This window comes from Quercus robur, chromosome 7 (assembly GCF_932294415.1).
Source record: "Quercus robur chromosome 7, dhQueRobu3.1, whole genome shotgun sequence".
Lineage (NCBI taxonomy): Eukaryota > Viridiplantae > Streptophyta > Magnoliopsida > Fagales > Fagaceae > Quercus > Quercus robur.
Window position 1 is genome coordinate 5,288,374 of NC_065540.1, and position 72,089 is coordinate 5,360,462.

The following is a 72,089-nucleotide window of genomic DNA, read 5'->3' on the forward strand; positions in this document are numbered from 1 at the left end:
TTTAGCTGTTTGAGTCAGTTTCAGCTAATTGACAATTAGGACTAAAGACAGAAAAATTATTTAATATTCTTAATATGATCACGTGATTTTTCCATCCATAAGAACTAATGTAAGTTAATCTTAGGATCAATTTGGAGGAAATAAAAACCACATAAAGTTATAAAAGTAATTGAAATCTTGTAGGGGTGTTTTTGCATTTTGGCAAAAAAAAAAAAAAAAAAAAAAAAAACACACACACACAACTCTTTTGGATTCAATCTCTAAGCCCAATTTTGTAGTTCGAGTGTTCAACCAACAAGAAGCCCAAACCTAAGGGCTAGGTTTAAAGAACAAAACAACTCACGTGACAAAGAATAAAAGAGGCCGAGCAAAGCGTGTGTGTGTATGTGCGCTACCCTCTCAAACAATCTCTCTCCCTCCCACACCTCTTATAGTCTCAAACAACCATGCTTGCAAACCCTTCATAGCTCCATCATCTGCAAAGAACTCTTCACATAATATTTTTTTTTTTTATCTATAAGAGTTAACAAAAGTTAATCCTAAATGTAAATTTCATGAAAATAGAAACCTCATAAAGCTATTAAAAAAATTTTGAAACCTTGTGGGCTGTTTATGCATTTGAAATCTTGTGCGGTGTCTTTGCCTTTTGGGGGTGGGGGGGGGGGGGGAACAGACAAACAAACGCTAGTCTTTTGGACTCAATCTCTAAGCCCAATTTCATAGTATGAATGTTCAACCAACATGAAGCTCAAACCGGAGGGCTAAGTCCAAAGAACATAATGAACCTACGTGGCAAAAAACCGAAGAGGTTGAGCAAGGCATGTGTGCGTGACTCTCTCTCTCTCTCTCTCAAACCACCATCTTGCAAACCCTTCATCGCTCCTTCACTTGTAAAGAACCATCCACATAATTTTTTCATCCATAAGAGCTAAACGGAATTGATCCTCAATTTCGTGAAAATAGAAGCCTCATAAAGCTTTTTTTTTTTTTTTTTTGAGAAGAAAGTAAGTGAATTTTATTGAACTAAATCAGATCGGAATACATCGTCCAAATCATTGGGTAGTTCTTCTACCCATACATCAGTATCTGCAGATAAAATTGCTCTTCTAGCAAGGGCATGGGCCAGTTTGTTACCCTTTCTTCGAACATGTAGAAAAGAACAACCTACTAAAAATGAGCTAAAACAACGAATCTCTTCTATAATATGACCAAACAGAGTACAACAGGCATTAGGTTTGTTGATGGCTTGAATGACTTGTTGACAATCACCTTCAAAACACACTTGAAATAGCATTAATTCTTTCACCAGGATCATAGCTCTACAGGCAGCAAGTGCTTCAGCATGCTTCATAGATTGGGGTCTAGATATTTTTTGACTCAGCGCCCCCATGATATTACCTGAGTTGTCCCGAACCACCACACCAAGCCCAGCCAGCTCACTGTTATAAAAAAAAAAAAGGCCACATCGAAGTTAGCTTTATACCCACCCACTGCTGGTGGTGACCACTTGACACGGGGAGCACGATGCACAGGATTCGGAGGTTGCTGATGGATCTCGAAGAACTACACAACTAGCTCTTTAGCTCTTCGACATATCTCCTGAAGGGGCCATGTCGATTGATGCTCACGCAGCTTGTTTCTACACTGCCAAAGACACTAGGCAATTGTTGAGAATAGAGCGACTGAGAAACTAGAGCCTTGGTCGAAGACAGAGTCGAGAAGGTCCATGAAACTTCTGTGTGCAATTCGATACAACCCGAAAAAGCGAGGATCCAATTTCCAGACCGATTTGGCTTGATCACAAAGCCATTATGCATGCATGATTGTTTCCTGGTAATCATCACAAAGGGAACAAGTCACGTCCACAGGGAGTTTCTGTCGGAATAAGTTTTGTTTTGTAGGAAGGGAGTCATTTATCGCTTGCCAGATGAAGTGTTTGATCCTCTGTGGCGCATGAATCTTCCAAATACGCTTCCAGAGCAGAGAACAATCACCACTTGACAATGAAGGGAGTCCATTGGTTACCTTTGTAGCAAGAAGTCTGTATGCAAACTTAACCGAATAGTCGCCATCCGAAGATAGTGGCCAAACCAGCGTATCCTCTGTACTCACTTCACTAACATGTATCTTCATGATCTTCTCTGCTTCCCAAGGGTAGAATATGTGTTGTATCAACCTAGAATCCCATATTTTTGAATTGGGATAAAACAAATCACACACCTTCTCCACCCTTGCACCGTTCCTAGGTGAGATCACTCTACTCTGTCCCATATCTGGCAACCAACTGTGACTCCAAATATCTATCATCCGGCCATCTCCGACTCTCCACACAACCCCTTTTTGAATGACTTCCCTGGATTGTAAGATACTTCTCCATGCATAGGAGCACTTCGAAGGTATTAGGATATCCAAAATGTTACCCATAGGGAAGTATTTAGAACTAAACACTTTAAACAACAGTGAGTCCTTATTATTCAAAAATCTCCAGACTTGCTTTGTAAGCATTGCCTTGTTAAAATTTTGGATATCCCTAAATCCCATACTCCCTATAGATTTGGAGGAACACAAGGGACTCCATTTCACCCAACGTATCTTTTTTGTCTCACTTTGCCCCCACCAAAACTTACGGATCATCATTTCAATATCTTTACACAGGCTAATCGGCAATTTGAAAACACTCATAGAATATGTCGGGATTGATTGAATTACTGCCTTGATCATTACCTCCTTTCATGCTTGAGAGAGTAACTTTTCCTTCCACCCTTGCATTTTTGCCCACACTCGTTCTTCGATTTGAGTGAAGCTTGCTTTCTTCCCCCTCCCTATAAAGAAAGGTAAACCCAAATATTTCTCATAATGCTAAATTTCCGAAAGACCAAGTGACACTTTTATTGCTTCCAGGGTCGCTTCATCAGTATTTCTATTGAAGAAAAGGGTGGTTTTACCCCGGTTCACCATTTGGCCTGAAGCTGCTTCATACAATGCCAAAAGCTCCTTTATTTCTCACACTCAGTCAGAGTAAACCTGCAAAATAGTAAGCAATCATCTGCAAAAAAGAGGTGAGTAAGCTTTGGACCACGCCTACTAATGGAGAAACCATGAATATATCCGTCATCAGCTGCCTTTCTAAGAAGCACATTTAGACCTTCTGCACAAAAGAGAAAGAGATAAGGGGATAGAGAATCCCATTGTCTTAAACCTCTTGTTGGGACAATCATTCCTTGTGGCTCACCATTCACCAATATAGAGTATGACACCGTGGTAATGCATTCCATGATCAGAGATACCCAGGAATTCTGAAAACCCATCATTAGTAAAATTTTCTCCAGAAAAGCCCACTCCACCCGATCATAGGCTTTACTCATATCTAACTTTAAAGCCATAAAACCTGTCTTCACTGAGTAACAAGTTTTCATGTGATGGAGAGATTCAAAGGCAATCAACACATTATCATTAATCAATCTATCAGCAATAAAAGCATTCTGTGTTTCAGAGATGATACTGTTGAGGAAAGGTTTGAGCCTATTTGCAATGATTTTACCAACAACTTTATAAATTACATTACACAAGCTTATTGGTCTAAATTCGGAAACTCTCTTTGGATTTTTTACTTTTGGAATTAAAGTAATAAAAGTATGGTTTATGGATTTTAAGATAGAGCCAGAATTAAGACAAGATAAAACAGCTTGAGTAATATCTATACCAACTTCCAACCAATAAGTCTAATAGAAAAGGGGAGGCATACCATCCAGGCCTGGAGCTTTTAAAGGAGCCATTTCTTTTATTGTTACCTTAACCTCCTCTGCCTTATAAGGTGCTGTGAGATTTGAATTCATATCCCTTGAAACAACTTCCTGAACCCCCTCCAAAACATTTTCCAAATTTTGCGGGTTCAATGGTGTAAAAAGTTCAGCATAGAAATCAACTAAAACTTTTGTAAAGGCAGCTTCCTCAGATTGCCAAACACCATTAGCATCACAAACCCCTTGATAAAATTCCTACGCTTCCTATTGGTGGCTGTCCCATGAAAGAATCTTGTATTCTTGTCACCACTTTTAATCCATTGAACCCGAGATCTCTGGTGCCACATCTGTTCTTCCCTATCAAGCAAAACATTCAGTTCTGACTTCAACCTTGACACCTCCTCATAGTTATTCTCCCTGACCGATCTTTCCTCAGCTTTTCATAACATTTCCTTTGTCTGCTGGATTTGTTTTTTGACATTGCCGAAGTGGGCCTTGCTCCACTTCTTTAAATGTTTTTTGCATCTCTTCAACTTACTAGTAGTGGTGAACATAGGGGTGCCATTCGCACACTGATGAGACCAAGCTCTAGAGACGATATTGCCACATTCCGGGTCAGTGACCCACATCGCTTCGAACCGGAATGGCTTTCGCTTCCACCTCTGTCTTTCCCCGTTTGGATCAAGAGTTAGTAATATTGGTCTATGGTCTGATGTGTAACAGTTCAAATGTGTGACTCTACCCGTGGGGTATCGAGCTAACCAATCATAGTTAGCCACCCCTCGGTCAAGGCGTTCCCAAATCCATTTGCCACGTCGACGACCATGCCAAGTGAACTTAGGTCCGGAATACCCCAAATCGACAAAACCGCATTCATCAAGGATGTCTCGAAAAGACTGCATGAGATTATGAGACCGTTGTGCACCACCACTTTTTTCCTTAACCTCCAATAACTCATTGAAGTCTCCAAAACAACACCATGGGAGCTTTGGTTTTGAATTCAACATACGAAGCATTTTCCACCCCTTAGTTCTTTTACTCGTCTCCGTTCGCAGTAGAAACCAGTTAAGCACCATGTGTTCTCCGAACCTCCTTGCACTATCGCATTGATATGATATTGTGAGAAACTGTCAACCCAAACCACATCTTCTTCCTTCCATAAAAGTGCCAACCCACCACCCCTACCATCACTTGGGACAGTGAAACATCCAACAAACTTCAACTGACATCAAACCCATTCCATCCATTCTTTATTAGACCATGTTTCCGACAAAAACACGATCTCGGAACCTTGTGCTTGTACAATGTCTACAAGCTCCTGAATTGCACGGCGGTTCCCAAGCCCCCGGCAATTCCATGCTAAAAGATTCAATGGTTCCGGCGGGGCTGGGAACCAGCCTCCACCGATGACATTGTAACAGACTTTGCTACATTCTTCTTATTCCCCTTTGTTTCCTCAGTTTCTACGTTCTCATCTCTAAAAGCTCTTTTTGATAGGATGGAAGAGTGTTGTCCAATGGGCTCAACTTGAATTCATTCTCTATGTACCCATCCCTTTTCCTTATTTTTTCCTTTGTCTTTCATTGCAACCGGGCTAGAAGATAGGCCCAACGCCCTAGGCCCATTAATTTCCTTATCCTCAACCTCCTATTGGTGGAGCATGACCTCACTATTCTCAACAACGTCCCCTTTGACTTTTACGTTGTCAAACTTGGAAAGCTCATAATCAATCTCCTCTAATTGCTCCGGGAATAAAGTATTCTGCATCATTTCATCATTACTGCAAAGCAGCAGAGACTCCACGTTGTTTGGACTTTCCAAAATGGTTCCCCGTTTTTCTGGACTTGCCAATCTTTCACCTCGGTCAACCACCGAACCAAATTGCTCACCGATTACCTCCTTACTCCACACTGCCACCTGACTAACCTCCAAGCCACGTCCACCATCTTCCTTTGAACTGTACCTTTCCTTAGCATTCTCTTCATGCATTTCGAATCCATCCCAACCCTTTTCCTCATCCAAACTCGACACACGGATCATTGTTTCTTTGAATGGGTTTAGTGTAGTTGCACGAAGCCAAGCACCAAACTGTTGATCACCATCCTTGAGAGTACCTCTACTTCTAATCCACAGTGGACATTCTCTATCTCCATGGGTAAGTTTACCGCACCAATAACAGATATTGGGCAGTCATTCATACCTAAAGTTCACCCAACCCTCCTTTCCTCTCATCGTAGTAATCGTACGCCCACAACATATCAATTTATGGATATCTACTGCAACCCTTATCCGAATAAAGTTTACTCCATACTGGTCTCCCTCATCTGTCATTTGATTCTCTACCTTGCCCACTACCGACCCAATCTCCTTAGCCAGGTCTAGAGAGAAACTTCCAACTGGCATATCATGGACCTGAACCCAGAAGTGAGTGACTCTAAAATCCCGGGATCGGATTGCATCATCCCTATCTATTCTTTGCAGCACCACAAGGTGTCTATCAAAAGACCAAGGCTCCCCCTCCAGAACCCTATCAATATCTGCCTCCTCAGGAAAAACGAAAAGAATCTTGTGGTCACCCATATCTCTAATCTCGAAACCTTTCCTAGTCTTCCACAAAAGTTTGAAGGTCTTGGCTATAGCTTTCATATTCGACACTCGTCGAGTAAAAAACTTCGCTACCAACAAATACTCCTCCACTGTGGTCTCCTCTCGGACTGCGAACTTATTACCTTCGGACTCTGAGAGGGAAAACCTCTTCCACGATCCCATCAACTTCTCCATCGCAAAGACACTTACCCACTCTTTCCCTCAGGTCAGTAAAGCAACGTGAGAAAGAGGACCATGGAAGCCCCACTAAGACACAGGCACTAGGTTATTCTCCTGGCGGCTAGGGTTTCCCTAGGTCAAAGAAACTTTTTTGACTCATAAAGCTATTAAAAAAATTGAAACCTTGTGGGCTGTTTATGCATTTTGCAACCAAAAAAAAAAAAACACTACTCCTTTGGACTCAATCTCTAAAAGTCCAATTTTCGTTGTTCGACCAACAGGTCTAACACAAAGCCCAAACTCCAGGCCCAATCAACATAACAATCCGCGTGGCAAAGAACTAAAGAGGCTGAGCAAAGCGTGCCACGTTCTCACTCTCTCTCTCTCTCCCATAGTCTCGCACCACCATGCCTGCAATCCCTTCATCGCTTCTTCACTTGAAGCCTTTATTCTTCTCTCTCCCTCGCTTCTCATCTCCGTCACTTGCTCTCAATCGCTTTCGCAAATTCCCAATCCCTACAATAAACCCTAGAAGCCTCTCTTCTCTATCGTCCGCCGCTGCCACCGCAGCACAGTCCACCAGCGATAATGGTAGTGGTGGAGGTAGGTCCGGTGCGCTCGCTCCACCTCCAATCACCGAAGAGTTGCAAAAAATTGATGTCAATCCTCCCAAGGGCACCAAAGATTTCCCCCCCCAAGGAAATGCGCCTCCGCACTTGGCTCTTTCACAATTTCCGAGAGGTATAAATATATAATATCTGTGTATATATGTGTATATGTATATGTATATGTGTATGTTGTTTGTATTTGATTGGTTGTGGAATTTAGGTTTCGCGGCTGTTTGGATTCGAGGAGGTTGATTTTCTGGTGTTGGAGCCGGAGGCATTGTATATTAGAAAAGCCAGTGAGGAGATTAGGGACCAGGTATACGTAGAAACTAAGCTACATTTTTGTGCCATTTGATTTGCTTTATATACACACTACACATTGAGCTCAAAATTTTAGTGGCTGTTCAAACACTTAGCTTTACTTGAACTGTGACATTTAGCTTTGCAAGTAAATTAATTGAATTTCGGGTTGAAGTGATTAATTAAGTTGTAGTAATATATAGCTCCTCAAAAAAAAAAAAAAAAAAAAAAAAAAAAGTGTTGTAGTAATATATACAGACATTGTGATTGTTTGTGATAATCGACACGGGAGTTTTTGAAGTTTAAAAAAATGGGAGAAATGGTATGGTAAATGATTTGTAGTTTCTGAATTTAGTGGAGTAGGATGTTTTTGAATTAAGGCCCGGGAGAGTAATCTGATGCCAGAAAATTTTCTAAACATAAGTACCATGGCACAATATGCGTGTATAACATTTGGTGATGATTGCACGACCGTGGTCATTTGCTAATATGAACTAATGCTATAGTTGATTCCAGAAAGATATTGGTCTATCTTTTTAAACCCATTTTAGATAATCAATATTTCCCATTTAGAAGCGAAACTAAACTCTCATGCAAGTTTACTTTTACATTTGCTTTATACTCTTTCATTGTGCAGATATACTGTTTTGAAGATCGGGGGAATCGTCGATTTGCATTGAGGCCCGAGCTCACTCCTTCGTTGGCGAGGCTTGTCACTTGTGATACAGAAATATTGTAGTAGGTTTAATTAACACCACTCATAATTTTTCCCTAGATTTTTTTTTTCCATAAACGTATTGATGAAGTTGGACCCTAATAAACTGAAAAAGGCAGAATCATTTGACTTCGCTGTCTATGCTTACGAAACCAGTGATGTTATCTCTCAAAACCCAGAAATTCAAACGCCCCCACAATGACCTAGATTTCGAGCTAAGGACCTTTGATTGAATGGCAAGGAAACTAGGGAGAGAAACTCCCAGGGTGGGGTGGAAGTTAGAATAGAACATCAATTTTGACTCTCTCACTGCCTTCCTACACATTTATCTCATTTATTTATTATCTAATAAATCTATGTGGTGTGGGGACCTCGGTAAATCTATAATTTATTTTTCTCGTGGGAAAAATGCTACCAAGTATAAAGGTTGAAAGGCCCTAGGCCCTAGGCCCCTGGGGCCATTCATCGAAAAGTATCCATAAACAAAAATGCCCCAATGGGTCCAATACTTATAGATATATTAATATCATAGACTCATAGTAATAGTAGATGATAATAATTAAATTAAATTAAATGGAATATACCATTTTCCTGTCAAATATTTGTGTATGTTTTTCCTTGATTAAACATCAATGTAATAAATGCTAGGACCAAATAAGGCATGCATTACCCTTTACCCGGTCAAATCCATTTCTAGTATTTTCTACACAGTTATATTCCCTAGACTAAGCTCAATTATTTTATAGTAATAGTTATGAAGATAGAGAGAAGATTTGAATATTGGTGCCCTCATGAAGATGAGGAAGCAATACCACAAAATCTATAAGACTTTTTGGCAAATAAGCTTTTGCAATTGCAAAAAGGCTATTTGGCAACTAATCTATAAGGCTATTGACAACTATTGTTATAGAATCCCTAGACTAAGCTCAATTATTTTATAGTAATAGTTATGAAGATAGAGAGAAGATTTGAATATTGGTGCCCTCATGAAGATGAGGAAGCAATACCACAAAATCTATAAGACTTTTTGGCAAATAAGCTTTTGCAATTGCAAAAAGGCTATTTGGCAACTAATCTATAAGGCTATTGACAACTATTGTTATAGAATTTTAACTATATAAAGTTTTTGTAATTATGATTTTTTTATAAATAATTTTAATGCTTTTGATGATTATTCTTTATTATCATACTAAGACATTAATTGATTTCTTTTATGTAGTTGTGTAAGTAGAGATCGAACCCTATATCCTTTTTTTTTTTGGCAATAAGAGATTTTACTAGTTTAGTTAATTAGGAAAAAAAAATAGTGTTTGTACTTTATAGTTTTTGATGTACTCCCTTCATCCCAGTTTGTTTGTCAACTATTCCATTTTGGGATGTCCCAAAATATTGTCCTGTTTCTAAAAATAAAAGTCATTAATTTATTAATGTTCCTATTATACCCCTACCTTATTTTCAAAACTATTTTGAAAAAAAAAAACTAACAAATATTTAAAAAATCAATCTAATTGGGGCATCTTTTTAGTTGTCTCATTAAGAATAACTCTTTAAAAAAAAAAGCTAATAAATTTATTTAAGGGTAGTTTTGTAAACTTATATATTTTTATAAAGTAGACAAGACAATAAATGATGTTCCCTTAAAAAATTTGACTTTTCAAACATGACAAACAAATTGGGACGGAGGGAGTATTAAAATGATAACATAATTGGAAAAATAAATGTGAGTTAAAGAGGTTTAAAGCCTTTGCTGTAAACCTCTCCATGTATGTGTGTGTTAAAATACTTAGTATTCTTAAAAAAAAAAAAAAAAAAAAGTGATTCGAAGCTATTACATCTTGATTGATCATCAATAATCAATTCAATCAAAATAATAAAAGAGAACATAATCAAAGTACTTTATATTTCTATATTCAAACCCAATTATTTTAATTAACGACCGACATTTATTTAATCTATATCTATATCTTATCTCTATCTATTTAATTTAAAATATATTTATGGGAAAAATATTTTGTCTTCTCTATATATTATTGGAATAGAATATCTTGATCTCAATGTGTTTGAGCTTGGTGAGAGAGTGTAATTAAGTGTGTGTATATGTGTGTTTAACAGTTGTTTTTCAAATAAATAAATAAAAGAATGTCTTGATCTCCAATCATTGAAAGTTCCCAAAATATCCAATAAACTATTATAAAAAAAAGAAGTAAATGGAGAGAGAGAGAGAGAGAGAGAGAGAGAGAGAGAGAGAGAGAGAGAGAAGAATAAAAAATCTTTAAATACAAACTTTGTGCATGTGAGGAGACTAGTGATATATTATATTAAATTATTAGAATAGAACATCTTGGTATCCACCTTTTTAAAGTTCCAGAATATCCAATAATCTATTACAATTTTTGGTTTTTAATAAATTTTGTTTAATGCAATGTGCATTTATGTGCATTTGTAATGTAGTTTAAAGTAATTTTTGTTCTTTTATTTTTACAATCTATTCCATTAAACAATTTTAACTATAGTTTTGAAAATTTTATGAAATAAGAAAAAACTCTTTAACAAAATTACTTAATGGATAGCAAATTTTGATCTCCAACTGAAAAACCCCAATGTTATATGAAAATTGAAAAAAAAAAAAAAAAAAACCATTTAACCGGGGCAAAAATCTCATGATTAGTCACAAAGAGAAGAATCCTCTTGAGAGTAACCTCAAGATTAGGGTTTCGAATTAAAACTTTAAATCCAGGACTTTATAGATCTCACGAGGCATTGGAAGGTCTTATGAGGCATGAGAGCCACTAAACCAATCCCATGGATCTTTTTTTTTTTCTTCTTTTTTTTCTTCTTCTTCTTCTTTCATTTTGTGTAAAGTGTAAACCCTATATATATATATACACTATATTCCTACTATGTACAATAAACAATTACTATAAAACAGTTTGAAATATAAAACAAATAAACCCTATATATATACTACAAAAAATATAGTTATTAAAGTTGATACATTGTGTCAATATTTGCAAAAAATATTTGATATTTTTAACTACCTTTTCTCAAAAATCATTTTTAAGTATTATACAAGTAGAAAATAAACAACAATACCAAATTTGAGCATCTTTAATTTGATATAAAAAGTGTAAAGACTGAAACCTTTTCTCCTTATTATTCTGATATATATATATATATATTTATATATATATATATTCATTATAATTCTATAAATATTAAATTAATTTAAATAACTGGTACTATTCATACAAGTATAACTGATGAGATAAAAAATCGCTTTCCTAGTGGATATGAGTCATTCTACACAATTAATCCTAGCCCATGACCCTTTTGCAAGTTTCAAAACCAAATTTATATTAAGGTCCGTAAAGGAGGCAGGTATGCAAGTTGGTTATCAACTACTCTCTTGGACACAAGTACACAAAACCAAGAGCAATCCTTAGTTCAGAGGCACGTCCAGCTCCCTTGACTGACGTAAAGCTATTAGGGGACCAAAAAAAGCCTAGATGCAAAAATGTCTGTATGGGGTTCAGTTGTTTGAGTCAGTTTCAGCTAAATTGACAATTAGAACTAAGACGGAAAAATCACTTAACCCTCGCGTGTCTAATGGTGCAAATCAGTTGTTTAATATTTTTAATGTGATCATGTGATTTTTCCATCCTTAAGAGCTAATGTAGATTGATCCCATGGATCAATTTGGAGGAAATAAAAACCACATGAAGTTTATAAAAATGATTGAAATCTTGTGGGGGTGTTTTTGCTTTTTGGCAAAATAAAAAACACCACCACTCTTTTGGACTCAATCTCTAAGCCCAATTTTGTAGTTCAAGTGTTCAACCAACATGAAGCCCAAACCTGAGGGCTAGGCCTAAAGAACAAAACAACTCACTTGGCAAAGAATTGAAGAGGCCGAGCAAAGCGGACGTGGGTGCCACCCTTTCAAACAGTCTCTCTCTCTCCCACACACTCTTATAGTCTTAAATCACCATGCCTGCAAACCCTTCATAGCTCCATCATCTGCAAAGAACTCTTCACATGATTTTTTTTAGGATAAAGTTTAGTTACAAAATTAGTTGCAGGCTTGTAACTTTAGGTTATAACCTTACTCAATAAAATAAAAATTACTATATATTTTGATAATTTAACCGTTAAATTGTATGTTCTTTACACTCTTAATACACATATCAAATGTTGTGTCAATCAGATATTATTTACCATATGATCTATAAGCTTATATTTTATGCATAATTTTAAACTACGAAAACTAACAATTAAAAAAATTTATTGATACACATGTCAAATGTTGTGTCAATCGGATATTATTTATTATATGATCTATAAGTTTATATTTTATGTATAATTTTAAACTACTAAAACTTACAATTAAAACAATTTATTGATACCATAGCTATTAGTCTTTAATTTTCTTTAAATTTTGCAAGCATGGAGGATATAAGAATAAGATGTAATTCAATGGTGGAATTCTCAAAATTTATTTACAATAAAAAGATATTGAGTAAGGTTATAACCTTATGTTACAACTAATTTTGTAACTAAATTTTGCCATTTTTTTTTTCCATAAGAGCTAACAAAAGTTAATGCTAAATGTAAATTTCATGAAAATAGAAACCTTATAAAGCTATTAAAAAAATTTGAAACCTTGTGGGCTGTTTATGCATTTTGGCACCCCAAAAAAAAAAAAAAATCTACTCTTTTGGACTCAATCTCTAAAAGTCCAATTTTCGCTGTTTGACCAACAGGTCCAACACAGAGCCCAAACTCCAGGCCCAATCAACACAACAACCCGCGTGGCAAAGAACCGAAGAGGCCGAGCTAAGCGTGCCACGTCCTCACTCTCTCTCTCCCACAGTCTCGCACCACAATGCCTGCAATCCCTTCATCGCTTCATCACCTGAAGCCTTTATTCTTCTCTCTCCCTCGCTTCTCATCTCCGTCACTTGCTCTCAATCGCTTTCGCAAATTCCCAATCCCTACAATAAACCCTAGAAGCCTCTCTTCTCTATCGTCTGTCGCCGCCAATGCAGCACAGTCCACCGGCGATAATGGCAGTGGCGGAGGTAGGTCCGGTGCGCTCGCTCCACCTCCAATCACCGAAGAGTTGCAGAAAATCGACGTCAATCCTCCCAAGGGCACCAGAGACTTTCCCCCCGAGGAAATGCACCTCCGCACTTGTCTCTTTCACAATTTCCGAGAGGTATAAATATATAATATCTATGTATATATATGTATATGTATATGTGTATGTTGTTTGTATTTGATTGGTTGTGGAATTTAGGTTTCGCGGCTGTTTGGATTTGAGGAGGTTGATTTTCTGGTGTTGGAGTCGGAGGCATTGTACTTTAGAAAAGCCAGCGAGGAGATTAGGGACCAGGTATACGTATAAACAAAGCTACATTTTTGTACCATTTGATTTGCTTTATATACATACTACACATTGAGCTCAAAATTTTAGTGGCTGTTAAAACACTTAGCTTTACTTGGATTGTAGCATTTAGCTTTGCGAGTAAATTAATTGAATTTTGGGTTGAAGTGATTAATTAAGTTGTAGTAATATATACAGACATTGTGATTGTTTGTGATAATCGACACGGGAGTGTTTGAATTTTAAAAAAATAGGAGAAATGGTATGGTAAATGATTTATAGTTTCTGAATTTAGTGGAGTAGGTTGTTTTTGAATTAAGGCCCGGGAGAGTAATCTGATGCCAGAAAATTTTCTAAATATAAGTACCATGGCACAATGTGCGTGTATAACATTTGTTGATGATTGCACGACCGTGGTCATTTGCTTAATATGAACTAATGCTATAGTTGATTCCTGAAAGATATTGGTCTATCTTTTTAAACCCATGTTAGCTAATCAATATTTCTCATTTAGAAGTGAAACTAAACTCTCATGCAAATTTACTGTTACGTTTGCTTTATACTCTTTCATTGTGCAGCAGCTATACTGTTTTGAAGATCGGGGAATCGTCGAGTTGCATTGAGGCCCGAGTTCACTCCTTCGTTGGCGAGGCTTGTGATACAGAAATATTTTAGTAAGTTTAATTAACACCACTCATAATTTTTCTCTAGATTTTTTTTTCCATAAACGTATTGATGAAATTGGACCCTAATAAACTGAAAAAGGCAGAATCACTTGACTTTGCTGTCTATGCTTACAAAAGCAGTGATGTTTTCTCTCAAAACCCAGAAATTCAAACGCCCCCACAATGACCTAGATTTCGAGCTAAGGACCTTTGATTGAATGGCAAGGAAATTAGGTGTGGAAGTCAGAACATCAATTTGACTCTCTCTCTGCCTTTCTACACATTTATCTCATTTATTTATTGTCTAATAAATCTATGTGCTGGGGGGACCTCGCAAAATGGCTGCTATAATTTATTTTTCTCGTGGAAAAAATGCAACCAAGTATAAAGGGTGAAAGGCCCTAGGCCCTAGGCCCCTAGGGCTATTCATCGAAAAGTATCCATAAACAAAAATGCCCCAATGGGTCCAATACTTATAGATATATTAATGTCATAGACTCATAGTAATATTAGATGATAATAATTAAATTAAATTAAATGGAATATACCATTCCTGTCAAATATTTGTGTATGTTTTTCCTTGATTAAACATCAATGTAATAAATGTTAGGACCAAATAAGGCATGCGTTACCCTTTACCCGGTCAAATCCATTTCTAGTATTTTCAACACAGTTATTTTCCCTAGGGCCTAGACTAAGCTCAATTATTTTATAGTAATAGTTATGAAGATAGAGAGAAGATTTGAATATTGGTGCCCTTATGAAGACGAGGAAGCAATACCACAAAATCTATTAGACTTTTTGGCAAATAAGCTTTCGCAATTGCAAAAAGGCTATTTGGCAACTAATCTATAAGGCTATTGACAGGTATTGTTGTAGAATTTTAACTATATAAAGTTTTTGTAATTATGATTTTTTTTATAAATAATTTTAACGTTGGTGATCATGATGATTATTCTTTATTATCATACTAAGACATTAATTGATTTCCTTTATGTAGTCGTGTAAGTAGAGATCGAACCCTATATCCTCTTTCTTTTTCTTTTTTCTTTTTTTTTTTCTTTTTTTTTTATTTTATTTTTTTACAATTAGAGATTTTACTAGTTTAGTTAATTAGGGGGGGAAAAAAACAGTGTTTGTACGTTATAGTTTTTGATATACTCCCGTCGTCTCAGTTTATTTGTCATTTATTCCATTTTGAGATGTCCCAAAATATTGTCTCGTTTCTAAAAATAAAAGTCATTAATTTACTAATGTTCCTTTTATACCCCTACCTTATTTTCAAAACTATTTGAAAAGAAAACTAACAAATATTTAAAAAATCAATCTAATTGGGGTATCTTTTTAATTGCCTCATTAAGAATAACTCTTTAAAAAAAAAAACTGATAATTTTTTTTTTTGAAAGTCAAAAGCTGATAAATTTATTTAAGGGTAGTTTTGTAAACTTATATATTTTTATAAAGTAGACAAGATAATAAATGATGTTCCCTTAAAAAGTTTGACTTTTCAAACAGGACAAACAAATTGAGACGGAGAGAGTATTAAAGTGATAACATAATTAGAAAAATGAATGTAAGTTAAAGAGGTTTAGAGTCTTCGTTGTAAATCTCTTCCCGCATGTGTGTGTTAAAATACTTAATATTCTCCAAAAAAAAGTAATAACGTAATTCAAAGCTACTACATCTTGATTGATAATCAATAATCAATTCAATCAAAATAATAAAAGAGAACATAATAAAAGTACTTTATATTTCTATATTCAAACCCAATTATTTTAATTAATGACCACGTTTATTTAATCTATATCTATATCTTATCTCTATCTATTTAATTTAAAATATATTTATTAGAAAAATATCTTGTCTTCTCTATATATGATTGGAATAGAATATCTTGATCTCAATGTTTTTGAACTTGGTGAGAGAGTGTAATTAAGTGTGTGTATATGTGTGTTTAACAGTTGGTTTGTTTTTCAAAAAAAAAAAAGAGAATGTCTTGATCTCCAATCGTTGAAAGTTCCCAAAATATCCAATAAACTATTATAAAAAATAAAAAAGAAGTAAATGGAGAGAGAGAGAGAGAGAGAGAGAGAGAGAGAGAGAGAGAGAAGAATCTAAAATCTCTAAATACGAACTTAGTGCATGTGAGGAGACTAATGACATATTATATTAAATTAGTAGAATAGAACATCTTGGTATCCACCTTTTTAAAGTTCCAGAATATCCAATAATCTATTACAATTTTTGGTTTTTGATAAATTTTGTTTAATGCAATGTGCATTTGTAATGTAGTTTAAAGTAATTTTTGCTCTTTTATTTTTACAATCTATTCCATTAAACAATTTTAACTATAGTTTTGAAAATTTTATGAAAGAAGAAAAAAACTCTTTAACAAAATTACTTAATGGATAGCAAATTTTGATCTCCAACTGAAAAACCCCAATGTTATATGAAAATTGAAAAAAAAAAAAAAAAAAACCATTTAACCAGGGCTAAAATCTCATGATTAGTCATAGAGAGAAGAATCCTCTTGAGAGTAACCTCAAGATTAGGGTTTCGAATTAAAACTTTAAATCCAGGACTTTATAGATCTCACGAGGCATTGGAAGGTCTTATGAGGCATGAGAGCCACTAAACCAATCCCATGGATCTTTTTTTTTTTTTTTTCTTCTTCTTCTTCTTTCATTTTGTGTAAAGTGTAAACCCTATATATATACTATATTCCTACCATGTATAATAAACAATTACTATAAAACAGTTTGAAATATAAAATAAATAAACCCTATATATATACTACAAAAAATATAATTATTAAAGTTGATACTTTGTGTCAATATTTGCAAAAAATATGTGATATTTTTAACTACCTTTTCTCAATAATCATTTTTAAGTATTATACAAGTAGAAAATAAACAACAATAGAAAATTTGAGCATCTTTAATTTGATATAAAAAGTGTAAAGACTAAAACCTTTTCTCCCTATTATTTTGATATATATATATATATTCATTATAATTCTATAAATATTAAATTAATTTAAATAACTGGTACTATTCATACAAGTATAACTGATGGGATAAAAAATCGCTTTCCTAGTGGATATGAGTCGTTTTACACAATTAATCCTAGCCCATGACCCTTTTTCAAGTTTCAAAACCAAATTTATATAGTTTCTCAAAAAAAAAACCAAATTTATATTAATTATTAAGGTCCGTAAAGGAGGTGGGTATGCAAGTTGGTTATCAACTACTCTCTTGGACACAAGTACACAAAACCAAGAGCTCTCCTTAGTTCAGAGGCACGTCTAGCTCCCTTGACTAACGTAAAGCTATAAGGGGACCAAAAAAAGCCTAGATGCAAAAATGTCTGTATGGGGTTCAGTTGTTTGAGTCAGTTTCAGCTAAATTGACAATTAGAACTAAGACAGAAAAATCACTTAACCCTCGCGTGTCTAATGGCGCAAATCAGTTGTTTAATATTCTTAATGTGATCACAGGATTTTTCCATCCATAAGAGCTAATGTAGATTAATCCCAGGGATCAATTTGGAGGAAATAAGAACCACATGAAGTTGTAAAAATAATTGAATTCTTGTGGGGGTTTTTTTGCAGTTTGGCAAAATAAAAAACACCACTACTCTTTTGGACTCGATCTCTGAGCCCAATTTTGTAGTTCAAGTGTTCAACCAACACGAAGCCCAAACCTGAGGGCTAGGCCTAAAGAACAAAACAACTCACGTGGCAAAGAATTGAAGAGGCCAAGCAAAGCGTGTGTGGGTGCCACCATTTCAAACAGTCTCTCTCTCTCCCACACACTCTCATTGTCTTAAACCACCATGCTTGCAAACCCTTCATAGCTCCATCATCTGCAAAGAACTCTTAACATGATTTTTTTTAGGATAAAGTTTAATTACAAAATTGGTTGTAGGCTTGTAACTTTAGGCTACAACCTTACTCAATAAAATAAAAATTACTATATATTTTGATAATGTAATCGTTAAATTGTATGTTTTTTATACTATTAATATACATGTCAAATATTGTGTCAATCAGATATTATTTATCATATGATCTATAAGCTTATATTTTATGCATAATTTTAAACTACAAAAACTAACAATTAAAACAATATATTGATACACATGTCAAATATTGTGTCAATCAGATATTATTTACTATATGATCTATAAACTTATATTTTATGCATAATTTTAAACTACAAAAACTTACAATTAAAACAATTTATTGATACCATAGCTATTGGTCTTTAATTTTCTTGAAATTTTGCAAGTATAAAAGATATAAGAATAAGATGTAATCCAATAGTGGAATTCTCAAAATTTATCTCTAATAAAAAGATATTGAGTAAGGTTATAATCTTAAGTTACAACCAATTTTGTAATTAAACTTTGCTATTTTTTTTTTTATCCATATGAGCTAACAAAAGTTAATCCTAAATCTAAATTTCATGAAAATAGAAACCTCATAAAGCTATTAAAAAAAATTGAAACCTTGTGGGCTGTTTATGCATTTTGGCACCCCCAAAAAAAAAAAAAAAATCTACTCTTTTGGACTCAATCTCTAAAAGTCCAATTTTCGCTGTTCGACCAGCAGGTCCAACACAGAGCCCAAACTCCAGGCCCAATCAACACAACAACCCGCGTGGCAAAGAACCGAAGAGGCCGAGCTAAGCGTGCCACGTCCTCACTCTCTCTCTCTCTCCCACAGTCTCGCACCACCATGCCTGCAATCCCTTCATCGCTTCTTCACCTGAAGCCTTTATTCTTCTCTCTCCCTCGCTTCTCATCTCCGTCACTCGCTCTCAATCGCGTTCGCAAATTCCCAATCCCTACAATAAACCCTAGAAGCCTCTCTTCTCTATCGTCCGCCGCCGCCGCCGCCGCAGCACAGTCCACCGGCGATAATGGCAGTGGCGGAGGTAGGTCCGGTGCGCTCGCTCCACCTCCAATCACCGAAGAGTTGCAGAAAATCGACGTCAATCCTCCCAAGGGCACCAGAGACTTCCCCCCCGAGGAAATGCGCCTCCGCACTTGGCTCTTTCACAATTTCCGAGAGGTATAAATATATAATATCTGTGTATATATATGTATATGTGTATGTTGTTTGTATTTGATTGGCTGTGGAATTTAGGTTTCGCGGCTGTTTGGATTCGAGGAGGTTGATTTTCCGGTATTGGAGTCGGAGGCATTGTACATTAGAAAAGCCGGCGAGGAGATTAGGGACCAGGTATACGTATAAACTAAGCTACATTTTTGTACCATTTGATTTGCTTTATATACGCAGCTGTTCAAACACTTAGCTTTACTTGAATTGTGGCATTTAGTTTGCGAGAAAATTAATTGAATTTCGGGTTGAAGTGATTAATTAAGTTGTAGTAATATATACAGACATTGTGATTGTTTGTGATAATCGACACAGGAGTTTTTGAAGTTTAAAAAAATGGGAGAAATGGTATGGTAAATGATTTATAGTTTCTGAATTTAGTGGAGTAGGTTGTTTTTGAATTAAGGCCCGGGAGAGTAATCTAATGCCAGAAAATTTCTAAAGATAAGCACCATGGCAGTGATGGCATAATATGTGATTGCACGACCGTGGTCATTTGCTTAATGTGAACTAATGCTATAGTTGATTCCTGAAAGATTTTGGTCTCTTTTTTTAAACCCATGTTAGCTAATCAATATTTCTCATATAGAAGTAAAACTAAACTCTCATGCAAATTTACTTTTACATTTGCTTTATATTCTTTCATTGTGCAGCTATACTGTTTTGAAGATCGGGGGAACCGTCGAGTTGCATTGAGGCCCGAGCTCACTCCTTCGTTGGCGAGGCTTGTGATACAGAAAGGGTACTAATCCTGAATCTGCAGCTGCTTTTGCTATAAAAACAATGCATAGTCTTCTTCGTCTTTATTTTGTTATGTTTTTCTCAGTATTTGCTCTGTTGGTTTTCAAGTTTGATGTCTGTAAACTCTTAAGTCTTCTGTATTTATTTACTTATGAATTTTGTACCCAGGTGCAGATGCCAGAATTTGATCTCCATGTTTTTTCTTGTCCAGAAAATCTGTATCCCTCCCATTGAAATGGTTTGCTGTAGGACAGTGTTGGCGTTATGAGAGAATGACAAGGGGTCGGCGCCGTGAACACTACCAGTGGAACATGGATATCATTGGTGTACCTGAGGTTACGGTATGAGCTGCCAACTTGAAATAATTTAGTACTTCTGTGCTGTTTTGGTTTTTGTTCCTGTTCTGACTGAACTAAGAATGGCCATTTTGTGCTTGTTGTGGAAGTTTTTTACCATTTTAAGTCCTACGTTAGTTGTAACTTCTTTAAAATTAAAATCTTAAATTATGCCTCAAATTCTCTCTCTCTCTCTCTCGCTCTCTCTCTCTCTCTCTCTCACACACACACACAGACTGTGATACTGCCTCATTTGTCCAATTTCAGAAAGACAAATTAAAATTAAAATCTGAATGTGCTTCTTATGGTCACTCCTTACCAATGTGATGGATGATGATCCTAATATTTGTTCTACCTTTTTGAGTTTTCAATCTGGTTATGAAGTATTATAGATTGCATTTGGATGCAAGTATTTTGGGGGGGAAGGAATTTGAATTTCAATACTAGAGATTAGTTTCTTTGAATCAGTTATAGAAAATACCAAGTTTTTATGTTAGTGAACATCATGGATGGATTGGAACACTAGTAGGTCATGGATGGATTGAGGGGAGGAATTTGGAATTCAATACTAAAAGATTAATTTCTTTGAATCAGTTTTTTATTATTATTTTTAAATGTTAGTCAATGTCTTGAATGTATTGGAAATTTCTTTTCTTTTTCTTTTTTTTTTTGAGTTTGACACTTGTATGTGGAGGCTGTTATTCCAAATTCACTCTCTAAGCGACAATGTTGGAGAAAGATGTCCTCTATTTTTTATTCATTGCATTCCCTGTATAATTTTAAACCTCTTTCGTGCTATTTTAAGCCAAATAAAGTAGTTCATACAAGATATTGTCATCCAAATCCAAATTCAGCTTTAGATTCATTTCTTGTCAAGATTAAAATGTGCACTTGTTATTTTTTAATCTAGGCTGAAGCAGAACTTATTTCGTCTATCGTCACTTTTTTCAAGCGAGTTGGAATTACAGCATCAGATGTTGGATTCAAGGTTTCTAGCCGAAAGGTGTGAACAATTCTTCCTTGTATGAAAATAGAGTATGATGGATCTTTTGTAATGACATTGTTTGTATGGTATTTATCATTATTTAAGAATTCCGTGTGCAAAGCCTTTGTATCATTAAATGCTTGTGAAGACATGTTAAGTATCCAATTTGTGTTAATACGAATCGCTCCTATGAAGTGCTTGCCTTTTCTGGAATGAGTTCTCAACTTCAGTTGTAAGGAACTAATTTAAGTTCGATGAAAATATTTTTCGTGAAGAGAAATGCAGTTATAAGTGTATTAACAACTCACTTACTTATATAACAAAGTATTAGCTTGTGAACTCTTATAAATATTTTATTGAGGAAAGACATAATGACAGAGCTGATGAAGGTTTGCTATATTTGTGATCTCCAAAGTTACTTCTAATTAATTTGAAAGTACCCTTTGTTTGGCAAAACTTGGACCCATAGACTAATAAGCAAGGTTCATAGGAATTACATTATTCTAGTATTACATGCATTCTTAACTTTTCTAATCACATAAACAATTCTTTGTGTTTGTTTCTGTGGATTCTTGTATGCACACAATGCTGTTGTTTTATTAGTAATAAACTTTATTAATAACATAGATTACTTCATGATTACAATGATGAGCACTCCATAACCCAAAAGAATTACAAAAAAATTATGCTCAAAATAGAAGTGATTCTGTGAAATTTATAATAGTGTTACTATTTGTAAGACAGGATGCATGGGACCAATCAAAAAGAGTTTGAATCAATACTTTTTCATTATGCAATAATGTGATTGTCTTCAACTTTTGGATGAAGTGGCAATAAGAGTTACATAGTTGACTTGAGCCTTTAAACTAAAAATTTACATGCAATTTCGTCCACGATTATAGGCAAATCCAATTTGCTCGTACTCAGTTTTGGTATATAAATCTAAACACTACTATTTTCCTTATCCCTTAATTGAATAGTGCTTTTGCAATTTTTCTACACCCTTTTGTGAACAAATTTGTCTGGTTTGTGTAGTTTTTTTGGGGGAGGGGGAGGGGGACTGAAGCATGATTTTATTTTGAGTCTTTTCTGCTTTATCACAGGTTCTACAAGAAGTATTGAGGTGCTACTCTGTTCCTGAAAGTTTATTCAGCAAGGTTTGCATAATCATAGACAAGGTGAGCTGTGCAAGGTTGCAAGTTTTTTTGAGATGTGATTGCTCTTTTGGAAAACCAGATAGTGTTAATATTCTTGGTCTTTTAATATCCTGCTCATAATGCCATAACTCATTCTAGTCACTGATATTCAGCACCCCAAAAAAAAAAAATCTAGTCCTTTATAGTTTCCATTCTTTATAAGTTTATTAAAAGTTTCTTTGTTTTAAGATATTCTAATTTATTCTGTAAAAATTTGTTAAATCCATCCTGTCGTTCAGACACATAAGCTACCAATCTCTTTGCCAATCTATATGAATGGTATTTTGAGTCACATTATCCGTATATCATGTTCTTGAATATTTACTTCTCAGCTGTTTAAAGATATGGGGTCGTTGACCTTGTCCTTTACTAGAATTTAGAGATCCAATATCACTACCAGTTGCTCTTATACCCTGTTGCTTGTACACGGCCATACACATGTCACCTGAATTTCAGATGCTTTTCTTCTATGAAACTCAAGCGTATTTTTTTTTTTTTTTTGGGTGCATCTTTTTGTGGAAACAGATAGGGAAGATTCCAGTGGATGAGATAAAGAAAGATTTGAAGTCCGCTGGTGTATCAGAAGAGGCTGCTGAAGAGCTGTTGCAAGTTCTTTCCATAAAGTCATTGACGAAGTTGGAAGGTTGAGTTTTTTGACATTGTCACTGAGAAGTTATTTTGTACCATTTTTGGACAAATAAGGTTAAATTAGTTGTCATAATCCTTCTTTTTTCCCCTTTAATTCAAAATGTACATTCTAGAAACTCAACTCGATAATTCTTTTGTCCCAATTATTTTGGGTTGCCTGCATAAATTCTGTTTGGCCTTTTTTTGACATATATTCTGTAGTTATCAGGTCTTCTCTGCCTTCCCTGTGTCCTCAAAGATAGAAGGATTTCATGTTGTGTGCAAGCATGCTGCTAATCTGTCATAAGTTCTAGGGGTGTTAATGGGTCAATCAACAGTTAATTGAAGGCACTGTTCCCTATTTTTGGGTGAGGGATTTGGCTGGGGGTGATGATGATGAGCAAGCGGTGAAGAGTAGCGGCAAAGGCAATGATCAAGGAAAGATTTGGCTGTTAAGATAACAGAGTGGGGCTGGGACAAAGATGATAGAGGGAGAGCATTGGTGATTTGGGGAGAAGAATTTGAGGTGTAGGGGGCTTTTGGGTCTTTGAACAGCCCTAGTCATAACTTTGCAATGGGTTAGAAATGATAAATAATTTAATGTAAATATCTTTTATATCTGTTCAAACCTTTAGGATAAACTTAGCAATTGAGTTAGTCTTTCATTGGTTTCTGTAAATGCATCAGTTTCTCTGAACAGAAATGAAACATAGAGTAATTCTAAATAGGTGTTGCATATTTATGTGTATGTAGAGATACTTGGAGGTGCTGGGGAAGCTGTTGCTGATCTGAAGCAGCTGTTCTCCCTTGCTGAAAAGTTTGGTTATGCTGAATGGATTGAATTTGATGCATCAATTGTCCGTGGGCTTGCATACTACACTGGTATTGTGTTTGAGGTGAGATTTTGTGTGTTGTTTTTCCTTCTTTATGTTTTGATAAGAATGTCACTGTAGAGTAAACTGGAGTTAAAATCAACATACTTCAATCCACTTATAGTGTGCTTCATTTCTTGGGAACAGCATTCTTATCTGTGGCTTGCATTGCTTGATAATCTCAGACAAAATAAAGAAAGTATTGCCTTCAAATTTAATGAGTAATGGCCTGGAAATTGCAATGAGTTTTTGTAAACAAGACTGCTTTAGGGGCAATTGTCCAGGCTGTGAGGGCTAAAAGTTGCAGGCGTCATCACATTGACCATAAATATTTTTTTGAGTTTTTTGGGTGCTGAAACATGTAAAGAAATATAATAATAAAAAATATGAGTATGAGTGAATGTGTTAATTTTTATTTTTTAGCTTTATTATTTTACACCCAAACACTGCACTAGAATATTTTAAAGTTCTTTCAGGTGTATATTTACTTGTGCTGGTAACGTTGCGACATAATTATGACTTGTGAGAATATTAATCATTTAATTGTTGCTAGCTTTTGCATGAAGCCAGTGGTGTGTAGCATGAGTCCTGGTGAAATATTAAAATTCCAGATGTGGCAGACTGATGAAACTCTCTAAGAAAGAGATGCACTGAAAAACCAGTTAATTTATAGATACAAACTGCTATATTTTTAAGGATGAAATACTTTTACCCACATGGAATGGTCCCAAATTCTTTGTAGTACTTGATCTTAGAGATTAGTCTTCATTTCGGGATTGTTTTGGTGAAGCTATTCTTTAACTGATGTGTATGCTTCCTTTCATTGAATTGGAGACAAGCACATTGTATAACTTGACCAAACTAAATACATTATTGTTTTTTCCCTATTCCAAATGGAGCTCTAACTTTTTCTTTTCAGGGTTTTGATAGGGAAGGAAAGTTGCGAGCCATTTGTGGTGGTGGGCGATATGACCAGTTACTCTCAACTTTTGGGGGCGATGACCTTCCTGCATGTGGCTTTGGTTTTGGTGATGCTGTTATAGTCGAAGTAAGTACACCCTTTCATTATTTTCTGCTATACTGAGTAGTGCTTAATGAGGTGAATTTTGGCCACTTCTGAATTACATGAGGTAATTCTCATGCAAACAGAATTTATTGCACTTAACAAAACTCTCTCTCTCTCTCTATCCCCCCCCCGGCGGGGGGCACTCATGCAACACACACACACACACACACAAAAAGTCTCTCCCCAAGTCAATCAAAACAGTGGATTCTACCTTTGCCAACCCCATTACACATAGTTATATTGTCAAATATTTTATGCAGTAACAGGAGAATGTAGACAATAGACTGCAATATGTATCCCACATCTTACATATTTTTGTCCGACAGACATGGCTTGATTTAATATATCTAGTTATGAAGTGAATCATTTTTTATGATTACTGCCATTTTTCCTGGCTTTCTATTCTGTTGACCTTGGTTAAGAGTGTTCAATGGTCACTGAAGATGAAGTCTACCCACTAAAGCAAATTGAGCTTGTAGTGTTTCTTTAGGAGTGAGCATGTTCCTTATGTTTGAGTTTCATTTACTCAATCTCCTTCTCTTAATTTATAAAAAATAAAATAAAGAGCTTACAGTCGTCTAAAATTTATAGTGGACAGCAGTAGCACAAACTACAAAAAGTAATGCACTCTATTGTCTCTAATATCTTGAATGTAGTAGGTTGTCATGAAAAATTTTCTTTTTAGTTGATGACTTCAGCACTGTCTTCTAGGGACTGGAATATGTACAGTTATGTATTCTGCCTTATGATTTTGAACCTTATTTTGATGTTTTTGTTTACTTCTATTTTTATCCTGAAATGATTATTGTTTTGTGTATACTTGTTTCTCCTCTCTCTTTTGGTTAACTTTTTTTTTTGATAAGTAACATAAAAATATTATTAATAATAAAAAAAAGTGCCAAACCGAGTACGTTGGGATGTACTATGGGGGCACAAATCAGGAACCGAAAATACAACGATCAAGAAAAACAAGAATGGAAGAACAAGAAAAATGAGAAAAGACCACAATCCAATCATAGAGAGTGTGCAAGAAAAAAGACTTAATCTCTAGCAAAGAACGTTCACAACCCTCAAAGCTTCTAGCATTCCTTTCACGCCAAATGCACTAGATCAAACAATGAGGCACTATTCTCCAAACATCTATGTTACAATGTCGCCCAAACTTTCCCTGCCAAGACTCAAACAACTCAATAACTGTATGAGGCATAACCCAGTGGATACCAAACAAGCAGAAAACCAAAGACCACACCTCCCAAGCCATGGGGCAATGAAGTAGAAGATGATCCACTGACTCCCCACATCTCTTACACATATAGCACCAATCAAGCACAAGCACACGTCTTTTACGAAGGTTGTCTGTTGTTAAGATCTTACCTAAGGAAGCAAACCAAGCAAAGAAAGCTACCCTTGAAGGAACCTTCGATTGCCAAATCATTCTCCAAGGGAAGGATACAAGAGTAGGAGCATAGAAGGAATGATAAAATCCTCTAACCTCAAAACCTCTGCTCCTTGTTGACTTCCAACAAACCTTATTAGGACCAGACCCTCACACAGTCGAAAAATAGACCAACCCCATAAATTGATCAAAAGCTTCTTGTTCCCAATCTTGTGGTGGACGATGAAATTGCACATTCCAATGAAACCTCCCAGTAAACCAACCCATAACTTCAGCCATTGAGGAATCCTTAGACCTACTAAGACAATAAAGCTCCGAAAAAGCCTCTTGGAAAGTACAATCCCCACACCACACATGCTTCCAAAACTTCACTCTAGTACCATCCCCCACATCATACACAAGGAGTTTAGAAAAGTTCAACCAACCACTTCAAATGAATCTCCACAGGCTGACCCCATAAGGACTTGTCGTCTTTTTCGTACACCGGCCACCCCAAATATTACCATATTTTGGCTCTACAACCCTCCTCTATAAAGCATCGGTCTCCATGCTATACCTCCACAACCATTTTCCTAGCAAGGCAGAATTAAAGCTCCCCAAACATCTTATACCTAGCCCCCCAACCTGCAAAGGCTTACAAACCTTGGCCCATTTAAACAGATGTATTTTAGATTCGCCACCAATTCCTCTCCACAAAAAATCTCTTTGTAATTTCTACATACGCTTTGCCACCTTTCCCGTTAAAGGAAGAAGGGAAAGAAAGTATGTAGGTAAAGACTAGGAAGCACGGACGTGGCGCCAGAGGAGTCGCACCCGTGTCCAACGCACGAGGGACACTGCTGCCTGTGCGTCGGTGCCATGTCCAACTTTTTTTTTTTTCAAGACTCGCGCCGATGCGATGCAGACTCAGGCCGATTCGTGCTAATTTACGCCGACTCAGGCCATATTGGGCAAAACCGCCGATACCAGTGCTGAACCGACCGATTCAGGCTGAAATTAAAAAAACATAAGGTGTGAAACACACCGTTTGCCCCAAAAAAAAAAAAAAAGGTGCAAAACGCATGGCTTGGACAAAAACCCTATATCTCAGTCCGCAATTTTCTCTATCTCAGTTCTTATCTTCAGCTCTCTCTCACTCTCTGGTCTCTGTGCTCCATGCCACGGCTCTCTGGCCTCTGCTCTCCGTCTCCCCTCTCTCACACAATCTCACTCTCAAGAGTCTCAACTCTCAACTCACTCACACTTTGCTCTCCGTCTCCCCTCAAGTATCAATCTCAAGCTTTCAATCTTAGTTTTTCATAGCTTTCACATGCTCTGACTATTACTCAATGTGTCTGTGATCTGATTTTTTTATTTTTATTTTTTATATAAGCAGTAGTGTAATGTAATAATGTTGTGGGTTGTATTTAATTTATGAACATCATGTTTTAGTTATTATTTACTATTGCTCTTAAATTTGGTATATGTTTATATAATATGAAAAAGTATGCTTAGCAATATATTAAAAATATAAATAAAAATATTTTTAATAATTTTTTAATCCCCGCACCCACACCCTACTTTTTAAAAAATTATTGAGTCCTGCACCTGCATCCAAATCCGAATCCGGAAACGCACCTGTGCTTCATTGGGTAAAGACGAGAGCGTGCTTTTAATGAGAGTTACCTTATCCCTTTTAGATAAATACAATCTCATCGAACCTGCTAATCTCTACTCCATCTTCTCTAAGATAAGATTCCAAATGGATTAGTCCTTAAAATTAGCACCTAATGGAAGGCCCAAATATTTCAAGGGAAGCGAAGACTGCCCACACCCCAACGGTCCCACCAGAGCCTCCAAATTGTGCACCACACCAAGTACCAACTCAGATTTTTCCAAATTAATATTTAACCCTGATGCCTCCTCAAATCTAACAAGAATTGCCCTCAAATTAGCAATCTGAGTAGGTTCAGCATCACAAATTATAAGTGTCATTTGCAAATAAATGATGAGACACCATCAATGATGTACTAGCTGTACTACCTGCAGAAAAACCTGAGAATTGCCCAGTAGAGGCAGCCACATTCAACATACGACTCAACGCCTCTATAACAATATCAAAAAGGAACGGAGATAATGGGTCCCCTTGCTGAATCCCCCTAGAACTTCCAAAGAAATCAGATGGACTACCATTGAGCAAAATGGAAATTTTTACAGTTGAAATGCAGTACATTATCCATTTTCTCCATTTATATGAAAACCCACAGCGCTGAAGCATATACATTAAAAAATCCCAGCTCACATGATCATTCGCCTTCTCCACATCCAACTTACACAACACACCTGGAATTCCTAACTTCAATCTACTATTGCAGTTGCTCAAGGATAGAGGACTTCTACCAGAACTCAGCCTCCAAATTGAGAATATTGTGTGCGCTCTAGATGTTGATCTTCAAGGAGCAGCTGCCAGAGTCGCTAGTATACTCAGAGAACAAAGCCAGACTGTTGATTTGGTTTTGGAAAGTAAACCACTTAAATGGTACTAATTCCTTTATTTTGCATGTTACATGTTTCGAAATCAATTGCTGATCTTTTTGTGATAAGTTGTTATTGAATTTATCCTACTTCAGGGTGTTCAAACGAGCTGCACGGATAAATGCGCACAGGCTGATACTAGTTGGGAATTCAGAGTGGCAAAGGGGTATGGTGGTTGTTAAAATCCTTTCTTCTGGTGAACAGTATGAAGTCAAACTTGATGAACTAGTGTGATAAGATTTGACTGTTTTGGCATTTTGTGCTCTTTGATTTATCCTTGATAGTTAGATTCAACCTTTGTCAATTCAAATTTTATCTGAAATTAGGTACTTCCATTTGTATTTTCGGTATATACATCAATGAAATTAATTCAATTCAAATTTTTTTTTTTTGGCATGATTTAATGATGGTAATATGGTATACACAATAGCATACCTTGGTATACTCAGGCTAAACAGCATTAGAGAACTTATAGAAAAGTTGCAGGGATCTGATTGCTGCAAAAACAGCTATGGCAGCTACGGGAACACAGAGCAACCATCTTGACAAAACAAAACCTTATAGTGAGAATTTAGAAACTAATGACTCCAAAAGTTTGGATTAGCCTGCAAGCTGGTTAATTTCTATGTTTACTGATTGAAAGTTCGATTAGCACGAGAGGTTGATATCAATGAAAGTTGGGTCCCAATGCACTCTTTGACTTAAGTTAATATGAAGTTATTTCTTCCTTATATGTTGTTCACTTTATATTATTCAATGCACTCATCTGTTAATGCCCTATTCACATATAATCTGTGTAAATTCCTTATTAAATGAAACATGAAATTGGCATGAAACTCAAAAGAAAAATTTTAAAAGTCCATTACAAACTGAAAAGCTTAACATTACTTAACCATCTCAGATCAAGATCTGGCAATGGAAACCTCAACATTGCCGCAATGCCTGTCAACTTTGCGAGCTCCTCACCAGACACATGCATTGACGAAAACACAAACACCTTACCTCCAGCTTTCTTCACTGACTTAACCAACCCAACATACTTATGCCTCGTCTCAATCTCAACGCTCCTGAAAGATCATCGGTGATCAAAAGGGTCTCAATTGCCAGCATCTCATGTGCAGTTTCCACACTCTTGGAACCGTAACATGCACGATCAGAGTTACTCGTTACCATGTCTAAGAACTCCTTAAACGCCCTAATCTCTAGCACAACATTCGTTTCTCTGATCAAATTTATGACTGCATTGTCGTTCAAAACCTCGCTCAAATTATGTGTATTACTTGGACTTGTAGTGGCAACAACAATGCGTGACTTCTTGTCTTCAATAGACTTCAGCTTCAACCTCTGTGCTTCTGGGAGTAAATAACCTCGAAACTCATCTTTTACACAACCAGGACTTCCTATTACGACACACCGTATAGTACTAAAATCCACATGCTTCACAAAAGTATGAAAAACATTCTCAAAAAGCTTGTCAGAACTCAGAATTAGAAGAAGAAGAAGAAGTAGAACCATTAATCTCAGCACAAAGCGTGGTGACCCTTTTCCCAACCAAGAACACGTGAGCCAAACCTTGTTGCATGAGAACCACTGCCAGGTCAGCACTCGAAGCCATGTTACAACCTTCATGTAACGTGTCGATTGCAATCGAGTCCTAAACCTTCTTGGTGAGAACAAACTCCTCGTTCTTCTCGAGAGTTAACGTACGAAACGACCCAGTTGGGACGTGTTCGTTGGCTATGATGTTCTTGCCTTGGACTCGCATGGTGGATGAAACCTTGTCGTAATTGACGGCTGTGATTGTGATTTCGAGGCTGAGTTTGACACGAGCGGTGGTGATCTTGCCTGAGTCGTGGATTTTGTGGGAAGAGGTGGTGGTGATAAAGTCACCGGGCAGGACGAGATTGTATAGTAACCATAGGTCGTTTGGTTCTTCAGGGATGATCTTGACTGTTCTTGGTTTGTCAAGAACGATGTTTTTCTAATTCCCACGAGCTTAATTGTTTTTTTTTTTTTTTTCTTGGAATGATGTTGTGAAATCTCTGATTATTTATAATTGGACTTTCCTTGTATGGATCGGACTGTGTTTTTTCCTAGTCTGGTTTGGATGTAGGTCTTAGGTTCGGTTAATTTGTTTGTTTTAAGGAATTGAAATTGCACTTATGAATTCAATTACAATTCCGATTCTGAATCTGATGCGAATTTGAGCTAGAATCATGTTATATTGTCCGGATGGCATGGCATAGAAGGAAAAGGAGAGCTGGAGGGATTGATTCTTAAATTCCTCATTTGATTATTCTTTAGATTTTTATTTTTATTTTTATTTTTTTTGTAATACCTCTTTTAACTTTGCTCAAAATTCAATTTAGACCTATAATTTTTTTTTATTCATTTTAATCCCATAAGTTTTACTCGTGTTCAATTTAGTCCACTCTTTTAAGTAGTGAGTTGCCGTTAAGTGTTTAAGTTTTGTTATTTTTGAAAATCTTGAATTAAAAAAAAAACTAAAATAATAATAAAAGACAGGATTTTTTTTTTTAAAAAGTGATTTTTATTTTTCTTCTCTAAATTGAAGGAAGAAAAAAAATAAGGGAAAAATATCCACAGAAAAAAAAAAAAAAAAAAAATGTCTAAGACTCTTGTGGCCTTGACCACATTTTTAAAGATTTTCTCGTCTATAACATCCGAATATTTGTTGAACATCTTTTTTAAAATCTCTAATTTTTTTTTATAGGAATCTAAATTTTTGTTGAGTCTATTTAATTTCTTGGATTTCTTTTTGAGATTAAAATATATGGAAGAAGCTTCAATTTTAGGCGAAAGAAAACTCAAACCTAAATTCAAAAAAAGATTCAAACTCTATTAACAAAAAAATTCTATTTGAATACAAAATTTCTACGCATAATCCAATCTCTAAAATTCACAGAGAGAGAGAGAGAGAGAGTCAACCAAAAATTTATATACACAAACTCAACCAATTTTTTTATTAGATTATAAAATGTTATGCACAAATTAAAACCAAAATTTTATTCATGAAAAAAAAAATTGTGAAATTTATTGTGTATCCAGACTTACTATTCTCTAAGGTTCTAAGGAATGTTTTGTGTTATATTTTGATCCTTAAAATGATGTAGAACGGTGTAGTTTTGTTATTTTTGAAAATCTTGAATTAAAAAAAAAAAACTAAAAAAAATAATACAAGTCAAGATTTTTATTTTAAAAAAAGTTTTTTTTTTTCTTTTCTAAATTGAAGGAAAAAAAATAAGGTAAAAAATATCCCAAAAAAAAAATAATTCTAAGACTCTTGTGGCCTTGACCACATTTTTAAAGATCTTCTTCTCTATAATATCCGAATATTTGTTGAACATCTTTTTTAAAATATCTGTTTTTTTTTTTTTTTTTTTTTTTTTGGATAGGAATCTAAATTTTTGTTGAGTCTATTTAATTTCTTGGATTTATTTTTGAGATTAAAATATATGGAAGGAGCTTCAATTTTAGGCGAAAGAAAACTCGAACCGAAAGAAAACTCGAACCTAAATTCAAAAAGAGATTCAAACTCTATTAACAAAAAATTCTATTTGAATACAAAATTTCTATGCATAATCCAATCTCTAAAATTCACAGAGATAGAGAGAGAGAGAGAGAGAGATTCAACTCAAAAACCAAGTATATAGATGTGAGAGTACCTTTTTCTCTAGCACTCAGGCCTAAGGATCCTGGGCTAAATAGTTGTAGTTTGGTGGACTGGACTTTGATTCACCGCAGCTAAAGGGTTGTTTAAGAATCAATTGGCGCATAGGGCATATTTCCTACAATACACATAAATTAACAAACAAGGATATTTGTATTGAACAACAATCAAAACAGCAAAGTAATGCAAAAGCAAACAGTAAATGCACAAAGTAATTGTTAGGGATCCTCAAATCAATAGAGAATGCTTTATTGAATTTTCTTTATTGTGATTACAGTGTGCTCACTAAGACGTGATACAAGGTTCAAGTAAGCTCAAAAATTACAGTCTTAGATGGCTATTCAAGCCTCTAAGACTTGCAAAGTTTGATTCTTTTTTAATCCGAGTATGTGCTGCAGTGGCTTTTTCTAGGATACCGAGAAGTAATTTACTAATTTCTCTGAGTTTTATTCTCGACAGAACTTTCTCAATGATTCTGTTGTAAATTTTTCTTCTTCTCTTCTTCGCAATCCTTCCCCCTTTTTTATAGTGTTATTCTAGAGTTCCGGGGAACTATTGATTCCCCTGTTTTACTCCCTAGGTACCAGAGCCTATATTGTGCCCATCGCCCAGAAGGTTCAGTTTTCCCTGTTCTTCATTCTTTCCTTCCTTTTAGTGTTGTTTCTTCAAAAGTCCATGACTGACTACCTATTTCGGAGTGCGTTGAGGTCACATTCTTCACGATTTAGCTTTTGGTCGTCTTTCTTCTTTATCTTTTTCTCAAATGGGCGAAATCCCACTCTGCCAGTTTGAAAGTCCTTTGCTGCTACTCCTTTTTTATACCCCTTCATTCTGGTTCCTCGAGGTACTGCTCACTTGCGCTATGAGAAGTCACTCCAGGTTTTCTTCTTTTCTTGCTAGATCATTTAATACCTAATAGGGACATGCCTATCCTCTGTTTCTTGTGTTTTTCTGGCTTTTTCCTTTAAGCTGTCTTAATCCTTTTTTTTTACTGTGTTACACTTCTCAGGGATCCCGAGCTCTTTTGGCAGCCTCTGAGGATCCCGACTCATCTTTTTTTTTTTTTTTTTTTAATGTTTTTGGGCTTCAAGCCTTTTGGGCTTACCATTTCTTCTCTTTTTTCATGGCCCCTTGTGCTTATTTCTTCTGGCTTGAGTGCTGTGATTTTTTTTGGACCTCAACAATAGATTCAACCAAAAATTTATACACACAAACTCAACCAATTTTTTTATTAGATTATAAAATTTTATGCACAAACTAAAACCAAAATTTTATTCATAAAAAAAAATTGTGAAATTTATTGTGTATCTAGACTTACTACTCTCTAAGGTTCTAAGGAATGTTTTGTGTTATATTTTGATCCTTAAAACGATGTAGTTAAGTGCCCTTGAAACGATGTAGTTTTGTTCTTTTTGAAAATCTTGAATTAAAAAAAAAAACTAAAAAAAAAAAAAAGTCAGGATTTAAAAAAAAAAAAAAAGGTTTTTTTTTTCCTAAATTAAAGGAAGAAAAAAAAAAGGGAAAAATATCCCAAAAAAAAAAAAAAAAATTCTAAGACTCTTGCGGCCTTGACCACATTTTTAAAGATCTTCTCCTCTATAATATCCGAATATTTGTTGAACGTCTTTTTTAAAAAATATATATATTTTTTTATAGGAGTCTAAATTTTTGTTGAGTCTATTTAATTTCTTGGATTTCTTTTTGAGATTAAAATATATGGAAGGAGCTTCAATTTTAGGCGAAAGAAAACTCAAACCTAAATTCAAAAAAAGATTCAAACTCTATTAACAAAAAATTCTACGCACAATCCAATCTCTAAAATTCCCATAGAGAGAGAGAGAGAGAGAGATTCAACTCAAAAACCAAGTATACAGATTCAACCAAAAATTTATATACACAAATTCAAACAATTTTTTTATTAGATTATAAAATTTTATGAACAAATTAAAACCAAAATTTTATTCATGAAAAAAAAATTGTGAAATTTATTGTGTATCTAGACTTACTATTCTCTAAGGTTCTAAGGAATGTTTTGTGTTATATTTTGATCCTTTGGTTCTTTCTATATTGCAAACCATTTGTTAGCATATATTTGGGGTCTTTTACCTTATATCTTTTATATATATATATATATATATATATATATATTTATTTATTTATTTATATTTTTTATAAATATGATATAATTTTAAACATGTGATATCTGCTTCATTATAATTGCTCTTTATCATCGGAACAAGGCACTAACTGGTTTTTTGGTATATGCGGAATTTAATTCTTAAACATCTCTTATTCAAAGACAAGAGACTTTACTAAAATTTTTTTTCAACTTATGGCATCCGCTCCTGATATAGTTACTCTTTATTATCAGACCAAGACACCAATTTTCTGATATTGGCGGGATCAAACCCCAAGTCTTTTATTTGACGACAATAAATTATACTAATTGAGTTAACTAAAACTCACATACTTTGTAGTTTCTTAATTCTCATATTTTAATCATTTTTTATTTCTATGGACAACAAAATGTCACAATATTCTTTTTTTTTTTGAAACTAAATGTCACAATATTCTTAGTTGTAGTGAGTTTTTTTTTTGCTAATCTAGTTGTAATGAGTTTTAATCTAATATATTATGATTTTATTTTGACCTATGAGGTAATGACACCACATCTATTAGAATAATATTCTAACAATTTGTTCTGCCAAACATTTATTGTCATTTACATAAAAATAAAAACTTCTTTGGAGTGGTCCTCTCCTGGTGGTTGCAATAAGCCCACGTGACCCAAGCGCATTCGTCAGTCCAATCCTTCGGCACGAGTTGTGGTGGTCCCTATTAGGTAGAAATCCTTAGGTGTCACCATTTCATTGGCTTAAACCTGATCTCCCCACGTGCTTGGGCTTTTGCGTCACGTGGCCTCCAGAGACTACTAATCAAAGCAGCATTATAGCTCAGCTATTTAAATTTTAGTGTCCAAATTATATATAGCACCGGTACAAGTAATAAGTTGCCGTGTACTGTGACACTGTACGTCTCTCTCTCTCTCTCTCTTAAAATGTGTCATGTCATTTTTCACTTTTCATATCTATATATATGTACTTACCCAGAATCGAATTCAAAGCGTGCAACAATGACCATGAGTCACACTCTCTCCTATATGCAGAGGAAAAGAAAAAAGATTTTTGTTTATGGGATTAGTGAGCTTTATGTGCATGATTGGAAGGAAGGAAAGCAAGGTGATTTCATTTCTTTGCATTTGCACCTGCACCTCTCTCTGTATAGTCTAATTTACAATAGTGTTTTCTCGAGTCTTAATGGTTCGTTTGGATCGAGTGAGCAAAGTAAATTTTGCTTAAAATTAGTATATTTTTAGCAAACTCTACTCACTTTCTTCCATTTTTCTTATTTCTCGCTTAATCCAAACGGGTCTTAAGAGGGTAGAGCACTACCCTAGATGGACTTCAGAGGTAGGTGCAGTTGTAAGTGCAGACAAATGGGTCATCTTTCCACTTTTAACGGTGTTTTTCCTATGTCTCAAGCTCTGTGATCAGTGATCATTACCCTAGATCAGCTTAGAGATAGGTTTGTATTCTAATCAAGGTAAGAAATAAAGCTTGAAAGTTTCAACTGATCTCAACTCTGTGTTTCCTGTGATTTTTCTTTTGGCTTTTTTTTGGGGTGGGGTAGTTTTTTTATTGGTTGCTTATGCTTATGTTGATAACCTAAAGAAAATTTTTCTTTCTATGATATTTTTTTTGTTATTATCGAAATTCTAATTGTTTTTGTTTTGTTGTCATTGGCGAAAAGAAAAGAATATTTTTTTTGTCGAATTGATGCCAAGAATATAGCTAGGAGTAATACTATATAAACAATATATACATATATATATATATATATATATATTGATAATATTTTTCGCTATTGTTGAATTGACAAACTTTTTATTAGTTCTTGTATAGGTTGGCTGTTAATATTCTTACTATTAACAATATGACGTTGAATTACAATTTTTGTGTGTTAATAGACTCTGTTGTATAGATAAAATAAGAGTGTCCTCACGATCTAGCTACTAATGAGCTCTCCTTAGACAATCTTTCTGTAGAGACGCACGAAATTATTCCCAACAATGCTATATATGAAATGTCTTGATCTTTTAACCAAAAAAAAAAAAAAAAAAGGGTTTTGATCTTAATATGAAGTGTTTTTCTCATTTACAGCAAACTTTATTTTACTTTCTTCCACTTTCCTTCCTTCCCCCTTAATCCAAACGGGTCATAAGAGCCCTTAATCCAAACGGGTCCTAAGAGTGTAGAGCGCTACTCTAGATGGACTTAAGAGATAGGTGCAGTTGTAAGTGCAGACAAATGGGTCATCTTTCCACTTTTAACGATGTTTTTCCTATGTCTCAAGCTCTGTGATCAGTGATCATTACCCTAGATCAGCTTAGAGAAAGGTTTGTTTTCTAATCAAGGTAAGAAATAAAGCTTGAAAGTTTCAACTGATTTCAACTCTGTGTTTCGTGTGATTTTTCTTTTGGCTTTTTTTTGGGGGTGGGGTAGTTTTTTTTTTTATTGATTGTTTATGCTTATGTTGATAACCTAAAGAAAATTCTTCTTTCTATGATATCTTTTTGTTATTATCGAAATTCTAATTGTTCTTGTTTTGTTGTCATTGGCGAAAAGAAAAGAATATTATTTTTGTCGAATTGATGCCAAGAATATAGCTAGGAGTAATACTATATAAGCTAAATATATATATATATATATATATTGATAATATTTTTCGCTATTGTTGAGTTAACAAATTTTTTACTAATTCTTGTATAGGTTGGCCGTTAATATTCTTACTATTAACAATACGACGTTAAATGACAATTTTTTTTGTGTTAATAGACTCTTTGTATAGCTAAAATAAGAGTGTCCTTACTATCTACTAATGCGCTCTCCTTAGGCAATCTTTTTGTAGAGACGCACTAACTTATTCCCAACAATGCTATATATGAAATATCTTGATCTTAATATGAAGTGTTTTACTGGTTTTCTAGTGTGGATGGATATTTATGAAATATCTAGATCTTAATATGAAGTGTTTTATTGGTTTTTTTTAGTGCGGATGAAAGACATCTCAACTTTTAGCTGAAATCCAAGTCGACACCGACTTTTCTTTAATGGAACTATCAGCTTTCTTCTCCAAAAAGACAATATGAAGCGTCACGATCAGGCACATAAAAAATTGGATGTGTTTTCCTAGCAAGCTCACCAAAAAATGCCACGGATTGGGCCTATATATTATTAAACTATTAATTTCATGCCATCAAATTATAAAGAGATACATTATTTCTGCACCTCTTCACTCATAATAAAAATCCTAAACGATAATTTGTATTCCCTATTATTAAAATCATTAAAATTATATGGGTTTTATTTTGATTCTTAAGAGGATTTCAAAGTGACTCTTTCTTAATCAAGAATTCAAAAAAGAAAAAAATTATGTCTTTCGGCCTCTTTGAAAATAAAAAATTCTGATTTTTTTTTTCCTTTCTTCAACTTTATGAGAGAGATTTAAAAAAAAAAAAAATATATATATATATATATATATAGAGGTCAACTTACGACATTTGATGATACTGAAAACAATACCACCAATGAGTCGCACGCTCCTCACTCGATCGCAAACGGCACCTGCACAACGAAAAGGAATAACCTAGCGGAGTGTACCAGTGTGGTACCGGCCAAATACCCTCCGAAGGTCAAGTTAGAACTATTCTCACTGCTCTAGAGTGCTAGAGAGGGTAAAATTATGCGTACCTTGGATCACGAGGGTGTTAAGGTTTTTATAGTAGCAAGGGTCATGCCCTTTTCCCTTAGAGTAGAAGTCTTTTCCTTATAGGAGTCCTCTTTGGGCGTATTTTTCGGGATCCTTTCCTTATAGGGGTTTCTTGAATATTCTATAGCGTGGGAAACAAGTAGCGTGGGGAGCAAGTCATATTACTTTGTCCGTCAGCCTCAACTCATTTCCTTCGGCTTTTAGACCGTCAGCTTATTAAGACCGTCACGCTAAGAGACCGTCTGCTATGGCTCCGTTGGCTCTATGTATGGAAGATCGCACAGAACCGTCGGTCCGAGGCCAGACTCCTTTTATCCTTATCAGTTGCCCCCTACTCTACATGTTCGACGCTTACAACCGTCAGCATGTTGAGTTATTTTTGAAACAGAAAAAGAACTATGAATGCCTCCCCGAGCTGCGAGCTATTTAATGCAAGGTTACGTGGCGAGCGGTTGTTGGCCTCGTTTCTGGGCACGGACGTCGCCTCGCATTCCGTGCGTTTTTTCCCTTATATAAATATCACGCTTTGCTTCATTTTGTCATTTTAACTTCGCAGATCTTTTTATCAGAGAAACCGTCACTCTCGCTTACGTTTTGCTCCGTCAGCTCTTACCAGTACCGTCACACTTTGTTCCATTTGTTCAAGATCTATTTCACCTGTAAGTTCTTCTTCCTCTCTTTTTGCTTCTTTTTTATTTTTACTTTTTGCCCAAGAATCTTTTATTGAGAACGTCAGTCTAGGAACTTAGGGTGTATCCGTCACTTGTAGGTAGTCAGATGTCAAGTGACGCGTCGAGTGATCAGTCGTCAGTCCGCGACGGAGCGGGCTACGACGAAGTCTTTGGCTCAGGTCAAGAGTCCGACGGCTTTTTGGAGTCGTCAGGAAAAGAAGCGTCCACCCAATCCTTTAGTGTTGATGTAGAGGACCGTGTTGAGGGAGTTAGGGGAAAGGTGTCAAGTGAGGTTGAGGTCGAGGGTATCGACGAGGAGGTTGTTGATGACGGGAACTGGGAGGAAGGTGACGAAGAGATCTATAGTGACGGAGATAGGGATGACGGTAGCGAGGTTAGTAGTGATGGTAATGAGGATGAGGATGACGAAGAGTCCAGTGAGGGAACTTCAGGGAGTTCCGGAGGTAATCGTCCCTTCATCCTTCCAGAGGAGTGGGCCGTCAATAAATTTCTCCCCAAGATGAGCAACAGAGTTTTTTCTGAGTTGCGTATTCGCTTCCAGATCCCAGATCACATTCCCCTCCGTCTCCCTAAAAAGAATGAGAGGTGTCATACAGAGAGGACGGCTGATGTGGGGATGTATGATGCCATGTTCGCGGCTGGCCTTAGACTTCCACTGACGGCTTTACACCGTCAGCTGGCGGATTTCTTAGGATTATCCGTCAGCCAGATCTCTCCGAATGCCTGGAGGATCTTTATTGGAGCTGAGGTCCTTTGGGGTCGCTTGAGTGGGGGGAACCGTCAACTTTCGATAGACGAGTTCTTTTACTGCTACCGTCCTCAGCATAAAGTATCCGCCAAGGGGACATATCACTTTGCACCTCGTGAAAAGAACCTAAGATTAGTGTTTGATATGCCGGATTCGAATAGGAACTGGAAAAATAGATTTTTCTTCGTTAAAGGGACGGACTGGGTGTGTCGCCCAGATGAATGGGATAAGTTGCCCGGGGGTTATTTTGATAACACCTGGGCTTATATTAAGGAGTCAGGTTGCCCCCGTCTCTTTCTTTTTTCCGTCGCTTTTCATCTTTCAGGGAACTTTAACCGTCTCTTTAACACCGTTTATTTTCTTTGGTTTCAGCCGTCGCTCGTCCGGAGGTGTCTGACGAACAAAGAGATTTCATCCGTCGGATACTTACCATCCCACTTGAGCAACGTAGGTGTAGGGATTTGATAACCTTGGACACTCTACATTTGTATTGCGGTGGTCCGGAGCCGACGGTTGAAGCTCGGAAGTTGGAAGAATTTTCAAGAAAGCGTAAGTAAATGTAGTATTTTAATCCGTTGGTATTTTATTTTGTCTGTTATCACTTATCCGTCACCTCACTTCGTGCAGAGATGGAGGCTGCGAAACAGAGAGTGAGGGCCGCTGCTGCCCGTAAGAAGGAAGAGGATAAGGCCAAGGGGAAAGAGGGAACGTCAACCCCTCATTCTTCTTTGAAGGGTCCGACCAAGAGAAAAGCTGACGGAAAGGATGATCCTCCTTCCAAGAAGCCAACCGTCAGCCTTATGGACGTTCCTTCCAAGAAGTCGCCCTCCAAGTCTGGCCATGGTGCTGGGAAAGGGGTGATGACCTCTTCTGGCCCCGTCATTGAGGGCCCCCGTTCCTTGCTGACTCACAAGGATTACGCTGTCGAGGGGGTGGAATCCCTCATTAAACAGACGGATCTGGATCCTTGTGCCCAGCTTGGTACGGAGGACCTTGGAGCGTCGGCTTTCTTCGATATTGCACGGGTACGTTTCCTACTTTGATTAATCTGATATTTTCCTTGCTTAATAGCTGACGGTCGTGTTTCCATCAGGCCTTGGTCCGTGTCAAAGCTCTTCAGGACCGATGCGTGGCCAAAGAAGGCGTCGTCTCTCGGGTGAGGAGGCATAATTCCACCCTGATGGACCAGCAGGCGCAATATAAGGAGGCCGTCCGTCTCCTAAACACAGAGCTGAAGGAGGTGAAGGAGAAATTAGGAGAAACTGAGGGCCTTCAAAAGAAACTTGAGGAGGAGGTTGAGTCTCTGCGCGCGCAAGTACTGACGGCTGGGACTGACGCAGTGGAAAAGTTCAAGACCACCCAGTCCTTCATTGATTCCTGTGCTGACTATTACGGCACAGGTTTTGATGATTGTCTGAAGCAAGTAGCGTCAGCTTATCCGGAGCTGGATCTTTCTAGAATCACCATGGATGCCTCCGTGCCCATGACTCCTGCTGCTGACAGAGATGACGAACCCCTCAGTTTTGATTTTTTGCTTAGCGATGCTGGGGTCGTTTTGGCCCAGCCTGCTGCTCCTACTCCTGCTGAGTCTTTAGATCACATTGCTAAGGATAAAGCTGACGGGGTCTCCAAGGACGTTCCTGCCGCTTAATCCTTGTTGTTAATTGTAATTTTTGAACAATGTATTTAAGTGCCCTTATGTTTTGTTGGGCTTTTTACTTGTAATTCTATTTACTCCCCGTTGTCCGTTACTTTAAACATATACATTGATTATGACTAATTTTAATGAGACCGTTATCTCTTTTTTATTTAGCCTTTTTCGATTAGCTCGTCATCTTTACAAGCTTGTGGGTTGGAAAGACTTATTTGTAAGTAGTTATTATTTTTTCTTTTTGGTAAGATCGTCAACATTTTGACCGTCTGTCATATAATATTTCCATCTATTGGACCGTCAGCCCTTTGGCTGTTGGCCTTTTCGGGCCGTCAGTTTCTTGGCCTTGGCCTTGACGTCATTTGACATCTTTTTGGTCCGTCAGTTTTGAGGACTTTCTACGATGGTTATTCCATCTCGTTAAACCGTCAGCCTTTTGGCTTTTAGCCTTTTTTTTTTTTTGGGCCGTCGGTTTCTTGGCCTTGGCCTTGATGTCATTTGACATCTTTTTGGTCCGTCAGTTTTGAGGACTGTTCCTACGATGGTTATTCCATCTTGTTAAACCGTCAGCCTTTTGGCTTTTATCCTTTTTTGGGCCGTCGATTTCTTGGCCTTGGCCTTGATGTCATTTGACATCTTTTTGGTCCGTCAGTTTTGAGGACTTAGTCGTTTTTGGGCTGCAAACTTAGTGGGCTGTCGGAAGGAAAATACACTTCAGCAATTTCTGAATAAAACTCCTCTTATTGCCATGCATTTAAATAAAAGTAATTAAAAACAAATCCTGCCCCTTGGGCTAAAAAAGTTGTTGCGAAAAAACTAAAATAAACGATAAATCTGAGGAGTTAAAAAAAAGAGTTGGTCTTCATGCTGCTGCTCCTATTGGTAGTACTTCCGTAGGTGCTCGGTGTTCCAAGGATGTGGTAGTTTCTGTCCCTCCAATGTTTCAAGGTGGTAAGTACCTTTTCTCTGCCACGACAAGACCCGGTAAGGACCTTCCCAATTGGGGCCTAGTTTCCCTTGGGTAGGGTCCCTAGCGGCGCCCATGACTTTTCTAAGAACAAGGTCTCCGACTTGGAAGTCTCTGTGTCGGACCCGAGAGTTGTAGGATTTGGCCATGCGATCCTGGTACCTAGCGAGCCTCTGTTCTGCTGCTGCCCTGATCTCGTCCACTAGGTCAAGCTGTAGTCGCATAGCCTCATCGTTTCTGCTCTCATCGTGGTTGTGTACCCTGTAGCTTGCGAGTCCAACTTCGGCCGGGATGACTGCTTCGCTTCCGTACGTCAGGCGAAACGGTGTCTCTCCTGTGGGTGTTCTTGCCGTCGTCCTGTATGCCCATAGTACACTTGGCAATTCTTCGGGCCATATACCCTTTGCCCCCTCGAGCCGAGTCTTGATGATCTTGAGCAAGGATCGGTTTGTGACTTCGACCTGTCCATTAGCTTGAGGGTGGGCGGGGGAGGAGTAGTGGTTCTTTATTCCCAACTGTGAGCAAAAGTCCCGGAAATGGTCGTTGTCGAATTGTCTCCCGTTATCCGAGACAAAGACTCTAGGAATGCCAAACCTGCATACGATGCATCTCCAAACGAAGCTGCGAACGTTCTTCTCCGTAATCGTGGCTAAAGCTTCAGCTTCCACCCATTTCGTGAAATAGTCGATGCCTACTACCAGGAATTTCAGCTGCCGCATAGCTGTAGGGAAAGGTCCCATAATGTCTAATCCCCATTGTGCGAACGGCCATGGGGCTGTTATTGGGGTCAGCTCTTCGGTCGGCTGTCTAATCATATTGCTGAACCGTTGGCATTTGTCGCAGGCCCTGACATAGGCTTCGGCGTCCTTCTGCATGGTGGGCCAATAATACCCTGCTCGTACAAGCTTGTGTACCAATGATCTGGACCCTGAGTGGTTTCCGCAGATTCCTTCATGTACTTCTCTCATGATGTAGTCTGCTTCTTCCGCACCCAAGCATCTCAGATACGGTCGGGAGAAACCTCTCTTGTATAGGACGTCTTTTATCAGGACGAACCTTGCCGCCTGGACTTTAAGCTTCCTTGCGGCTTCCTTTTCGTCCGGTAAGACCCCGCTTTTTAGGTATGAAACCAACGGCGCTGCCCAGCCGCTGTCGGAGCATATTTCCTGCATATTGCTGAGATCTATTAGCGGGGAAAGCTGTACAAAGGAGAGTACATTACCAGGGACGACCATTCGTTCTGCTGAGGCGGCCTTCGCGAGACGGTCTGCTCGCTCGTTTTCCTCTCTGGGAATCTGGATGATTTTGGCTTCTAGGTCGCCCACTCTTGTCCTTACTTCATCAAGGTATTTCTTCATCTTTTCGCTCTTGCACTCGTAGTCTCCATTTATCTGGTTGGTGATAACCTGTGAATCGCAGTAGACGACTACCCTTGCGGCTCCTGCTGCTTTGGCAAGGTCGAGTCCTGCTATCAGAGCCTCATATTCTGATTCATTGTTGGTGGCGGGAAAGTTTAGACGGACCATACATTCAATGGTGTCTCCTTCAGGTGATAGCAACACAATGCCGGCCCCTGCGGCTTGCCTGTTGGATGATCCGTCCGTATGTATGCTCCATTGAGGGGACTCCGCTGCCCCCTGGTCCTCGTCATGGGTGAACTCAGCTATAAAGTCGGCGACAGCCTGTCCCTTGATGGCGGTCCGCGGACGATACTGAATGTCAAATTCGCTTAGCTCGATCGCCCATAACGCCAGTCGGCCCGCGGCCTCGGGGCTGCTCATTGCTCGCCGTAAAGGTTTGTCAGTCAGGACATTTACCGTATGAGCTTGGAAGTACGGTTTGAGCTTTCGGGCTGCCGTAACTAATGCGAAGGCAAGTTTTTCCATCGGCGGGTACCTTTCCTCGGCGCCACGAAGCGCTCGGCTTGCGTAGTATACGGGTTTCTGCGTCCTTTCCTCTTCTCTCATCAAGGCTGCGCTAACAGCTGCGGGGGAGACGGCCAGATAGAGAAAAAGCTCTTCTCCCGGCTGTGACGGGCTCAACAACGGAGGAGAGGAGAGGTAAATCTTCAATTCTTCGAATGCTTGCTGGCATTCGTCGGTCCATTCAAAGGATTTTTTCAATGTCCGGAAGAAGGGCAAACACTTGTCCGTTGCTCTCGACACGAACCTGTTAAGTGCCGCTATTTTTCCATTCAGGCTCTGTACCTCCTTTACACTTCTCGGCGGTGTCATTTCCATAATGGCTCGGATTTTATCCGGGTTCGCCTCGATTCCCCTTTGAGACACCATGAATCCCAAGAATTTTCCTGCCGTTACTCCAAAGGCGCATTTCCCTGGGTTGAGCTTCATATTGTAGGAGCGGAGTGTATCAAATGTTTCCTTGAGATCTCCTAGATGATCTCCCTCCCTCTGGCTCTTAACTAGCATGTCGTCCACGTAGACCTGGACATTCCTCCCAATCTGTTGCGCGAACATTTTGTTCATGAGCCTTTGGTACGTTGCGCCTGCATTCTTTAGGCCGAAGGGCATGACCTTGTAACAGAATAGGCCTTGGCTGGTTACGAACGACGTTTTCTCCTGGTCGGCTTCATGCATTCGGATTTGGTTGTATCCCGAGAAAGCGTCCATGAAGCTCAGCATCTGGTGTCGGGCCGTGGAGTCTACTAGGACATCGACCCTTGGTAGGGGGTAGCTATCCTTGGGGCAGGCTTTGTTAAGGTCGGTGAAGTCCACACACATCCGCCATTTCCCGCTTGCTTTCTTCACCATTACTACATTTGCTAACCAGTCGGGATAGTACACTTCCCTGATGAAGCTTGCTTCCCGTAGCTTTCTGACTTCCTCTGCTATGGCTCGGTCTCGCTCCGGGGCAAACACCCTCTTCTTTTGTCTGACGGGTGAAAAGGCGGGCGACACATTCAGCTTGTGCACCATGATTGAAGGATCTATTCCTGGCATATCTTCATGGCCCCATGCGAATACGTCTTGATTTTGCCTAAGGAATGTTATGAGCTCTTGACGGGTCGTGGGGTTAGCGAGTGTTCCAATTTTGGTCGTTCGGCTAGGATCGGAACTGTCAAGGGGTATTTCTTCTAGCTTCTCAACCGGCTCCGTTACCGTCCGGTGCTCCTCTATACTTAAAGTCTGAACCTGATCCTCCATTTCCACCATGGCTATGTAACATTCGCGCGCGGCCATCTGACTCCCGCGCAACTCCCCTACTCCGTAGTCAGTTGGGAACTTAATCATCAGGTGGTAGGTGGAGGTCACTGCCTTCCATGAGTTGAGCGTGGGTCGCCCGAGGATGGCGTTGTAGGCTGATGAGCAATCAACAACCAAAAATGTCACGTCTCTGGCTATCTGTTGGGGGTAATCACCCACAATGACGGATAAGGTGACCGCGCCCAGTGGGAATACTCGGCTCCCGCCGAAGCCGACTAGCGGGGCATTTGTTGGGATCAGTCGCCCCCTGTCGATCCTCATCTGCTGGAACGCGGTGTAGTATAAGATATCTGCTGAACTGCCATTGTCGACGAGCACACGGTGCATATTGTAATCTCCTACACGCAAGCTGACGACGAGTGCGTCGTCATGTGGATGGTGAAGGCGTCGTGCGTCTTCTTCTGAGAATCCGATTACGGGACCTTCTCTTCTTGCTATCTTCGGCACGGCTCCCGTCAGTTGGACATTCTGTATCATCCGGAGATAGGTCTTACGGGCCTTCTTGGATGACCCGGCAGCGGTCATCCCTCCTACGATCATCCTTATATCCCCAATTGGGGGCCTTGGTCGCTCATTGTCCCGTCGGGGGTGCTGGTCTTGTGCGGGGGGATCCGCCCTCTCCTTGCTAATGAATCTCTGCAGCTTTCCTTGTCTAATAAGGGCTTCAATCTGCTGCTTGAGGTCATAGCAATCTGCTGTGTCGTGGCCGTGATCGCGGTGGAATCGGCAGTACTTATCTCGGGAACGTTTGCTGGGGTCACTCTTCAGTTTTCCTGGGAACGTCAGCGATTCCTCGTCCTTGATCTGCATAAGGACTTGATCTATCGGGGCTGTCAGCGGAGTGAAGCTTGTGAACCTTCCTCCCAGGGGCTTAGGGCGTCTTTCGTCCCTTCGGTCCGTGGTTCTTGCCTTCTTTCGGCTTTGGTCCTGCCGACCGTCTTCCTGCCGTTCTCTTTTTCTAGGCCTCTCTTCCCGAGCTAAAAGTGCATCTTCAGCGTTCATATACTTTGTGGCACGATAAAGCACTTCCGACATGGTTTTTGGGTCGTTCTTGTATATGGAAAACAAAAACTTGCCCTTCTTCAAACCATTTGTAAATGCTGCGACAAGTATCTTGTCGTCAGCTTCGTCGATCGAGAGCGCCTCTTTATTAAAGCGGGAGATGTAGGCTCTTAGAGTTTCGTCTTCTCGCTGCTTCATACTCATCAAGCAAGCCGTAGACTTCTTGTACCGATGGCCTCCGATAAAGTGTGCGGTAAACTGAGCGCTGAGTTCTTTGAAGGTGCTGATGGAGTTTGGGGCCAGTCGACTGAACCAAATTCTTGCTGCGCCCTTTAGCGTTGTAGGGAAGGCCCTACACATGATGGCGTCCGCTACTCCTTGAAGGTGCATTAGGGTTTTGAAGGTCTCCAGGTGGTCCAGTGGGTCCTTGACCCCGTCATAACTGTCTATCTGCGGCATGCGGAACTTACTTGGCAACGGGTAGGAGTTGACGGTAGTGGTGAACGGCGAGTCCGTTCGGTTGACAAGGTCGTCAAGGTCGCTCGATACCCGTCCCTTGAGAGCGTTCATCATAACCTCCATTTGCTCCTTCATGGCTTGCATCTCCGCGAGAACGAGGGGCGGAGTGGTTTCCGCGAGGGAGGGGATGCTCGTGTTCTGTCGTTCAGGTTTGCTCGGGGCGTTGCTGGCCTGGGGTCCTTCCTGGTTTCCCCTGTCAGCGCTGGTTCCTTCCTGCTCTGCTCCTTGGTTGTTGGGAGCTGCATTCTTCTGTCTCAGTTGCTCTTCTAGGTCGTGATTTTGCTTTGTGAGGCGCTCCACGGCGGCGGCGAGCGTCCGCACCTGTCTTTCAAGTGCGGTTGCAGGAGTTTCTTCTTCTTGAATGTCGTTGTTGGTCGCCATTGAGCGAGTGAGTACCATGTAACTCTCTTGTCTTGAAAGCGAAAACGTGTTAAAGAGATTCCCACAGACGGCGCCAACTGATGATACTGAAAACAATACCACCAATGAGTCGCACGCTCCTCACTCGATCGCAAACGGCACCTGCACAACGAAAAGGAATAACCTAGCGGAGTGTACCAGTGTGGTACCGGCCAAATACCCTCCGAAGGTCAAGTTAGAACTATTCTCACTGCTCTAGAGTGCTAGAGAGGGTAAAATTATGCGTACCTTGGATCACGAGGGTGTTAAGGTTTTTATAGTAGCAAGGGTCATGCCCTTTTCCCTTAGAGTAGAAGTCTTTTCCTTATAGGAGTCCTCTTTGGGCGTATTTTTCGGGATCCTTTCCTTATAGGGGTTTCTTGAATATTCTATAGCGTGGGAAACAAGTAGCGTGGGGAGCAAGTCATATTACTTTGTCCGTCAGCCTCAACTCATTTCCTTCGGCTTTTAGACCGTCAGCTTATTAAGACCGTCACGCTAAGAGACCGTCTGCTATGGCTCCGTTGGCTCTATGTATGGAAGATCGCACAGAACCGTCGGTCCGAGGCCAGACTCCTTTTATCCTTATCAACATTCATTCTATAATGATTGTTCTATATTATTAAACTAAAGCACCAATTAGCTTTTTATATAGGCAAAGTTCAAACCCTAAATCTTTTATTCATCAATAAAAAATTTATTAATTGAGTTAGCGAGAACACACAAAATATAACATTTTTATAATTTGTATTTTGTTATTTCTCACAAGTCACATCTAAATGATATTTATTAGTTTCTTCTCCATTTATGGCCATTTTGACTTTTGTCATTTAATAATATGGAAGTAAAAATATAAAATGATTATGTACTAGGAAGTAACAGTACTGATTAGCAAAAAATAAAAAATAAAAATATAAAAAGGAAGTAATAGTATAGTACTACAATTTTTTTTTTTTGATACAAGTAATAGTACTACAATTATTTACTCTTGAAAGAGCCCAGAGAAGAGAGACTGAAAACTCACCCGAATAAACTGATCAGAAATAATGACAATGATCATAATATAAAGAGTAATGTGAGTATCACAATTTTTGCTACAATCTACTCAAGTGACAAGTTGTGAATGATAAAGTAAAAATGATGAATTTATGTGGGTCTACAACTCCATCCATCACGATATTTATTAGTTTCTTCTCAATTTATAGTCACTTCGACTTTGGTCATTTAGTAATATGGAAGTAAAAATATAAAATGATTATGTACTAGGAAGTAATAGGCGGAGGAAGTTCAAAAGCTGAAAAAGGAAATTAATGAAGTTATGTTGAGGGAGGAGATAATGTGGAATCAGAGGTCAAGGGTGCTGTGGATCAAATACGGTGACAGAAACACAAGGTTCTTTCATGCAACAGCAAACAATAGACAGAGGAAGAATAAAATTGAAGGAATGTTTGACGCGGAGGGGAGGTGGAGAGAAAACAATGAGGAAGTTGAAGGAGTTATTCTGGAGTATTTCAAGGAGATTTATAGCTCTACATACCCCACTGAGTTTGGGGCGAGTCTGGGGGCAGTAGGCAGGAGGGTAACGGAGGCCATGAATGACGAACTTTTAAGGGAATTTAAGGAAGAAGAAGTTTGGCAAGCCCTTATGCAAATGCATCCAACAAAATCTCCGGGACCGGATGGTATGTCCCCAATATTTTTCCAAAAGTATTGGGATGTGGTTGGGCCTCAAGTTGTTCAAAGTGTTATCCATACGCTTAGATCGGGTGTTATGCCAATTGGAGTTAATGATACATATATTTGTTTGATTCCCAAAGTAAAATGCCCCCAAAAAATTTCAGAATATCGCCCAATTAGCTTATGCAATGTGATCTATAAATTGGTATCCAAAGTTCTTGCTAATAGGTTGAAGAGGGTCCTCCCGGATGTTGTGGACGAAGCTCAAAGTGCTTTCGTTCCGGGTAGGCAAATCACGGATAACGTTCTTGTTGCATTTGAGGTTATGCATTGCATTAATCAAAGGAGGAAGGGGAAGGAAGGGTTAATGGCAATTAAGCTCGATATGAGCAAGGCTTACGATCGGGTTGAATGGGGGTATCTAGTGGCGATGATGCGAAAAATGGGGTTTAGGGAACGATGGATATCCTTAATGATGATGTGCGTGTCTACCGTTTCTTTCTCGGTTTTAATTAATGGGGAGCCAAGGGGAAGGATTGTCCCTACTAGAGGTCTTAGGCAAGGAGATCCTATCTCTCCGTACCTTTTTCTTCTATGTGCGGAGGGCCTCTCGGCCATGTTGCAAAGGAATGGGTGTGGGGAGGCCGTGAGTGGGGTTCAAATTTGTAGAAGGGCACCAAGGATCTCTCATCTCCTTTTTGCGGATGATTGTATAGTCTTTGGTAAGGCGTCGATGGAAGAGGGGTTAAAAGTTACTAAAATCCTTGAAGACTATGAAAGAGAGTCCGGGCAAAAGCTTAATAAGGAGAAGACTTCCCTCTTCTTCAGTAAGAACACGGCGGTGGAGGTTAAAGAAGGGGTAAAGGAGCTATTTGGGGCTGAGATTATCCACCAACATGAAAGATATTTGGGGCTGCCTCCTCTGGTAGGTAGGGGCAAGAGGAAAGCTTTTAATCGTATAAAGGATCAAGTGGGGCGAAAAATAGCAAGCTGGAAAGGAAGGCTTTTGTCCACTGCTGGCCGGGAAATCTTGATAAAGGCAGTGGCTCAAGCTACCCCGACGTATACGATGAATTGCTTTTTGCTCCCCGACTCCCTTTGCAGCGAGCTCAACTCCTTGGTGCGAAATTTCTGGTGGGGCCAAAGGGATAAAGAAAAAAAGCTTGCTTGGATCGCTTGGGGGAAAATGTGTAAGTCAAAAGCTGATGGGGGGATGGGTTTCAAAGATTTGAAGGCCTTTAATTTGGCTTTGTTGGCGAAACAAGGGTGGTGGCTCTCCCAAAACCCATGCTCCCTGGCTCATAGAGTCCTAAAAGTTAGGTACTTCCCGGGTAACAATTTTATGGAGGCACAACTTGGCAATATGCCGTCATACACGTGGAGGAGTTTGCTGGCAGCTAGGGAGATTATTGAGAGGGGTATGAGGTGGAGCATAGGAAATGGGCAGAAGGTGCGGATTTGGGCTGATAGGTGGCTGCCAACTCCTCATTCTTTCAAGGTGGTTAGTCCTAAACCACAAGGTTTTGATGGGGAAATGGTGGAGTCTCTAATCAATCAGCACGAGGGGGGATGGGATAAAAATCTGGTGAGGAGTGTCTTTATTCCTCATGAAGCGGAAACTATCCTTAGTATTCCAATAAGCCTTTCTCTACCTGAGGATGTGGTGAATTGGGCTTGGACTCCAAATGGGAGGTTCACAGTAAGTAGCGCCTATAAGGTGGCGTGCAGCTGGTTGTGTGAAAGAAGAAGTAAAGAGGAGGGCTGTGGGGTGTCGGATCCACGTAGGGGCAGGCAGTTTTGGAAGTTCCTTTGGCAGCTGCACTGTCCTAGTAAGGTAAAGCACTTCTTATGGAAAGCGTGTAAGAACATCCTCCCTACGAACTACTGCCTAAAGCTTAGGAAAATTCCTATTGAGGAAGCGTGTGGGGTTTGCGGAAGGGTAGAGTCATCTGGGCATGCTCTATGGGATTGTGAGGCGGCAGGGGCTGTGTGGAGAGAGTCAAAGTTGATGCTGCCTAAGCTCAAAAATGATCACCGCGACTTTATGGAGATTGTGTGGAAGCTTTGGGAAGGGAGAAGGGAGTTAGATTGGGAGTGTTTTGCTACTACGGCTTGGTGTATTTGGAAGAATAGAAACTCTTTGAAATTCGAAGGGCGGGGCAAGGCAGTAAAGGTGATTGTCAAGGAGGCTGAGTTGCTGGTGGAGGAGTTCAGATCAGGGAATACAAAGGAAAAGCTTCCTGTGGTGGTGAGAACTCAAGCTTGGAAGCTGCCAAGGGAGGGGTGGTATAAAGCTAATGTGGATGGGGCAGTGTTTAAGGAGACTAACAGCTGCGGAATTGGAGTTGTGATTCGAAATGATCAAGGCCAAATCATGGGGGCTATGAGCAAGAGGCTGCATCTTCCGCTAGGAGCGGTGGAAGTTGAAGCGAAAGCTTTTGAAGAGGGCTTAAGGCTAGCAGGAGACCTCGGTTTGAAGCAAATAATCCTGGAAGGCGATGCTCAGACTGTCACAAACGCTTTGTTGGGTAAGTGCTTGCCGCCATCCTCAATCCAAAGGCTTATTGCTGGAGCTAGTCGTTGGCAGCAATGGGTTCAGGTGTGGAGAGCAAGCCATGTGCGTAGAGCTGGAAATGGGGCTGCTCATGTAATGGCTCAAAATGCCAAATTTATTTCGGATTGTGTAGTGTGGGTAGAAGATACACCACCAATGATTCAATTCCAAGTGCATAGAGATGTTCTTTTGTTGAACCAGGTTTCTGTTTAATGAAAGCTATTTGTGTTGACTATCAAAAAAAAAAAAAAAAAAAGCAAATAAAAGAAAAAGGAAGTTATAGTACTACAATCATTTACTCTTGAAAGAGACTAGAGAAGAGAGACAGAAAACTCACCCAAATAACCTGATCAGAAATAATGATGATGATCATAATATAAAGAGTAATGTTAGTACGTGGTACTATAATTTTTGCCACAACTTATTCAAGGGACAAGTTGTGAATGCTATAGAGTAAAAGTGGTGGGTGTATATAGGTTTACAACTTCACAACTTCACTACTCACAATTTACCACGTGAGCAAATTGTGATAAAAACTGTGCAAAAAATTGTGGTTCATTTTCCTAATATGAAGCATCCATGCCATTTGCCACGCAAAGAATCAAACAAACAAACAAATATCCAGCCAAAAAAAAATAAGAATAAAAAAAACAAACAAAAAAAATAAATTAAAAGCCACGTTAGAATCTTCATCAATTAATGAGTACTTCTGTGGGGCCTGAAATTTGAAATCCCAGCTCACTTCACATCAAGGGCCCAAAGCCCAAGCCGAGAAACCTACTGCCGAGTACGTATGATGAAAGCCCCTTAATGGCCCAAGAACGTGACCGAGGACGATCTCACGCTCAACACCTCACAAACGCCTGAAGAAAAGAACAAATTCAGTACAAGAGCAGTACAAACGAGAAAGCTGTCAACGTCATAATGTGGAGCCTAGCGCCTGGCAAGCCCATATTCCATACCATGCTATCCAGCTTTTCCCCAACCACTCTAACGTATGGATTGATAGGACGAGTAATTACCCCAAACAAGGAAAAACTGACATGTAGATGAAGAACTGGAGGTGAGTACTAGTATAAAAGGGAAAGGGAGCTAAAAGGGTAAAGGGGACGAAAAAGGAGGAAGAATGGAGAGAATGTAATACTCCTCGGACTAATTCCGAGGAGCCAAACCCTTCAAAACTCCATCGATGTAAGGCTCAGCTATACAGTCCAAACCAACCTTCGTAGGAGCTCTCATGAAACCAGGACCAGACCGCTGCCTAGCCCCCAAGGGTAGGCCTTTCCAAACCCACTTTCTACAAATCACATTGTCCGGGCCCTTTACATACGAGCCCAACGTCATCCTTGGGTCGTGAAAAATCGTGTCCCTACAATTGGCACCGTCTGTGGAAAGGCTTGTGCATTGGCGCAGGTGGCGGTGGAGTCAAGTCTCTAGCAAGCAGAGGTTCGCGTGGTTTCCTCCATCTCCGGCGACATGCAGTTGTTGCTCCGACATAAACTTCTGCTAGGGGCTACGCCTTGCACTGCCAACGGCGCGGGCAGCTCTAGGGGCTTCCGGCCTCAAGCCAACTCTCCCCGCCCTGGCCTAGGGGCTGACCTTCGAAAAATAAATAAATACAGAGAAAAAATTACTTAACAGAAAAAATTACAAGTTTTGGACAGAACCAAGGTCTTGTATGGTCCTTGGACTCAAGCCTATGGGGAAACCAAGTACTCTAAAGAAAAATTACAAGTTTTTGACAGAACCAAGACCTTGTATGGTCCTCGGACTCAAGCCTATGGGGAAACCAAGTACTCAAAAGAAAAATTGCAAGTTTTGGACAGAACCAAGGCCTTGTATGGTCCTCGGACTCAAGCCTATGGGGAAACCAAGTACTCAAAAGAAAAATTACAAGTTTTGGACAGAACCAAGGCCTTGTATGGTCCTCAGACTCAAGCCTATGGGGAAACCAAGTACTCAAAAGAAAAATTACAAGTTTTGGACAAAACCAAGGCCTTGTTTGGTCCTCGGACTCAAGCCTATGGGGAAACCAAGTACTCAAAAGAAAAATTACAAGTTTTGGACAGAACCAAGGCCTTGTATGGTTCTCGGACTCAAGCCTATGGGAAAACCAAGTACTCAAAAGAAAACCCACAAGTTTTGGACAGAACCAAGGCCTTGTATGGTTCTCGGACTCAAGCCTATGGGGAAACCAAATACTCAAAAGAAAACCCACAAGTTTTGGACAGAACCAAGGCCTTGAATGGTCCTCGGACTCAAGCCTATGGGGAAACCAACTACCCAACATAAAGACTACAAGCTATGGACACGACCTGGACGTTATATGGCCCTTAGAATCTACCCCGGAGAAGAGTTCCCCATTGATAGTTGGGCCGATCCCTAAACTGTATGAATTCCCCAGTCCACCCTCGGGTCCCCAAAACCAAGAGGATCGATGCAATATAAGGCCACATGTTGTCAAAAACACAGTCAAAGCCCCTCGCTACTCAGTTACCCTATCAGACGAATTATTTAAAGTTTATCGTCCTCGGACAGTCGCCTTGCACGCATTACGAAGTGCTCAGCCATTATCTCGGTTAGTTTTATGAGTTTAATCTACTGGGAATTATCATTATTATGCTTGATAATGTCAGTAAGTTCAAAATAGAAGGAATTTGTTTCAAGGTTTTTTCCTGCTCTAAGCATCATTAAAGGAAAATGCCCATTTAATATTCATGCACAAAGTAGTTTTTGCAGAAAAGAAAAGTATTTGAGAGTAAGCAAATTCATTTCTTATTAAGACAAAGGAACGGTACAGTGTACAATGAAAGAGGTTAAATAAGCTTATACTGAAACTAACTGCACTAGCGAAAAGAAAAGATACAAGGGGATGAAGGAAAAGCCGAAGAAGAGATGCAGAGAAGAGACGTGCTGCCGCTCCAAAATTTCGTCGAAGGAAGCCATTCCTTAATACTTTTACATGCCTCTAACTCAGGCAGCAAAAAAGCCCAACTTGGGGCTTGCACCGTTGAAGAAAAGGTGCAGAGAGCCCAACTCCGGGCTAGCGCTGCTGAAGAAAAGGTGCAGGGAATCCATCTTGCAGCCAGCACCATTGAAGAAAAGGTACCGGGAGCCGGAAGTTGATGAGCCTCCACATAATCACACCTGCGATAAAGCAAACGGTTCTGATGGCGGAAAACCTTTCTTCTGACACACTAAAAATCTGATGTGACCAGAATCTGCTTCGGATTTTGACTGAAAGAGGTGGGGGTACCGTCCCCACCTTATCCAAGTGGGAGGTTACCTTAAATATGTGCCTCCCCTGCCCAGACCACACCACCTTAAGCCTTGGAAGGGTCTGGTGCCTCTGTGGCGGGTGAAGTTCCTCCACCTCCACCCAAGCCTCAAACATATTGTACTAAGGGAAGACGAAACTGGATGTGGGAACTGGTTATGGATAAAGAGTTATGATTTTTAAGAAAGCAGAAGGGTTTATATGCCCGGAGAATAACCACTTATCCTACTTATATAAAGGGTAAAGTGGTGTCATTTAATGTGAGCAGATTCCCAAGAAACGCTGCGGACAAGGCAGCTCTGGCACAATTTCCAACACTATCCGCCACCACAAGATTTAAGGGTCCTTGTGAAGGCGCGCCTCAAATACTGAAACATCAAAGGACACTGCGCGGGCGAAGAATAAAGTAATGCCTCTTAATTCGACACATCTCCCATGCAAATGGAAGAACACAAACAGCAGTAAGGTACGAAACTTGAGCAAGCTGCGAGGTGGGCCCAACATCACCAAAACCCTCCTCCCCAATTGAAAAGTCGGGAAGCAGGATTTTGAGGGGCTATTGTGGGGCCTGAAATTTGAAATCCCAGCCCATTTCACATCAAGGGCCCAAAGCCCAAGCCGAGAAACCTACTGCCGATGACGTATGATGAAAGCCCCTTAATGGCCCAAGAACGTGGCCGAGGATGATCTCATGCTCAACACCTCACAAACGCCTGAAGAAAAGGACAAACTCAGTACAAGAGCAATACAAACGAGAAAGCTGCCAACGCCATAATGTGGAGCCCAGCGCCTGGCAAGCCCATATTCCATACCATGCTATCCAGTTTTTCCCCAACCACTCTGACATATGGATTGATAGGACAAGTAATTACTCCAAATAAGGAAAAACTGACACGTAGATGAAGAACTGGAGGTGAGTACTGGTATAAAAGGGAAAGGGAGCTAAAAGGGTAAAGGGGACGAAAAAGGAGGAAGAATGGAGAGAATGTAATACTCCTCGGACTAATTCCGAGGAGCCAAACCCTTCAAAACTCCATCGATGTAAGGCTCAGCTATACAGTCCAAACCTACCTTCGTAGGAGCTCTCATGAAACCAGGACCAGACCGCTGCCTAGCCCCCAAGGGCAGGCCTTTCCAAACCCACTCTCTACAAATCACATTGTCCGGGCTCTTTACATACGAGCCCAACGTCATCCTTGGGTCGTGAAAAATCGTGCCCCTACAACTTCCATATACTATAGCACAATTAAATCTGAACCCTTCATTATTAGCACGTAAAATAAATTCTTGATTCATAAAAAAAAGTCACTTTGAATTTACATTAATTAATTAGCTCTTAAGAGTTCTTTAAGTGGTTTAAATTTCTTTAACAAGTTTTGCGACTTGTTTCAAATCCTCCACCATCCCAAATTATTGAATTATTAAAAATAAATAAAAATAAAAATTTGCTACTTGTTCTGCAAATTTTGAAAAGAGTTCTGTAGAGCCTAAAAAAAAAAAATAGAAATGCCATAAATTTCTAATATAAAACACTCTTTTATAATGTTTTTTTTTTTTTTTTTTTTTTTTTCGTCCTTTCTCATATCTTAAAAAGACGTTTGTTAGTTTGGTTACTAAATTGATATAAAAATTTCAAAAACACTTTATAATTGTAGTTTAGCTTTTCAATATAAGTTTTCTTTTCGTCGCTAGAACTTTATTATTAAAGCTCTACTTCCTCTGTAAATCCCAAACAAACTCTTTCTCATGAAATAATAGGTGGGGATGAATTCACATAGCGAATAAGGAGTTTATTTGGAAAGTTATATCATGTTAATAATAATTATTTAAATTTGTTTTATTATTTAGGAATCTAGCTTTTTCTCAAAATTTTGTTTTTAAAATATGAATTGAACATTTGAAATCATGTTTTAAAAACATAATTTTACTTAGATGTCACCATTTTATATGAAATTGTGTTTTAAAAACATGATTTTGACATTTAAAGTTGTGTTTTGGAAATACAATTTTTTTTTAAGGCTATATTTTCAAATAACTTCAAAATAGTGTTAAATTAAATAATAATTATTAAAACAATATTATTTTACAAAATTTTCCGCTGAGTGAATCAATTTAAGAGCATAAAGTTGACGAAGGCTGCAACTTTGGGCAAGTTGGATCACATTCGAATAGACTTAAAAAACAAGCTCGTTTCAATTGATAATAGCAGCCCAAGCCCAAGCCATATTAATGAAACCATGCCTAGCAGCCAGTTTAGGTTAACTTGTATTTTTTTTTTTGCCCTCCTGATGATAGTTCTTTATTATCATACCAAGATACCAGTCGATTTTTTGTGTAGGTGAAAATTGAACCTCGGATTTCTTATTCAATTATTAGAGACTTACCAATTGAGTTAACTGAAACTTTTTTTTTTTTGAACCTCAGATCTCTTATTCAATCATTAGAGACTTTACCAATTAAGCTAACTGAAACTTTTTTTTTTTTCCTTGAGAGAAGGTTAGCTTGTAAATTGCAACCTTAGGTTGACCTTTGTTGGGTCGTAGCAATCTGTAAATAGTTTATATATATATATATATATATAAAAGAATTGATTTTAGTTATATAAATAAAGAAATAAATTTTTATGATAATGTAAAAGATCTTATTGGAAAACTATGCATGAAATTATTATCATTACTTAATCTTACACATATTTGCTACAACTGGAAAAAAAATGATAGACTAAATTGCAATATATATATATATATTATATTAATTAAATTAAATTTTATAATGGTTCGAAATCTCTATTGCCCTCTCCTCTCCCTCAACCCCTAAGTACTTAGTACATCGAAAGATGCCATCAGACCAATCGAATAATGGGCTAGATTCCTGAATTATGGGGTCATTTTTTGTTTTGTGTCTTAAAATTTCAAATTTTAGATTTGTACTCCTAACATTACATAGCAATTCTAGTAAAATAATAATAATAACTTTCTTCAATATCCATTAATGACTTGTCTGTTAAATGCCACAATATCTTTAAAATACTTTAAAATTTTAAAACATTTCTCTAAATATTAAAATAAATTACTCGTTGTCAACATTTTCTCAGCATTCATACGAAAGCCAAGAATCCATTCACAAATTGCCTTTCCAAAATGTCAACTCCACCACCACACCACAAAACTTACAAAATCAACAAACCATGGTACGGTTTTGATTGAGGGGTTTAGGTGTGAATGTTTAATTTAGTGTTGCATCTTCATGCTTGGGTTTTCTTTAAAAAAAAATGTTGTGGAAGAAAAAATAAGCGATGCACGAATGGTAATAATAAAAGAGTCTCTCGCCACATTAACTTTAGAGCTTTGTGTTCATTCCGTAACACACCTTCGATCTGTTTTGAATGTAAGAACAACTCTCTCTCTCTCTCTCTCCCCTACCATGACTCATATCCTAATCTCTTTTGTATCTATTTGGCTTTTACATAAGAAACAAACAAATAAATAAATTGCATTTTTTTAGTAAAATTTTTGTTAATTTTCCTTGATTGTGGATAGATGTCCACACATAAACCAAAAGGAGTGAGATTGTGAAGGGATTATGCTCGGGATAGTAACAAGGCAGGCAAGTCTAAAGATGATAGCTTGACCAAGGTGTTTTCATGGCTAGGTTTAGATTGCAAAATATCCAAGCAAGGGATTGGTTGGATGTGAATATTAGATTTGGTGCTAGGTTTTTATGGTTAAATCCAATGTATGGGTTTTCATGGCTAGGTTTTGATAACAAGGGATTCATGTGGGGTTGTCAATTGGGTATGAGCATTTGATTTGGTGTTGGGTTTTCGAGGTATTTTCATGACTGGGTTTCGATTAAGTATGCTAGGTCAAAAGGTTTGATTTGGGAACGGTGGCTAAGCTAGTATAGGTTCAAGGGTTTTGTGCATGAGAATGGACCTTATGGTATGTAAAGGTGCTTGTATTTTTGTGAATCACCGTATGCGGTGGTTCACCTGAGTTTGAGGATGGAGTCTTTGAGTTGGTAGATCTACAATGGAGGCTTCAAATTTGTGGGTTTTTGTGTGCAGCTAAATTGGAGGGTTTGGTTGGTGTGCTAACATAGTGTGTTGTGATGGTGGCGCAAGAATGTTGAATAGAGATGAGATTCATGAGACGAACCTTGTTTGACTAATTTTAGAGTACGAGGGAATGTTTAGTGCAGATGAGATTCATGGAAGTAAATGATTTCTATTTATTTATTTAAGTTTTGTGTGTTTTTTTTTTCCCCAAAATTTTGAATTTATGGGAAAATGAGAAAGTCCCAGCAAGAAAAAAAAAATAAAAAAAATTAGAAGGAACAAGATAGAAAAGAAACTCAGAAAATAAAATAAAGTGTATATATATATATATATATATATATTGTAATGGGTAAAAATATGGTACTGTTGACTTTCCTACAATAAATTTGTTATTTGAAGGAAGTTTTGCTAAAACTAAGTACATCATGAGTCACAAGGGTGTCCTTGATAGAAGATGCCTGAAAGGGTTAGAGTGTATACCTAATAAAATCAAAGAATGTATACCTATCAAAAGGAGTCCTCGGTCTAATGCACCTCGGCCAAGTTAGAGGGAGTACTTGGGAAGGTATGAGATAGTACTCTGGAAGGTCTCCTTGGCTAAAGGGCCAAGTCAGAGGGAGTACCTCGAAAGGTCTGAGAGAGTGCTCCAGAAGGTCACCTTGGCAAATGGGAGTCCTCGACCCAATGCACATCGGCCAAGTTTGAGGGAGTACTTGGGAAGGTTTGAGAAAGTACTCCAGAAGGTGTCCTCAGCCATAGGGAGTCCTCGATCCAATGCACCTTGACCAAGTCAGAGGGAGTACCAGAAAGGTCCAAGAGAGTACTCTAGAAGGTCTCCTCGCCCAAAAGGAGATAGTCTCTCAAAGGGCTAGAGCTCTAAGAGAATTAAAAGGAATGAGAAAGTGAGAGAGAGAGAGAGAGAGAGAGTCTATCCCTTGTTCTAAATGGTCTTTCCCCTTTTTATAATGAAGAACTTTGCATGGCCGACTATATTGCGAATTTAGCTTAATGTACAAAACTTGTGTTACCATGCATGGCTCTTTGGTATTACGTGTGCCTAATTTTAATAGGTTGCATATGCTTAAAGGAATATGTAGTGGTTGCATTCACTTTTGTTAAAAATGGGACACCCCCCCCCCTACACACACACACACACACACGCACATACATATTTTTTATTATTGTGAAAAAAATGATGTATTTTTAAAGATGATTTGGTATTTAACAAACATTTTATCAATGTATTTCTATATATTAAGAGAATTAATAAAGTTAGTTATTGCATTTTTTACTAACAAAAATATCCCTAATTTAATTAACTTATTCTTTTTCCTAAAAAATAAGAAATTGGGTAAGAACTGTAAATCAACAAAAATTAATAACAAAAAAGTAAAAAAAGTAAAACTCTCCACAATCCCCACCTTCTCCTAAAAAAAAACCATCCCACCTTCTATCCAAAAAAAAAAGTACATTTTTCTATTAAAAAGAACCTATCCCAAGTTCATTAAAAAAAAAAAAAAAAAAAAAAAAAAAAAAAAAAAAAAACCTACCCCACCTTCTTTAAAAAATACCCACCCACGGTTTCCTGTTAAAAATTAACTGCCTCATATCACATCAAAATAATAAATAATAAATAATAAATAATAAAAAAAAAACCCATTCAGAAATCAATTGCAACTTCATGAATAAATTTTTTTTTTAAAAAAAAGGTAAATTGCAAATCACACCCCTGAAGTTTGGAGTTGACTGGATTTTATACCCCAAAGTTTCAAAAACTTGATTTTACACCTGAAGTTTGGTTCAGTTAGCAATTCACCTCCTACAGTTAATTTCTGCAGTTAAGTGACATATCATCATGTTGATGTGTTTTATTTTTGCCAAATCAGCCCAAAACTACGTCATTTTAAGCCTAAACTTAAAACAAAATTCTCTAGCCTGAATGACATAGTTTAAGCCAAATTCCTAAAATCTAAAAACAAAAACCATGAACAAGGTTGAGACCCATAAACTATTAAACCTTATGAAACCAAAACGATCATCTCATGTGATCCCAAGCGGCGATGGCGGCAGCGGCCTCGCCCAAATTCATCTTTCCGCTCTATGCGAATCTCCTTTTTAAAATCAACCAGAGTAGATGAACGAGGCTCCTTTGGTTCATCATCATCTACAATACTCACGAGTTTGCTCTTTTTCTTGTCCATGTTTCTGCTACCCCACTCAATGCTTTCTTTTAGTGTTCCTTGCTCTTTGAGCAGCTTTAGCACACCTAATAACCCTTTCCCAACTACAACTTCATGGATAGTTTCATTTGGCACTATCTCCTCCTTGTCCTCATCAGCAGTGTGCTCAATCTTACTGACACCTATAACTTCGGTCCATCCACCAGCCTCATCTTTTACTTCTTCATCGGAAGCTCTTGGCTCTTCATCTCCTTGCATAAAAACATCTTCATTTTCAAGCCTATAGGCTTTTGAAAGAGCACAAAAGTACAAGTTATTTATATTTTTATAAAACCATTGGAGGAATTGAAAACCTATAGCAAACTAAGACATGAAATTGTATTTTAATGTATAAGAGATTTGTTAAAAATGAATTTCTCATTCAGTTGCTTAATGATACACGAGAGTAATCCTTATATACAAATCAAAGTCTAACTAATCTAACTTAACAACTCTTAGCAGCTATAACAGATTCTTATTAAACCAACTAAATTCTCACACGTGCACAGTCACATGCTTCACTAAAACAATGTACAAACTAACTAAACTACATACAGTATAGGCTATATACAATTCATAAAACTAAAACTACAAGTAGCTTAGCTTAGCCAAGTGTACTGTCACTGATCTGCTCTGCCTTCTGCTCACTGATCTGCTCTGAATCTTGATGCTGCTTTGATCTCTGATACTCCCCCTCAAGATGGGCACCACTGGAATGAATATTCAGAATTCCCATCTTGTCAAGTAAGGTTGTAAATTGAGTCAAATTCAAAGCCTTTGTTAACAAGTCTGCCAACTGAGATTGACTTCAAATGTTCATCAATCTTATAACTCCATCTTGCACCTTATCTCTCACAATGTGACAATCTATCTTAATATGCTTTGTACGCTTATGAAACACAGGGTTAGACCCTACGTGGACTGCTGCCTCATTGTCACTAAACAAAAGAGGAGCCTTGTCATGTGCAATACTCAAAAATCTTTTAGCAAATAGAGAATGCATGTAACTTCACATACAGCCACAACCATTGATCTATACTCGGCTTCTGCAGTGGATCTAGAAACAGTATTCTGTTTCTTAGATTTCCAGGAAATCAAGAAATTACTTAGGAAGATGCAAAAACCAGTAATGGACCTTCTAGAATCAAGGCAAGCAGCCTAATCTGCATCTACAAAGGCTTTGATGTGCAATGAAGTGTTTGATGGAAAAAATAACCCTTGACCAGTAGTCCCTTTAATGTATTGAATGATCCTATAAGCTGCCTTCAAATGAGGTTGTCTAGGCTTAGACATAAACTGACTTAACCTATGCACAGAGTATGTAATGTCTGGCCTAGTGATAGTTAAGAACAATAGCCTACCTATTAACCTCCTATACATCCCAGCATCATGCAATAACTCACCCTCATCCTTGCTCAATTTCAAGTTTACTTCCATGGGAGTTTTAGCAGGTTTGCAGCCAAGTATCCGAACATCATGAACAATTTCAAGGGCATACTTCCTTTGACACAAAGAAATACCCTTTTGTGATCTTGCAACTTCCAAACCCAAGAAATACCTCAAATTGCCTAAGTCCTTCAACTTGAAGTGCTTATCCAAAGACAACTTGAGATCTTCCACGGCTTTAAGATCATTACTAGCAATAAGTATGTCATCAACATAGACTAGAAGTGCTATAAAAAGCTTACCATGCTGCTTAACAAATAATGAATAATCTGCCTTGGACTATACAAAACCAAGCTGCAGTAGGGTAGTTGAAAACTTGGAGAACCATTATCTTGAAGCTTGCTTAAGTCCATATAAGGACTTGTGCAACTTGCAAACTAGCTCCCCCTTGCCATCCAACTCCCCCTTGCTATGCAAACCAAGAGGAAGAGACATGTAGACCTCCTCATTCAAATCACCATTTAGAAAAGCATTATTAACATCTAACTGTTGAAGAACCCAACCATGCACAGCAGCCAAAGCCAAGAAAAGCTTGACTGTCACCATTTTAGCCACAGGGGAGAATGTCTCAATATAGTCTAAACCTTGTTGCTGAGTATACCCTTTTGCCATAAGCCTAGCCTTATACCTTTCAATACTACCATCAGCCTCATACTTGATGCAAAAAACCCACTTACATCCAACAGCCTTTTTGTTGGGAGGCAAAGAGACAATAGACCAAGTGTGATTCTGTTCTAAAGCTTCAAGTTCAATTGCCATGGCAGCTTCCCAATTAGGATCACCAATAGCTTGATGGTAAAATTGAGGTTCTTTAAGAGCAGAAATGCTATTGCAAAAATGAGAATAACTAGGTGATAACTTGTGAGAAGAAACAAAATTAGCTATAGGATACCTAGTAGAAAGTGTGTTACACTTATAGGAATGAAGATAGGCAGGAGGTTTAGACACCCTAGTGGACCTTCTAAGTGATGAATCAGGAGGATTGGACAAGGATGGAACAGGATCAGGATGCAATTAAGGATTATCAACTATATCATTAGGTAAAAACACAGATAATTCTTCAGGAAGATCAGAAAAATGATCTTCAAGAAGTTGAGAAGTAGGATGATCCGTGTGTTCAAATGCAAGATCAGGAACATGATCAAATGGAAGACCATCAGCAACAGGAACAAATTTAGAATGTAAATCATCAATAGGTAAGGGTGGAGCATTGAGAATACAAAGTTAAGACAATGGGTTAGAGGGAGAGTGAAAAGTGGAAGAAGGAAGAGATTGGAAAGGGAAAATGGACTCATGAAAAACAACATTCCTCGATATAAAAATTCTTTTAGAATGTAAATCAAGCAGTTTGTAACCTTTAACAGCAAAGGGATAGCCCAAGAAAACACATTTGATAGCTCTAGGATCAAATTTAGGTCTATTATGAGCCAATGTAGAAGCATAGCACAAACAGCCAAAGACTCTAAGTGAGCTGTAATCAGAAACTTTGCCATAAAACAATTCAAAAGGAGTTTTATCATGAAGAAGAGGTGATGGAAGTCTATTGATAAGGTGCACAGCAGTAAGAATACAGTCACCCCAATAAGCAATAGGAACATTAGATTGAATTCATAAGGCTCTTGCAACACACAAAATATGTTGATGTTTCCTCTTCACAACTGAATTTTGTTAAGGAGTGGCAACACAACTATGTTGATGGATAATGCCATAAGTCTTAAAGAATTTAGTCATTTGAAATTCAAGGCCATTATCAGTTCTAAAAATTTTAATGGCTTTATTGAACTGAGTTTTAATCATAGTATAAAAGGACTGTAAAATGGACCTAGTATTAGACTTGGACTTCATAAGATAAATCCAAGTTGATCTAGTACAATCATCAACAATAATAAGAAAATATTTATGTCCATCAACAATAGGAACACTATAGGGACCCCAAATATCAGAATGAACAATATCAAAAGGGGAATCTGATATGTGATTAGGAAAAGGGAAAGGAAGTCTCTTGTGCTTTGCAAGTGGACAAATCTCACAATCTTTATTAGAGGTACAAACAAAATCATGAATTACATTCTTTAAGGAAGAAAGTTTAGCATTTAAGAGATGACTTAATCTAAGATGCCATATAGAAGAAGGTACAACAGTATTATTGAGTACATGAGATTGAGGTTGACTGAAAACAAACTTGAAAACAGAGTTGAAGATTGATTGAAAGGATCCAAGAACCTTGGAGTTGATTGGAAGGGTACAAGCATCTGAAGGGTTGTGTTGTAGCAAGTACAACCCATTAAGAACTTCACCCACACCAATCGTCCTCTAGCACATAAGGTCTTGTATAAAACAAAAATTGGACAAGAAAACAAGACAACAAGAACAAGACTTAGTGAGTTGACTAGTTGACAAAAGATTAAGAGAAAAGGAAGGAACACAGAGAACGTTATGAAGGGTAAGAGTGGACGAAAGAGTGATAGAACCTATGTGAGTTACCATAGCTGTTTCACCATTAGGAAGTGCACCACACAACTAACAGTAGTGAATTTAGTGAATAAATGAACAGAGTGCACAATATGATCAGTTGCCCCAGTGTCAATAACCCAAGTATCTCCATCAAAAGCTGTTTTATTGACTATATGTGCAGAAAAAATAGAATGCCTCAAATCAGAATTTCCAAAGAAGGATATACCTGACATAGTGAGAGCATTGTTAGGCTTAGGATCAGTTGTAGAAGAAGCTGCTTGTTGATCTTAATGATGTTTGATCACACTATTGGCTATATGAACATCTTTAAAGAGGTGTGCAGCAGCTTGTATTTGATTGCCTAACATAGTCAAAAATTGTTGGCATTATTCTTGATGGAGATCAAGGCACCGCTTCGAAGGATCTCGTTCAAGTACCAATTGGGCCGGTTACAAGAGCACGAGCAAAGAAGTTCAAGAATGTACTCAACGGACTCATCCAACAGTTATGGGCTCAAGCAAACTCGTGGAGGCCCATTGAGCACGATCCACGTGGGCAACAAAAAATCGTCATCTTGATTCAAGTTCTAGAAGGATCTGGTCAAGGCTAAGAATTAGCATGAAATATTTTGGGTTTATGTAAAAAATGTTATTCTAGGTTTAGGTGATTTATTTCCTTGTTTTTTGGTGCATTTAATGCTTTTTAGGTCAAACTTTATTCCTAATATGGTTAGATATCAATTAGGAGTTATTTTAGAATATATTTTCTTGTCTGTCAAGTTTTAAGGAGCCCTTAAATAGTCATCTAAGTCTGTGAGCCCTTAAATAGTCATTTAAGTTTTTTTCAGATATTATTGATAAAACTTGTGAGGTTTATTCTCTTTGGTTCTTTGAAGAACTACTCGAACTTATCGGGAATTCCCGTGGCGTTCATCTCGACTTATCAAACGAAGTTTCCACCACCGTTTGTGGCGTCTTCCTTATACCGAGGTTCTTGTTTGTCATAAAGAACGAGTCGAGGTCTTCCATTTGAATCTGTCCATAGAACGATCTTGGGTTCCCTTTTGTTGTTGGGTCTCGTTATTCTTGACGGGGTTCACATCAGTTCTTGAGTAAAAGTGAATTGATTAGCATCATTGGATGACTGTCCATTCTCTGCAAGATCATCTTGAACACCTACTTGATTCACCATTGAAGTCTTTCCTTTAGGCTTAAAACCAGGAGGGAAGCCATGTAGCTTAAAACACTTCTCCATGGTATGACAAAGTCTCCCAAAGTGAGAGCAAATGGGCCTATACTTGCCCTTAGAATTCTTTCCTCCAAAAAAGGTAGGATTGAAATTAGACCCTTTCACAGCAAGAGCAATGGACTCAACATGAGCATTGGAATTTCCCACATTCCTCTGCCTCTCTTCTTGAATCCACAAGGAATAAACTTTGTTAATAGATGAAAGTGGCTCCATTAACAAAATTTGTCCCTTGATTTGAGAATAAGAATCATTGAGCCCCATCAAGAATTACATCATTGAATCTTGAAAGTGAAGATTCTTAATTCTTTTAGACAGATTACAAGTGCATTTCCCACAAGTACAGGTTGGATTAGATCTGAAAATCTTGAGTTGATCCTAATACATCTTTAATTAAGTGAAAAAGGTAGTAATTGAAGAATCACCTTGATTGATTGATGCAATATCCTTTTGCAACTGAAAAATCCTAGGCCCATTGCCTTGAGAATGTGTATCCCTAAGATCATTCCAGATTTCCAGTGCTATGTCTCTGTAGATGATGCTAATTCTGATCTAAGGTGAAACTGCCTTATTCAACCAAGAACCAACCATGTTATCACAGCAAATCCAAGCATCAATGGCTGCTGGAGTCTTTATCAATGGAGACGAAAGAGTAATAGTGCCATCAACAAAACCAAATTTATTCTTTGCAATCAAAGCCTTCTTCATGGATCGAGCCTAAGCGTGGTAATTCTCACCAGTCAGAACTTCAGACACGAGCATAGCCCCAAGACTTTTCATCATGGTGAAGATACAAGGGATTTGACATGTCTTCAACCAACACTGGATCTTGCTCTGATGAAGTGGACGAAGAAGAATTTGATGCAGATGCCATTGAAGAAGCTTCAAGCTTTCAAGGAACAAAACCCTAGAATTTGGGGATTTTTTTTTAGAGAATAACAAACTAATGCTCTGATACCATATAAGAGATTTGCTAAAAATGAATTTCTCATTTAGCTGCTTAATGATACACGAGAGTAATCCTTATATACAAATCAAAGTCTAACTAATCTAACTTAACAGCTCTTAGCAGCTGTAACAGATTCTTAACAAACCAACTAAATGCTCACACGTGCACAGTCACGTGCTTCACTAAAAAAATGTACAAACTAACTAAACTACATATAGTATAGGCTATATACAATTCATAAAACTAAAACTACAAGTAGCTTAGCTTAGCCAAGTGTACTATCACTGATCTACTCTGCCTTCTGCTCTGAATCTTGATGCTGCTTTGATCTTTGATATAATGGGGTACAAATGGAAGCTCAAGGAAATCGATAGGCACAAGATCAGGACAACTTCCAAAGAAAAATGGTTATAATCAAACTTGAATTTGACCAAATAAAAGGATGGATATCAACTGACCACAAGATATTGAATGGCCAAAAATAGTAAAGCAGTCAAAAATATTAAATATGAAGAAATCTAAATCCAACTAGGGCGGAGGCAGCTCAAATTTCAATTCTATGCAAACACATGAACAAACGTAAAAAGAAAAATACCTTCATCAAGCTGGAGAACCCAGACAAACTCCTCCATCTCTATAAAGACAACCTTATTTTCTTGCGAATCTCTAGTTGTGGGGTTTAGACAACCTTGGCTTGGGTTCGGATTGGTGTAAAATAACATGAGCAGTCGAAGCTGGGGAGGTGGCCACTGCCTCCGCCTGGGATCAAGCGAGATGAGCGTTTTGGGTTCGTGAGATTTGGCCGTTTGTGGCTCTCAACTCTCAACCTTGTTCGGGGTTTTTGTTTTTCTATTTTAGGAACTTGGCTTAAACAGTGTTGTTTACGCTAGAGAATTTTGTTTTAAGTTTAGCCCTAAAACGACGTAGTTTTGAGTTGATTTGGCAAAAATAAAACACATCAACATGATGATGTGTCACTTAACAGTAGAAATTAACCATAGGGTGTGAATTGCTAACAGAACCAAATTTTAGGGTGTAAAATCAAGTTTTTGAAATTTTGGAGTGTAAAATCCAGTCAACCCCAAACTTCAGGGGTGTAATTTGCAATTTACCCAAAAAAAATATATCTTCCTTCATTTGTTCCTCTTTTCCCCTTTATAACGTTGTGGTCTTTCAAACTGCAAATCCACAATATTCTTTTAGTTTTTTCTTTGTTCTTTTTGTTTCATATACTGAATTCTTCTCAATGGTTAAGCATTTTTCTGTCAAAATTGGTAAGCCTCTTAACAAAATTAATATTTTACTTTCTCGACTACATATATTGTGAATGGATAATTCTATGACCTTTGTAGAAAATTTGGTTATGAATATAAAATTATGAGACTAAACCTAAAAAAAAAAAGCCTCATCACACCTGCGAAGCGCGTGTAATGAGGCTAGTATAAACTAAAGGATTTTTTAAATATATTTTTTGCTAAACGCTATATAATGTTAGGAATGCATGTTTAAATTTGAAAATTTATGAGACAAAATCAAAATTATTCTAATCTTGATGGGTGTAAAATGAAATTTAGGAAAATAAACAAAGAGGTTTTAGGGCTCGTTTGGTTTGGCCATGACTCAATTTTCATAAGTCAATACTCATAACTCATAACTCAAACTCATAACTCATAACTCATAACCGAAACCCCACTTTCTCTCAAAAACTCCAAAATTCTTGTTTGGTTACATAACCCAGTCACATAACTCAAAATTTGAGTCCACTTTTTGCCAAAATGGTGGAGCCCACCCACTGACACCACACAGTTTGCTTATAGTTGCTACCCGTGTGGATTTTCTCTTACCTCTCAAAGGAAATTTTCTCCCATCAGAGCACGCCTCTCATCCCTGAAAAGTAGACCCAAATCCAATAAGCCAAAAGCATAGCACACAACTCCCAGTCCAACGCCGGTAAAGATTGGGAACAGGTTCAGGTCTTCTTTAATCTTCTTTATTTTTCTATTTCTTTATGCTTTTCATCAATACCCATTTAACACCTCTCTTCCCAAAAACTCATTTCACGCCTCTCCCTCGTCTAACCTCCATTCATTGACTGGGCTCGGTGAAGATTAATTTGGAGTTCACTACAATTATTGCTGCACTTGCTGAACCATCGTTTAAGGTAATTTGCTCGTGACCCTTTTGCTCATGTGATCACAAAGTTTTAACAATCTGCCAAATAGTATAATATTCTAAGAGAATGAAAATTAATATTATACATTATTGGATTATACTTGGTGGTAATTAACAATTTGTACAATGTATATGCTTATAAAAGGAATTATATGCCAAACAGTATCATATGCTTATAAAGGAATTATATGAAGTCATTCATCTTTGGACAAACATATATAAGAACCACACTGACATAGAGTAATTACATGGAATCTATGTTATCAGTAGTGCAAAGCAAGCACTTTTGAGTTTTCGCAATTTTTCTAACTTGTCTCAGTACAGCGGAAGCACATAAACTACAGCATAAGCACACCAAATTTTTTATAATATTTTATGGAGCACACAAACTAACATATATCCAAATCCATAGCTTCACATCTCCTTATCCGAACACCCAAGGCATGTGTATAAGCAGAGCAACTGATACAAAGTAGCTAATGCAATGACAAAAGTAGAGTAGCTAAATGCATGAGAACAGATAGGGGAAATAAAGCTTAAGCCTTTACATTAGAAGTTAAAAGGGTCCACTTTAATCAATTGAAAGAGGAAAACAATCACTTTTTGCAGTAGTTTTTCAATTCTATAGAGTCAAACAAAGGATATGTAAGGACATATATATAAGTTGGACTGATTTGAGTTTTTTTTTTTCCTTCTATTTTCACATGGAGCAAGTAATTACTAGTAAAAACTTGGATTCTCATTAACATCAGTCCACAGGGAAAAGCCATTTTAATACTAGCAAAAATTAATAAAACTACTCAAATCTAACAATGGACATGGAAAATGGAGAGGGAGAGAGAGATATATGTTTGAACCTGATAAAAGATCACAAAAATAGAGCTCAGTATGAAAAACTGATGGTGATAGAGCCCAGTCCGACGCTGGTGAAGATTTTGCCATGCCTTGGTTGTTTGTCTTCGATCATGGAGTCTTCATCTCAAGCAGGTTCAGCAGCGTCGGTTCATCATCTCAAATGCTGCTAGGAATGAAGTGTAGACGAAATGTGAGAGGAGGCGAAGAGAGGGAAGTGGGAAAGAGGGTAAAGTGATGCTGAAAAATTTGGGGGAAGAAATGAACTGAAATGAAGCCACCCCAACGGTAATATCAAAGGATTGAAACTGATTTGACAATTCACTGCAAGCAGGTCCCACGAAGTCATAATATTTACTGTTCTGCAACTAAAACTCAATTTTCAATTTTCTATTTTTGAAAGCACAATTTTTTTGTTGCCGATTTCCATTACTCTCACTTATAATTTCTAAGTTTTGAGTAATGGAAACGACACTAGGAAATCAAGCTAGACACACTTTTTTTTTTGTGAGTCCCACAATATTTGGATTATAGGTGATGGAAATTGAGTTATATAACTCAGTTTCCATCATATCCAAACAACCTCTTAGGCTTTTAAAGTTTTTATTTTTGATAATTTGATATATATTTTTTGATAATTTATTATTTACAACAACAATAAACGATTCAATCTAGGCTATGATAATGACTGTAGAGCTCTTGAAGTTCACCTTAGAGTTCAAGGTCCTACAACCAAGCCCAAGCCAGACCTAAAAGCCACTCGATGTGCAAAAATCTTAACCCAAAATATTAATGGGCCTTATCAGCCCATTTAATCATCATATCCACACACCAAAAAAAAAAAAAAAAACCCAAATCGACGTCGTTTTAATACAAAGAAACCCTTTGCGGTGTCGATAACATTCTAGGGTTTTTCCTAAATAGAAATCACAGATACCCAGAAACCCTAACACACAGTTACAGACAAAGAGAGAGAGAGAGAGAAAAAAAGAGAAAAAATGGGAGGAAAGTGCCCCCACAGAAATGTCAAGAAGAGACGCTACTCTCACAAAACTCATCGTCGCGACAAATTCCTCGTCAAAGATATCCTTTTTTTTTTTTTTTTTCGTTCTGAAATTTCAATTTTTGTATATATTTCTTTTACAGCATAAATGTTAATTTTAGGGTTTCCTTGACTCGATGAAATTGAGCACGTGACGATATGGTTTATGATCAGCTGAAGAAGCCTGATGAGGAAAAGAAGCCTTTGCCTGTTGATGAAGACTTGCCTGGAATGGGCCAGTATTATTGCTTGCACTGCGAGTATGTAATTTATTTATTTATTTTTCTAAAATTGAAGCTCAATTGTGCTTAATTTATGAACAATATGGATGTTTTAGATGCAAGATAAAAAGCATTGAACTTGGAAATTTTTATTTTTATTTTTATTGG

The 72,089-nt window shown here is 38.0% G+C and overlaps 3 protein-coding genes and 1 long non-coding RNA gene across 9 annotated transcripts in view; 3 read left to right on the plus strand and 1 right to left on the minus strand.

Moving 5' to 3' along the window:
* The first annotated feature begins 6,879 nt into the window (after positions 1-6,879).
* On the plus strand, positions 6,880-29,414 carry LOC126691890 (histidine--tRNA ligase, chloroplastic/mitochondrial). 6 transcript variants are annotated; one of them, XM_050387210.1, is made up of 12 exons: positions 6,880-7,136; positions 13,235-13,347; positions 13,429-13,524; positions 19,956-20,044; positions 20,255-20,384; positions 21,289-21,381; positions 22,467-22,541; positions 23,085-23,202; positions 23,940-24,082; positions 24,978-25,106; positions 28,875-29,038; positions 29,130-29,414. In XM_050387210.1, the coding sequence occupies exons 1-12, from the start codon at positions 6,917-6,919 to the stop codon at positions 29,266-29,268; spliced, it is 1,509 nt and encodes a 502-aa protein (XP_050243167.1). In that variant the 5' UTR covers positions 6,880-6,916; the 3' UTR covers positions 29,269-29,414. The 6 variants fall into 6 exon arrangements, with proteins under 6 accessions (XP_050243167.1, XP_050243166.1, XP_050243165.1 ...); XM_050387209.1 differs by lacking the exon at positions 13,429-13,524 and adding an exon at positions 19,330-19,425; XM_050387208.1 differs by lacking the exons at positions 13,235-13,347; positions 13,429-13,524 and adding exons at positions 19,067-19,254; positions 19,330-19,425 and having other exon boundaries at positions 6,880-7,061.
* Positions 29,415-30,048: 634 nt separating this feature from the next.
* On the minus strand, positions 30,049-30,549 carry LOC126690820 (protein PELOTA 1-like). The gene has a single exon (XM_050385947.1). The coding sequence runs from the start codon at positions 30,547-30,549 to the stop codon at positions 30,049-30,051; it is 501 nt and encodes a 166-aa protein (XP_050241904.1).
* Positions 30,550-35,753: 5,204 nt separating this feature from the next.
* On the plus strand, positions 35,754-38,224 carry LOC126691892 (uncharacterized). Its single transcript, XR_007644861.1, has 3 exons — positions 35,754-36,310; positions 37,182-37,199; positions 37,836-38,224. It is a non-coding gene; the product is annotated as an uncharacterized LOC126691892 (long non-coding RNA).
* A 33,370-nt stretch (positions 38,225-71,594) lies between these two features.
* The window catches only part of LOC126691893 (uncharacterized), a 1,895-nt gene continuing 1,400 nt past the window's right edge, over positions 71,595-72,089 (plus strand). The window contains exons 1-2 of the mRNA XM_050387213.1: positions 71,595-71,746; positions 71,857-71,960. Of these exons, the coding sequence (XP_050243170.1) occupies positions 71,657-71,746; positions 71,857-71,960 (194 nt within the window). The 5' untranslated portion in view covers positions 71,595-71,656. The remainder of the gene's footprint in view (positions 71,747-71,856; positions 71,961-72,089) is intronic.

Excerpts from the sequence above, each read along its gene's own strand:
- LOC126691890 (XM_050387206.1), top strand. The coding sequence starts at position 18,919 with ATGCCTGCAATCCCTTCATCGCTTCTTCACCTGAAGCCTTTATTCTTC. Across the intron at positions 19,255-19,329 it reads TCTTTCACAATTTCCGAGAG|GTTTCGCGGCTGTTTGGATT; the intron begins GTATAAATATAT and ends TGTGGAATTTAG. Across the intron at positions 19,426-19,955 it reads GCGAGGAGATTAGGGACCAG|CTATACTGTTTTGAAGATCG; the intron begins GTATACGTATAA and ends TTCATTGTGCAG.
- LOC126690820 (XM_050385947.1), bottom strand. The coding sequence starts at position 30,549 with ATGGTTCTACTTCTTCTTCTTCTTCTAATTCTGAGTTCTGACAAGCTT.